Here is a 72089-nt window from a genome sequence, read left to right on the forward strand (position 1 = left end):
GGACAGCGTCAGAGCCTGACTTAGGGAGAGCGACAGGGCCTGAGTGAGGCCTAGCGTCAGGGCCTTAGCTAGGGACAGTGTCAGGGCATGACTTAGGAGCAACATAAGAGCCACGGTAGGATCAGCCTCAGGGTCTATGTTAAAGATATTATCAGGGCCTCTGTTAGGGACAGCCTCAAGGCCTCACTTAGGGAGAGCATCAGGGCTTCCTTAGGGAGAGTTTCAGGACCTTGGTAAGAGACGAGTTAGGATATTAGCTCAGGATAATGTTCGGACTTTAGATATTGATGGTAGCAGGGCCTAAGTAAGGGACAGTGTCAAGGCGTTAGTTAGGAGTAGCGGGCCCCTGATAGGTCCAGTGTCAGGTCCTCGGTTAGCAATAGTGTTAGGGCCTTAGTTAGGGACAGTGTCAGGGCCAGATGTAGGACGAGCATCTAGGCCTTAGTTCGGTACAGTTTCATGGTCTTGGGACTAAATTCAGTGCCTGAGGCAGGCACAACCTAAGGGCTTCAGTTAGCATAAGAGGCAGGACATTAGCTAGTGACAGTGTCAGTTTAACATGTAGGGATAGTGTCAGGAAATGACCTAAGGATAGTGTGAAGACCTTTGTTACTGAGACTCTCAGGGCCTTATTCAGAACCCGTGTTAGGGCTTCAGGTAGGGACAGCATCAGAGCCTGACTTAGGGAGAGCGATAGGGTCTGAGTGAGGCCTAGCATCAGACTCTTAGCTGGGGACACTGTCAGGGCATGACTGAGGAGCAGCCTCAGGGCTTCTGTTGGATCAGCCTTAGGGTCTTAGTTAAAGACATGACCAGGGTCTGAGTTAGTCACAGCATCAAGGCCTGAGTTAGTTAGGGAAAGCTGCAGGGCCTCACTTAGGGACAGCGTCAGGGCTTACTTTGGGACAGTTTCAGGACCTTGGTAAGACATGGGTCAGGATATTAGCTCCGGATAATGTCAGGACTTTAGATATTGATGGCAGCAGCCCTTAGTTAGAGACAGTGTCAGGCCCTGAGTTACGACTAGCATCAGAGCCTTTGTTAGGTACAATGTACGGGACTGAGTTAGGAGTAGAGTCAGGGCCTTAGTTAGTGACAGTGTCAGGGCCTGACTTCGGGAGAGCGACAGGGCCTGAGTGAGGCCTAGCGTCAGGCCCTTTGCTGGGCACACTGTCAGGGCATGACTTTGGAGCAGCATCAGCGTCTTTGCTGGATCAGCATTAAGGTCTTCGTGAAGTACATGATCAGGTCCTGAGATAGTCACAGCTTCAAGGCTTCAGTTAAGGAAAGCTTCAGGGCCTGAGTTAGGGACAGCCTCAGGTCTTCACTTAGGGACAGTGTCAGGGCTTACTTTGGGACAGTTTCACGACCTTGGAAAGACATAGGTCAGGATATTAGCTCAGGATAATGTCAGGACTTTACATACTGATGGCAGCAGGGCCTTAGTTACAGACGGTTTCAGGGCCTGAGTTAGGCCTAACATCAGTGACTTTGTTAGGTACAGTGTAAGGGACTGAGTTAGGAGTAGTGTCAGGGCCTTGCTTAGGGCCAGTGTCAGGGTCTGAGTTAGGTGTACTGTCAGAGACCTAGTTAGGGACAGTGCTAGGGCCTGAGTTACGATTCGTGTCAAGGCCCTATTTAGGACCAATTTCAGGGCCTTAGTTTGGACTAGCATCAGAGCCATTGTTAGGAATCGTATGAGGGCCTGAGTTAGGCGTACTGTCAGGGCCTTAGCTAGGGACAGTGTTAGGGCCTGAGTTAGGATTAGTGTCAAGGCCTTATTTAAGACCAATTTTAGGGCTTTAGTTTGGACTAGCAACAGAGCCTTTGTTAGGTATCATTTCGGGGCCTAAGTTAGGTGTAGTGTCAGGGCCATTGTTAGGGACAGTATCAGGGCCTGACTTAGGAGACGTTCAGGGCCTTAGCCAGGGAAAGCGTCAGGGCCTTAGTAAGGGATATTATCAGGACCTGAATTAGCAGTAGTGTCAAAAATCCTTAGTGAGGAAAGTTAGGAATAAGTCAGGACTCAGGCCCTGACACTGTCCTTAACTAAGGCCCTGACACTACTCGTAACACAGGCCCTGATCTGATTCCTCTCATAGGCCCTGACACTGGTCTTAACTAAGGCCCTGACACTGGCCCTAACTAAAGCTGTGACGCTACTCTTAACTCAGGCACTGACACTGTCCCTAACAAAGCCTCTGACACTACTCCTAACTCAGGCCCTGACACTGTCTCTAGCTAAGGCCCTGATACTTCTACGAACTCAGCACTGGCACTGTCCCTAACTTAGGCCCTGACTCTACTCCTAACTGAGGAACTGACACTGTCACTAACTAAGGCCCTGACACTGTTCATAACTCACACCCTAACACTACTCCTAAAGCATGCCCTGGCAATGTCCCTAACTAAGGCCTTGACACTATTCCTAACTCAGGCACTGATACAATACCTCAGGAAGGCCCTGACATTACTCCTAACTCAGGCCCTGAAAAGGTCCCTAAATAACGCCGACAAAACTCTTAACTCAGGCACTGACACTGTCCCAAAATAACGCCCTGAATCTATTCCTGACTGAGGCGCTGATACAATACCTAACGAAGACACTGATGCTACTCCTAACTAAGGCCCTGACACTACTCCTAACTCAGGCAATGACACAGTCCCTAACTAAGGCCCTGACACTATTCCCAACTCAGGCACTGACAGTGTACGTAACTAAAACCCTGACACTACACCTAACTCAGGCACTGACAGTGTCCCTAACAAGGGCCCTCACACTACTCCCAACTCAGTCACTGACATTTTCCCTAATTGAGGCAATGATACTACTCCCAACTCAGGAACTAAGGCTCTGGATCATTGTGATGACAAGCGCCATGGAGCACTGTGATGACATGGGCTATGGAGAATTGTGATGACAGGGGACATGGAGAATTGTGATGACAAGGGCCATGGAGCATTGTGATGACAGAGTTCATGGGGCATTGTGATGAAAGTGGTCATGGAGCATTGTGATGAAAATGGTCATGGAGCATTGTGATGAAAGTGGTCATGGAGGATTGTGATGAAAAGCGCTATGGAGCATTGTGATGACAGGGGTCATGGAGCATTGTGATGACAGGGGTCATGGGGCATTTTGATGATAAGGGCGTGGAGCATTGTGATGACAGTGGTCACGGAACATTGTGACGATAAGGGCATGGAGCCTAGTGAGGGACAGTCTAGCGGTCTTGGGACTAAATTCAGTGCCTGAGGCAGGCACAGCATAAGGTCTTTAGTTAGCATAAGAGGTAGGATATTAGCTCGGGACAGGTTTGGGGTAGAGGCGAGGAATCTTGTCAGGAAATGACCTAAGGATAGTGTGAAGACCTTTGTTACGGAGAATATCAGGGCCTTATTCAGAACCAGTGTTAGGGCTTCAGGTAGGGACAGTATCAGGGCCTGACTTAGGGAGAGCGACCGGGTCTGAGTGAGGCCTAATGTCAGGCCCTCAGCTGGGGAGACTGTCAGGGAGTGACTTAGGAGCAGCATCAGTGCCTTTGTTGGATCAGCTTTAGGCTCTTAGTTAAAGATGACCAGAGCCCTAGTTAGTCACAGCGTCAAGGCCTCAGTTAGGGAAAGCTTCAGGGCCTGAGTTACGGACAGCCTCAGGTCTTCACTTAAAGACAGCGACAGGGCTTTCTTAGGGAGAGTGTCAAGACCTTGGTTAGAAATGGGTCAGGATATTATCTCAGGAGAGTGTCAGGATTTTAGTTATTGCTGGCAGCAGGGCCTATATTAGGGACAGATTCTGGGCCTTTGTTAGAGACAGTGTCATGGCCTTAGTTAGGAGTAGTCAGGGCCTTAGTTAGGGAGAGCATTAGGGTTTCAGTCAGCATAAGATGCAGGAGATTCTCTCGGGACAGAGTCAGGTTCTAGGCCAGAGATAGTGAAAGGAAATGACCAAGGGATAACGAGAAGACCTTAGTCATTGAGAGCATCAGGACCTTAGTTAGCAGCAGCGTGAGGGCCTTAATCAGGAGCAGTGCCAGGGCTTGATGTACGGACGGCGTCAGAGCCTAACTAAGGTACAGCAACAGGGCCTAAGTGAGGCCTATCTTTGGGGCCTGAGTAAGGGACAGTATCAGGGCATGACTTAGGAGCAGCAGAAAGGCCTCTGTAGGATGAGCATTAGGGTCTTCGTTAAAGATATTATCAGGGCCTCTGTTAGGGACAGCCTCAAGGTCTCACTTAGGGACAGCGTCAGGGCTTATTTTGGGAAAGTTTCAGGACCTTGGTAAGACATGGGTCAGGATATTAGCTCCGGATAATGTCAGGTGTTCAGATATTGACGGCAGCAGGGCCTTAGTTAGAGGCAGTGTCAGGCCTAAGTTAGGACTAGCATCAGAGCCTTTCTTAGGTACAGTGTCAGTGACTGAGTTAGGTGTAGTGTCAGGGCCTTAGTTAGGGACAGTGTCAGGACCTGCGTTAGGACGAGCCTCCAGGCCTCAGTTAGGGACAGGTTCACGGCCTCGGACCTAAATTCAGGGCCTCATTTAGGGACAGAATCACAGGTTTAGCTAGCATAAGAGGATCTACAGCTGAAAGCAACTTGAACACCACCACAAGCAGATGCAGAAGTGAACCATGCACGCTCCTATGCAGGAATATTCCACAGCAGTTGAGTACATTTTGTTTAAAGTTAGTAACACTATACAAATTATGTTTTTAAGAAAACCATATTCAGAAGATGAAAGAATCTCGTTCTAAAGAATCTCTTTAGCTAATCTCGACATTAGCTAAAGAGAAGGTTAGGTTAAGATCTAGGGATAGTGTCAGGAAATGACCTAGGGATAGTGTCAAGACCTTAGTTACTTAGAGCATCAGGGCCTAATTAAGGACCAGTGAGTGTCAGGGCTTCGGGTAGGGACAGCGTCAGAGCCTGACTTAGGGAGAGCGACAGGGCCTGAGTGAGGCCTAGCGTCCGGGCCTTAGCTAGGGACAGTGTCAGGGCATGACTTAGGAGCAACATAAGAGCCACGGTAGGATCAGCCTCAGGGTCTATGTTAAAGATATTATCAGGGCCCCTGTTAGGGACAGCCTCAAGGCCTCACTTAGGGAGAGCATCAGGGCTTCCTTAGGGAGAGTTTCAGGACCTTGGTAAGAGACGAGTTGGGATATTAGCTCAGGATAATGTTCGGACTTTAGATATTGATGGTAGCAGGGCCTAAGTAAGGGACAGTGTCAAGGCGTTAGTTAGGAGTAGCGGGCCCCTGATAGGTCCAGTGTCAGGTCCTCGGTTAGCAATAGTGTTAGGGCCTTAGTTAGGGACAGTGTCAGGGCCAGATGTAGGACGAGCATCTAGGCCTTAGTTCGGGACAGTTTCACGGTCTTGGGACTAAATTCAGTGCCTGAGGCAGGCACAACCTAAGGGCTTCAGTTAGCATAAGAGGCAGGACATTAGCTAGTGACAGTGTCAGTTTAACATGTAGGGATAGTGTCAGGAAATGACCTAAGGATAGTGTGAAGACCTTTGTTACTGAGACTCTCAGGGCCTTATTCAGAACCCGTGTTAGGGCTTCAGGTAGGGACAGCATCAGAGCCTGACTTAGGGAGAGCGATAGGGTCTGAGTGAGGCCTAGCATCAGACTCTTAGCTGGGGACACTGTCAGGGCATGACTGAGGAGCAGCCTCAGGGCTTCTGTTGGATCAGCCTTAGGGTCTTAGTTAAAGACATGACCAGGGTCTGAGTTAGTCACAGCATCAAGGCCTGAGTTAGTTAGGGAAAGCTGCAGGGCCTCACTTAGGGACAGCGTCAGGGCTTACTTTGGGATAGTTTCAGGACCTTGGTAAGACATGGGTCAGGATATTAGCTCCGGATAATGTCAGGACTTTAGATATTGATGGCAGCAGCCCTTAGTTAGAGACAGTGTCAGGCCCTGAGTTACGACTAGCATCAGAGCCTTTGTTAGGTACAATGTACGGGACTGAGTTAGGAGTAGAGTCAGGGCCTTAGTTAGTGACAGTGTCAGGGCCTGACTTCGGGAGAGCGACAGGGCCTGAGTGAGGCCTAGCGTCAGGCCCTTTGCTGGGCACACTGTCAGGGCATGACTTTGGAGCAGCATCAGCGTCTTTGCTGGATCAGCATTAAGGTCTTCGTGAAGTACATGATCAGGTCCTGAGATAGTCACAGCTTCAAGGCTTCAGTTAAGGAAAGCTTCAGGGCCTGAGTTAGGGACAGCCTCAGGTCTTCACTTAGGGACAGTGTCAGGGCTTACTTTGGGACAGTTTCACGATCTTGGAAAGACATAGGTCAGGATATTAGCTCAGGATAATGTCAGGACTTTACATACTGATGGCAGCAGGGCCTTAGTTACAGACGGTTTCAGGGCCTGAGTTAGGCCTAACATCAGTGACTTTGTTAGGTACAGTGTAAGGGACTGAGTTAGGGGTAGTGTCAGGGCCTTGCTTAGGGCCAGTGTCAGGGTCTGAGTTAGGTGTACTGTCAGAGACCTAGTTAGGGACAGTGCTAGGGCCTGAGTTACGATTCGTGTCAAGGCCCTATTTAGGACCAATTTCAGGGCCTTAGTTTGGACTAGCATCAGAGCCATTGTTAGGAATCGTATGAGGGCCTGAGTTAGGCGTACTGTCAGGGCCTTAGCTAGGGACAGTGTTAGGGCCTGAGTTAGGATTAGTGTCAAGGCCTTATTTAAGACCAATTTTAGGGCTTTAGTTTGGACTGGCAACAGAGCCTTTGTTAGGTATCATTTCGGGGCCTAAGTTAGGTGTAGTGTCAGGGCCATTGTTAGGGACAGTATCAGGGCCTGACTTAGGAGACGTTCAGGGCCTTAGCCAGGGAAAGCGTCAGGGCCTTAGTAAGGGATATTATCAGGACCTGAATTAGCAGTAGTGTCAAAAATCCTTAGTGAGGAAAGTTAGGAATAAGTCAGGACTCAGGCCCTGACACTGTCCTTAACTAAGGCCCTGACGCTACTCGTAACACAGGCCCTGATCTGATTCCTATCATAGGCCCTGACACTGGTCTTAACTAAGGCCCTGACACTGGCCCTAACTAAAGCTGTGACGCTACTCTTAACTCAGGCACTGACACTGTCCCTAACAAAGCCTCTGACACTACTCCTAACTCAGGCCCTGACACTGTCTCTAGCTAAGGCCCTGATACTTCTACGAACTCAGCACTGGCACTGTCCCTAACTTAGGCCCTGACTCTACTCCTAACTGAGGAACTGACACTGTCACTAACTAAGGCCCTGACACTGTTCATAACTCACACCCTAACACTACTCCTAAAGCATGCCCTGGCAATGTCCCTAACTAAGGCCTTGACACTATTCCTAACTCAGGCACTGATACAATACCTCAGGAAGGCCCTGACATTACTCCTAACTCAGGCCCTGAAAAGATCCCTAAATAAGGCCGACAAAACTCCTAACTCAGGCACTGACACTGTCCCAAAATAAGGCCCTGAATCTATTCCTAAGTGAGGCGCTGATACAATACCTAACGAAGGCACTGATGCTACTCCTAACTAAGGCCCTGACACTACTCCTAACTCAGGCAATGACACAGTCCCTAACTAAGGCCCTGACACTATTCCCAACTCAGGCAATGACAGTGTACGTAACTAAAACCCTGACACTACACCTAACTCAGGCACTGACAGTGTCCCTAACAAGGACCCTCACACTACTCCCAACTCAGTCACTGACATTTTCCCTAATTGAGGCAATGATACTACTCCCAACTCAGGAACTAAGGCTCTGGATCATTGTGATGACAAGCGCCATGGAGCACTGTGATGACATGGGCCATGGAGAATTGTGATGACAGGGGTCATGGAGAATTGTGATGACAAGGGCCATGGAGCATTGTGATGACAGAGTTCATGGGGCATTGTGATGAAAGTGGTCATGGAGCATTGTGATGAAAATGGTCATGGAGCATTGTGATGAAAGTGGTCATGGAGGATTGTGATGAAAAGCTCTATGGAGCATTGTGATGACAGGGGTCATGGAGCATTGTGATGACAGGGGTCATGGGGCATTTTGATGATAAGGGCGTGGAGCATTGTGATGACAGTGGTCACGGAACATTGTGACGATAAGGGCATGGAGCCTAGTGAGGGACAGTCTAGCGGTCTTGGGACTAAATTCAGTGCCTGAGGCAGGCACAGCATAAGGTCTTTAGTTAGCATAAGAGGTAGGATATTAGCTCGGGACAGGGTTGGGGTAGAGGCGAGGAATCTTGTCAGGAAATGACCTAAGGATAGTGTGAAGACCTTTGTTACGGAGAATATCAGGGCCTTATTCAGAACCAGTGTTAGGGCTTCAGGTAGGGACAGTATCAGGGCCTGACTTAGGGAGAGCGACAGGGTCTGAGTGAGGCCTAATGTCAGGCCCTCAGCTGGGGAGACTGTCAGGGAGTGACTTAGGAGCAGCATCAGTGCCTTTGTTGGATCAGCTTTAGGCTCTTAGTTAAAGATGACCAGAGCCCTAGTTAGTCACAGCGTCAAGGCCTCAGTTAGGGAAAGCTTCAGGGCCTGAGTTACGGACAGCCTCAGGTCTTCACTTAAAGACAGCGACAGGGCTTTCTTAGGGAGAGTGTCAAGACCTTGGTTAGAAATGGGTCAGGATATTATCTCAGGAGAGTGTCAGGATTTTAGTTATTGCTGGCAGCAGGGCCTATATTAGGGACAGATTCTGGGCCTTTGTTAGAGACAGTGTCATGGCCTTAGTTAGGAGTAGTCAGGGCCTTAGTTAGGGAGAGCATTAGGGTTTCAGTCAGCATAAGATGCAGGAGATTCTCTCGGGACAGAGTCAGGTTCCAGGCCAGAGATAGTGAAAGGAAATGACCAAGGGATAACGAGAAGACCTTAGTCATTGAGAGCATCAGGACCTTAGTTAGCAGCAGCGTGAGGGCCTTAATCAGGACCAGTGCCAGGGCTTGATGTACGGACGGCGTCAGAGCCTAACTAAGGTACAGCAACAGGGCCTAAGTGAGGCCTATCTTTGGGGCCTGAGTAAGGGACAGTATCAGGGCATGACTTAGGAGCAGCAGAAAGGCCTCTGTAGGATCAGCATTAGGGTCTTCGTGAAAGATATTATCAGGGCCTCTGTTAGGGACAGCCTCAAGGTCTCACTTAGGGACAGCGTCAGGGCTTACTTTGGGAAAGTTTCAGGACCTTGGTAAGACATGGGTCAGGATATTAGCTCCGGATAATGTCAGGTGTTCAGATATTGACGGCAGCAGGGCCTTAGTTAGAGGCAGTGTCAGGCCTAAGTTAGGACTAGCATCAGAGCCTTTCTTAGGTACAGTGTCAGTGACTGAGTTAGGTGTAGTGTCAGGGCCTTAGTTAGGGACAGTGTCAGGACCTGCGTTAGGACGAGCCTCCAGGCCTCAGTTAGGGACAGGTTCACGGCCTCGGACCTAAATTCAGGGCCTCATTTAGGGACAGAATCACAGGTTTAGCTAGCATAAGAGGATCTACAGCTGAAAGCAACTTGAACTCCACCACAAGCAGATGCAGAAGTGAACCATGCACGCTCCTATGCAGGAATATTCCACAGCAGTTGGGTACATTTTGTTTAAAGTTAGTAACACTATACAAATTATGTTTTTAAGAAAACCATATTCAGAAGATGAAAGAATCTCGTTCTAAAGAATCTCTTTAGCTAATCTCGACATTAGCTAAAGAGAAGGTTAGGTTAAGATCTAGGGATAGTGTCAGGAAATGACCTAGGGATAGTGTCAAGACCTTAGTTACTTAGAGCATCAGGGCCTAATTAAGGACCAGTGAGTGTCAGGGCTTCGGGTAGGGACAGCGTCAGAGCCTGACTTAGGGAGAGCGACAGGGCCTGAGTGAGGCCTAGCGTCAGGGCCTTAGCTAGGGACAGTGTCAGGGCATGACTTAGGAGCAACATAAGAGCCACGGTAGGATCAGCCTCAGGGTCTATGTTAAAGATATTATCAGGGCCTCTGTTAGGGACAGCCTCAAGGCCTCACTTAGGGAGAGCATCAGGGCTTCCTTAGGGAGAGTTTCAGGACCTTGGTAAGAGACGAGTTAGGATATTAGCTCAGGATAATGTTCGGACTTTAGATATTGATGGTAGCAGGGCCTAAGTAAGGGACAGTGTCAAGGCGTTAGTTAGGAGTAGCGGGCCCCTGATAGGTCCAGTGTCAGGTCCTCGGTTAGCAATAGTGTTAGGGCCTTAGTTAGGGACAGTGTCAGGGCCAGATGTAGGACGAGCATCTAGGCCTTAGTTCGGTACAGTTTCATGGTCTTGGGACTAAATTCAGTGCCTGAGGCAGGCACAACCTAAGGGCTTCAGTTAGCATAAGAGGCAGGACATTAGCTAGTGACAGTGTCAGTTTAACATGTAGGGATAGTGTCAGGAAATGACCTAAGGATAGTGTGAAGACCTTTGTTACTGAGACTCTCAGGGCCTTATTCAGAACCCGTGTTAGGGCTTCAGGTAGGGACAGCATCAGAGCCTGACTTAGGGAGAGCGATAGGGTCTGAGTGAGGCCTAGCATCAGACTCTTAGCTGGGGACACTGTCAGGGCATGACTGAGGAGCAGCCTCAGGGCTTCTGTTGGATCAGCCTTAGGGTCTTAGTTAAAGACATGACCAGGGTCTGAGTTAGTCACAGCATCAAGGCCTGAGTTAGTTAGGGAAAGCTGCAGGGCCTCACTTAGGGACAGCGTCAGGGCTTACTTTGGGACAGTTTCAGGACCTTGGTAAGACATGGGTCAGGATATTAGCTCCGGATAATGTCAGGACTTTAGATATTGATGGCAGCAGCCCTTAGTTAGAGACAGTGTCAGGCCCTGAGTTACGACTAGCATCAGAGCCTTTGTTAGGTACAATGTACGGGACTGAGTTAGGAGTAGAGTCAGGGCCTTAGTTAGTGACAGTGTCAGGGCCTGACTTCGGGAGAGCGACAGGGCCTGAGTGAGGCCTAGCGTCAGGCCCTTTGCTGGGCACACTGTCAGGGCATGACTTTGGAGCAGCATCAGCGTCTTTGCTGGATCAGCATTAAGGTCTTCGTGAAGTACATGATCAGGTCCTGAGATAGTCACAGCTTCAAGGCTTCAGTTAAGGAAAGCTTCAGGGCCTGAGTTAGGGACAGCCTCAGGTCTTCACTTAGGGACAGTGTCAGGGCTTACTTTGGGACAGTTTCACGACCTTGGAAAGACATAGGTCAGGATATTAGCTCAGGATAATGTCAGGACTTTACATACTGATGGCAGCAGGGCCTTAGTTACAGACGGTTTCAGGGCCTGAGTTAGGCCTAACATCAGTGACTTTGTTAGGTACAGTGTAAGGGACTGAGTTAGGAGTAGTGTCAGGGCCTTGCTTAGGGCCAGTGTCAGGGTCTGAGTTAGGTGTACTGTCAGAGACCTAGTTAGGGACAGTGCTAGGGCCTGAGTTACGATTCGTGTCAAGGCCCTATTTAGGACCAATTTCAGGGCCTTAGTTTGGACTAGCATCAGAGCCATTGTTAGGAATCGTATGAGGGCCTGAGTTAGGCGTACTGTCAGGGCCTTAGCTAGGGACAGTGTTAGGGCCTGAGTTAGGATTAGTGTCAAGGCCTTATTTAAGACCAATTTTAGGGCTTTAGTTTGGACTAGCAACAGAGCCTTTGTTAGGTATCATTTCGGGGCCTAAGTTAGGTGTAGTGTCAGGGCCATTGTTAGGGACAGTATCAGGGCCTGACTTAGGAGACGTTCAGGGCCTTAGCCAGGGAAAGCGTCAGGGCCTTAGTAAGGGATATTATCAGGACCTGAATTAGCAGTAGTGTCAAAAATCCTTAGTGAGGAAAGTTAGGAATAAGTCAGGACTCAGGCCCTGACACTGTCCTTAACTAAGGCCCTGACACTACTCGTAACACAGGCCCTGATCTGATTCCTCTCATAGGCCCTGACACTGGTCTTAACTAAGGCCCTGACACTGGCCCTAACTAAAGCTGTGACGCTACTCTTAACTCAGGCACTGACACTGTCCCTAACAAAGCCTCTGACACTACTCCTAACTCAGGCCCTGACACTGTCTCTAGCTAAGGCCCTGATACTTCTACGAACTCAGCACTGGCACTGTCCCTAACTTAGGCCCTGACTCTACTCCTAACTGAGGAACTGACACTGTCACTAACTAAGGCCCTGACACTGTTCATAACTCACACCCTAACACTACTCCTAAAGCATGCCCTGGCAATGTCCCTAACTAAGGCCTTGACACTATTCCTAACTCAGGCACTGATACAATACCTCAGGAAGGCCCTGACATTACTCCTAACTCAGGCCCTGAAAAGGTCCCTAAATAACGCCGACAAAACTCTTAACTCAGGCACTGACACTGTCCCAAAATAACGCCCTGAATCTATTCCTGACTGAGGCGCTGATACAATACCTAACGAAGACACTGATGCTACTCCTAACTAAGGCCCTGACACTACTCCTAACTCAGGCAATGACACAGTCCCTAACTAAGGCCCTGACACTATTCCCAACTCAGGCACTGACAGTGTACGTAACTAAAACCCTGACACTACACCTAACTCAGGCACTGACAGTGTCCCTAACAAGGGCCCTCACACTACTCCCAACTCAGTCACTGACATTTTCCCTAATTGAGGCAATGATACTACTCCCAACTCAGGAACTAAGGCTCTGGATCATTGTGATGACAAGCGCCATGGAGCACTGTGATGACATGGGCTATGGAGAATTGTGATGACAGGGGACATGGAGAATTGTGATGACAAGGGCCATGGAGCATTGTGATGACAGAGTTCATGGGGCATTGTGATGAAAGTGGTCATGGAGCATTGTGATGAAAATGGTCATGGAGCATTGTGATGAAAGTGGTCATGGAGGATTGTGATGAAAAGCGCTATGGAGCATTGTGATGACAGGGGTCATGGAGCATTGTGATGACAGGGGTCATGGGGCATTTTGATGATAAGGGCGTGGAGCATTGTGATGACAGTGGTCACGGAACATTGTGACGATAAGGGCATGGAGCCTAGTGAGGGACAGTCTAGCGGTCTTGGGACTAAATTCAGTGCCTGAGGCAGGCACAGCATAAGGTCTTTAGTTAGCATAAGAGGTAGGATATTAGCTCGGGACAGGGTTGGGGTAGAGGCGAGGAATCTTGTCAGGAAATGACCTAAGGATAGTGTGAAGACCTTTGTTACGGAGAATATCAGGGCCTTATTCAGAACCAGTGTTAGGGCTTCAGGTAGGGACAGTATCAGGGCCTGACTTAGGGAGAGCGACCGGGTCTGAGTGAGGCCTAATGTCAGGCCCTCAGCTGGGGAGACTGTCAGGGAGTGACTTAGGAGCAGCATCAGTGCCTTTGTTGGATCAGCTTTAGGCTCTTAGTTAAAGATGACCAGAGCCCTAGTTAGTCACAGCGTCAAGGCCTCAGTTAGGGAAAGCTTCAGGGCCTGAGTTACGGACAGCCTCAGGTCTTCACTTAAAGACAGCGACAGGGCTTTCTTAGGGAGAGTGTCAAGACCTTGGTTAGAAATGGGTCAGGATATTATCTCAGGAGAGTGTCAGGATTTTAGTTATTGCTGGCAGCAGGGCCTATATTAGGGACAGATTCTGGGCCTTTGTTAGAGACAGTGTCATGGCCTTAGTTAGGAGTAGTCAGGGCCTTAGTTAGGGAGAGCATTAGGGTTTCAGTCAGCATAAGATGCAGGAGATTCTCTCGGGACAGAGTCAGGTTCTAGGCCAGAGATAGTGAAAGGAAATGACCAAGGGATAACGAGAAGACCTTAGTCATTGAGAGCATCAGGACCTTAGTTAGCAGCAGCGTGAGGGCCTTAATCAGGAGCAGTGCCAGGGCTTGATGTACGGACGGCGTCAGAGCCTAACTAAGGTACAGCAACAGGGCCTAAGTGAGGCCTATCTTTGGGGCCTGAGTAAGGGACAGTATCAGGGCATGACTTAGGAGCAGCAGAAAGGCCTCTGTAGGATGAGCATTAGGGTCTTCGTTAAAGATATTATCAGGGCCTCTGTTAGGGACAGCCTCAAGGTCTCACTTAGGGACAGCGTCAGGGCTTATTTTGGGAAAGTTTCAGGACCTTGGTAAGACATGGGTCAGGATATTAGCTCCGGATAATGTCAGGTGTTCAGATATTGACGGCAGCAGGGCCTTAGTTAGAGGCAGTGTCAGGCCTAAGTTAGGACTAGCATCAGAGCCTTTCTTAGGTACAGTGTCAGTGACTGAGTTAGGTGTAGTGTCAGGGCCTTAGTTAGGGACAGTGTCAGGACCTGCGTTAGGACGAGCCTCCAGGCCTCAGTTAGGGACAGGTTCACGGCCTCGGACCTAAATTCAGGGCCTCATTTAGGGACAGAATCACAGGTTTAGCTAGCATAAGAGGATCTACAGCTGAAAGCAACTTGAACACCACCACAAGCAGATGCAGAAGTGAACCATGCACGCTCCTATGCAGGAATATTCCACAGCAGTTGAGTACATTTTGTTTAAAGTTAGTAACACTATACAAATTATGTTTTTAAGAAAACCATATTCAGAAGATGAAAGAATCTCGTTCTAAAGAATCTCTTTAGCTAATCTCGACATTAGCTAAAGAGAAGGTTAGGTTAAGATCTAGGGATAGTGTCAGGAAATGACCTAGGGATAGTGTCAAGACCTTAGTTACTTAGAGCATCAGGGCCTAATTAAGGACCAGTGAGTGTCAGGGCTTCGGGTAGGGACAGCGTCAGAGCCTGACTTAGGGAGAGCGACAGGGCCTGAGTGAGGCCTAGCGTCCGGGCCTTAGCTAGGGACAGTGTCAGGGCATGACTTAGGAGCAACATAAGAGCCACGGTAGGATCAGCCTCAGGGTCTATGTTAAAGATATTATCAGGGCCCCTGTTAGGGACAGCCTCAAGGCCTCACTTAGGGAGAGCATCAGGGCTTCCTTAGGGAGAGTTTCAGGACCTTGGTAAGAGACGAGTTGGGATATTAGCTCAGGATAATGTTCGGACTTTAGATATTGATGGTAGCAGGGCCTAAGTAAGGGACAGTGTCAAGGCGTTAGTTAGGAGTAGCGGGCCCCTGATAGGTCCAGTGTCAGGTCCTCGGTTAGCAATAGTGTTAGGGCCTTAGTTAGGGACAGTGTCAGGGCCAGATGTAGGACGAGCATCTAGGCCTTAGTTCGGTACAGTTTCACGGTCTTGGGACTAAATTCAGTGCCTGAGGCAGGCACAACCTAAGGGCTTCAGTTAGCATAAGAGGCAGGACATTAGCTAGTGACAGTGTCAGTTTAACATGTAGGGATAGTGTCAGGAAATGACCTAAGGATAGTGTGAAGACCTTTGTTACTGAGACTCTCAGGGCCTTATTCAGAACCCGTGTTAGGGCTTCAGGTAGGGACAGCATCAGAGCCTGACTTAGGGAGAGCGATAGGGTCTGAGTGAGGCCTAGCATCAGACTCTTAGCTGGGGACACTGTCAGGGCATGACTGAGGAGCAGCCTCAGGGCTTCTGTTGGATCAGCCTTAGGGTCTTAGTTAAAGACATGACCAGGGTCTGAGTTAGTCACAGCATCAAGGCCTGAGTTAGTTAGGGAAAGCTGCAGGGCCTCACTTAGGGACAGCGTCAGGGCTTACTTTGGGACAGTTTCAGGACCTTGGTAAGACATGGGTCAGGATATTAGCTCCGGATAATGTCAGGACTTTAGATATTGATGGCAGCAGCCCTTAGTTAGAGACAGTGTCAGGCCCTGAGTTACGACTAGCATCAGAGCCTTTGTTAGGTACAATGTACGGGACTGCGTTAGGAGTAGAGTCAGGGCCTTAGTTAGTGACAGTGTCAGGGCCTGACTTCGGGAGAGCGACAGGGCCTGAGTGAGGCCTAGCGTCAGGCCCTTTGCTGGGCACACTGTCAGGGCATGACTTTGGAGCAGCATCAGCGTCTTTGCTGGATCAGCATTAAGGTCTTCGTGAAGTACATGATCAGGGCCTGAGTTAGTCACAGCTTCAAGGCTTCAGTTAAGGAAAGCTTCAGGGCCTGAGTTAGGGACAGCCTCAGGTCTTCACTTAGGGACAGCGTCAGGGCTTATTTTGGGACAGTTTCACGACCTTGGAAAGACATAGGTCAGGATATTAGCTCAGGATAATGTCAGGACTTTACATACTGATGGCAGCAGGGCCTTAGTTACAGACGGTTTCAGGGCCTGAGTTAGGCCTAGCATCAGTGACTTTGTTAGGTACAGTGTAAGGGACTGAGTTAGGGGTAGTGTCAGGGCCTTGCTTAGGGCCAGTGTCAGGGTCTGAGTTAGGTGTACTGTCAGAGACCTAGTTAGGGACAGTGCTAGGGCCTGAGTTACGATTCGTGTCAAGGCCTTATTTAGGACCAATTTCAGGGCCTTAGTTTGGACTAGCATCAGAGCCATTGTTAGGAATCGTATGAGGGCCTGAGTTAGGCGTACTGTCAGGGCCTTAGCTAGGGACAGTGTTAGGGCCTGAGTTAGGATTAGTGTCAAGGCCTTATTTAAGACCAATTTTAGGGCTTTAGTTTGGACTGGCAACAGAGCCTTTGTTAGGTATCATTTCGGGGCCTAAGTTAGGTGTAGTGTCAGGGCCATTGTTAGGGACAGTATCAGGGCCTGACTTAGGAGAAGTTCAGGGCCTTAGCCAGGGAAAGGGTCAGGGCCTTAGTAAGGGATATTATCAGGACCTGAATTAGCAGTAGTGTCAAAAATCCTTAGTGAGGAAAGTTAGGAATAAGTCAGGACTCAGGCCCTGACACTGTCCTTAACTAAGGCCCTGACGCTACTCGTAACACAGGCCCTGATCTGATTCCTATCATAGGCCCTGACACTGGTCTTAACTAAGGCCCTGACACTGGCCCTAACTAAAGCTGTGACGCTACTCTTAACTCAGGCACTGACACTATCCCTAACAAAGGCTCTGACACTACTCGTACCTCAGGCCCTGACACTGTCACTAACGAAGGCCCTGACACTGTTCTTAACTCACACCCTAACACTATTCCTAAATCATGCCCTGGCAATGTCCCTAACTAAGGCCTTGACACTATTCCTAACTCAGGCACTGATACAATACCTAAGGAAGGCCCTGACATTACTCCTAACTCAGGCCCTGAAAAGGTCCCTAACTAACGCCGACAAAACTCTTAACTCAGGCACTGACACTGTCCCAAAATAAGGCCCTGAATCTATTCCTAACTGAGGCGCTGATACAATACCTAACGAAGACACTGATGCTACTCCTAACTAAGGCCCTGACACTACTCCTAACTCAGGCAATGACACAGTCCATAACTAAGGCCCTGACACTGTTCTCAACTCAGGCACTGACAGTGTACGTAACTAAAACCCTGACACTATACCTAACTCAGGCACGGACAGTGTTCCTCACAAGGGCCCTCACACTACTCCCAACTCAGTCACTGACATTTTCCCTAATTGAGGCAATGATACTACTCCTAACTCAGGAACTAAGGCTCTGGATCATTGTGATGACAAGCGCCATGGAACATTGTGACGACAACGATCATGGAGCATTGTGGTGACAAGTGCATGGAGCATTGTGATGACAAGGCCATGGAGAATTGTGATGACCGGGGTCATGGAGAATTGTGATCACAAGGGCCATGGAGCATTGTGATGACAGAGTTCATGGGACATTGTGATGAAAGTGGCCATGGAGCATTGTGATGAAAATGGTCATGGAGCATTGTGATGAAAGTGGTCATGGAGGATAGTGATGAAAAGCGCTATGGAGCATTGTGATGACAGGGGTCATGGAGCATTGTGATGACAAGTGCCATGGAACATTGTGATGATAGGAGTCATGGGGCATTGTGATGACAGGGATCTTGGAGCTTTGTGGTGAAAGGGGTCATGGAACATTGTGATTACAACGACCTGGAGCACTGTGATGACAAGGGTCATGGAGCATTGTGATGACAATCACCATGGATCATTGTGATTAGTGGGGTAATGGAGCATTGTCATGAAAGGGGTCAAGGATCATTATGATTAGAGGGATCATGGAGCATTGTGATAACAAGCGGCAAGGATCATTGTGAGGAAAGGGGAAATGGAGAATTGTTATCAAAGAGGTCATGGATCATTGTGATTACAGTGGTCATGGAGCTTTGTGATGACAAGCACCATGGAGCTTTGTGATGACAAGAGCCATGGAGCATTGTAAGGAAAGGGCTCATGGAGCATTGTGATGAACGTGGTCATGGAGCTTTGTTATGACAATGTTCATGGCGCATTTTGATGAAAGGGGTCATGGAGCATTGTGATGGAAGGGGTCATGGGGCATTGTGATGAGAAGGGCCATGGAGCATTGTGATGAAACGGTTCATGGAGCACTGTGATGATAAGGGCATGGAGCCTTGTGATGAAAATGGTCATGGAGCATTGTGATGAAAAGGGGTCATGGAGCATTGTGATGAACAGGGCACATGGAGCATTGTGATGAAAGTGGTCATGGAGCATTGTGATGAAAGACGTCTGGGAGCATTGTGATGAAAGGGGCCATGGGGCATTGTGATGACAAGGCGTCATGGAGCATTGTGATGACAAGTGCCATGGGGCATTGTGATGGCAAGGGCAATGGAATATTGTGATGAAAAGGGTCATGGATCCTTGTGCTGAATGTGGTCATGGAGCATTGTGATGCAAAGCACCATGGAGCATTGTGATGACAAGTGTCATGGAGATTTGTGATGAAATGTCTCATGGAGCATTGTGATGAAAGTGGTCATGGAGGATAGTGATGAAAAGCGCTATGGAGCATTGTGATGACGGGGTCATGGAGCATTGTGATGACAGGGGTCTTGGGGCATTTTGATGATAAGGGTGTGGAGCATTGTGATGATAGTGGTCACGGAACATTGTGACGATAAGGGCATGGAGCCTAGTGAGAGACAGTCTAGCGGTCTTGGGACCAGATTCAGTGCCTGAGGTAGGCACAGCATAAGGTCTTTAGTTAGCATAAGAGGTAGGATATTAGCTCGGAACCGGGTTAGGGTGAAGGCTAGGATTCGTGTCAGGAAATGACCTAAGGATAGTGTGAAGACCTTTGTTACTGAGAATATCAGGGCCTCATTCAGAGCCAGTGTTAGGGCTTCAGGTAGGGACAGTATCAGGGCCTGACTTAGGGAGAGCGACAGGGCCTGAGTGAGGGCTAATGTCAGGCCCTCAGCTGGGGACACTGTCAGGGAGTGACTTAGGAGCAGCATCAGTGCCTTTGTTGGATCAGCTTTAGGCTCTTAGTTAAAGATGACCAGAGCCCTAGTTAGTCACAGCGTCAAGGCCTCAGTTAGGGAAAGCTTCAGGGCCTGAGTTACAGACAGCCTCAGGTCTTCACTTAAAGACAGCGACAGGCCTTTCATAGGGGGAGTGTCAAGACCTTGGTTAGAAATGGGTCAGGATATTATCTCAGGAGAGTGTCAGGATTTTAGTTATTGCTGGCAGCTGGGCCTATATTAGGGACAGATTCTGGGCCTTTGTTAGAGACAGTGTCATGGCCTTAGTTAGGAGTAGTCAGGGCCTTAGTTAGGGAGAGCATTAGGGTTTCAGTCAGCATAAGTTGCAGGAGATTACCTCGGGAAAGAGTCAGGTTCCAGACCAGAGATAGTGAAAGGAAATGACCAAGGGATAACGAGAAGACCTTAGTCATTGAGAGCATCAGGGCCTTAGTTAGCAGCAGCGTGAGGGCCTTAATCAGGACCAGTGCCAGGGCTTGATGTACGGACAGCGTCAGAGCCTAACTAAGGTACAGCAACAGGGCCTAAGTGAGGCCTATCTTTGGGGCCTGAGTAAGGGACAGTATCAGGGCATGACTTTGGAGCAGCAGAAAGGCCTCTATAGGATCAGCATTAGGGTCTTCGTGAAAGATATTATCAGGGCCTCTGTTAGGGACAGCCTCAAGGTCTCACTTAGGGACAGCGTCAGGGCTTACTTTGGGAAAGTTTCAGGACCTTGGTAAGACATGGGTCAGGATATTAGCTCCGGATAATGTCAGGTGTTCAGATATTGACGGCAACAGGGCCGTAGTTAGAGGCAGTGTCAGGCCTAAGTTAGGACTAGCATCAGAGCCTTTGTTAGGTACAGTGTCAGTGACTGAGTTAGGTGTAGTGTCAGGGCCTTAGTTAGGGACAGTGTCAGGACCTGCGTTAGAACGAGCCTCCAGGCCTCTGTTAGGGACAGGTTCACGGCCTCGGACCTAAATTCAGGGCCTCATTTAGGGAAAGAATCACAGATTTAGCTAGCATAAGAGGATCTACAGCTGAAAGCAACTTGAACACCACCACAAGCAGATGCAGAAGTGAACCATGCACGCTCTTATGCAGGAATATTCCACAGCAGTTGAGTACATTTTGTTTAAAGTTAGTAACACTATACAAATTATGTTTTTAAGAAAACCATATTCAGAAGATGAAAGAATCTCGTTCTAAAGAATCTCTTTAGCTAATCTCGACATTAGCTAAAGAGAAGGTTAGGTTAAGATCTAGTGATAGTGTCAGGAAATGACCTAGGGATAGTGTCAAGACCTTAGTTACTTAGAGCATCAGGGCCTAATTAAGGACCAGTGAGTGTCAGGGCTTCGGGTAGGGACAGCGTCAGAGCCTGACTTAGGGAGAGCGACAGGGCCTGAGTGAGGCCTAGCGTCAGGGCCTTAGCTAGGGACAGTGTCAGGGCATGACTTAGGAGCAACATAAGAGCCACGGTAGGATCAGCCTCAGGGGCTATGTTAAAGATATTATCAGGGCCTCTGTTAGGGACAGCCTCAAGGCCTCACTTAGGGAGAGCATCAGGGCTTCCTTAGGAGAGTTTCAGGACCTTGGTAAGAGACGAGTTAGGATATTAGCTCAAGATAATGTTCGGACTTTAGATATTGATGGTAGCAGGGCCTAAGTAAGGGACAGTGTCAAGGCGTTAGTTAGGAGTAGCGGGCCCCTGATAGGTCCAGTGTCAGGTCCTCGGTTAGCAATAGTGTTAGGGCCTTACTTAGGGACAGTGTCAGGGCCAGATGTAGGACGAGCATCTAGGCCTTAGTTCGGGACAGTTTCACGGTCTTGGGACTAAATTCAGTGCCTGAGGCAGGCACAACCTAAGGGCTTCAGTTAGCATAAGAGGCAGGACATTAGCTAGTGACAGTGTCAGTTTAACATGTAGGGATAGTGTCAGGAAATGCCCTAAGGATAGTGTGAAGACCTTTGTTACTGAGTCTCTCAGGGCCTTATTCAGAACCAGTGTTAGGGCTTCAGGTAGGGACAGCATCAGAGCCTGACTTAGGGAGAGCGATAGGGTCTGAGTGAGGCCTAGCATCAGACCCTTAGCTGGGGACACTGTCAGGGCATGACTTAGGCGCAGCCTCAGGGCTTCTGTTGAATCAGCCTTAGGGTCTTAGTTAAAGACATGACCAGGGTCTGAGTTAGTCACAGCATCAAGGCCTGAGTTAGTTAGGGAAAGCTGCAGGGCCTCATGTAGGGACAGCGTCAGGGCTTACTTTGGGACAGTTTCAGGACTTTGGTAAGACATGGGTCAGGATATTAGCTCCGGATAATGTCAGGACTTTAGATATTGATGGCAGCAGCCCTTAGTTAGAGACAGTGTCAGGCTCTGAGTTACGACTAGCATCAGAGCCTTTGTTAGGTACAATGTACGGGACTGAGTTAGGAGTAGAGTCAGGGCCTTAGTTAGTGACAGTGTCAGGGCCTGACTTCGGGAGAGCGACAGGGCCTGAGTGAGGCCTAGCGTCAGGCCCTTTGCTGGGCACACTGTCAGGGCATGACTTTGGAGCAGCATCAGCGTCTTTGCTGGATCAGCTTTAAGGTCTTCGTGAAATATATGATCAGGGCCTGAGTTAGTCACAGCTTCAAGGCTTCAGTTAAGGAAAGCTTCAGGGCCTGAGTTAGGGACAGCCTCAGGTCTTCACTTACGGACAGCGTCAGGGCTTACTTTGGGACAGTTTCACGACCTTGGAAAGACATAGGTCAGGATATTAGCTCAGGATAATGTCAGGACTTTACATACTGATGGCAGCAGGGCCTTAGTTACAGACGGTTTCAGGGCCTGAGTTAGGCCTAGCATCAGTGACTTTGTTAGGTACAGTGTAAGGGACTGAGTTAGGGGTAGTGTCAGGGCCTTGCTTAGGGCCAGTGTCAGGGTCTGAGTTAGGTGTGCTGTCAGAGACCTAGTTAGGGACAGTGCTAGGGTCTGAGTTACGATTCGTGTCAAGGCCTTATTTAGGACCAATTTCAGGGCCTTAGTTTGGACTAACATCAGAGCCATTGTTAGGAATCGTATGAGGGCCTGAGTTAGGCGTACTGTCAGGGCCTTAGCTAGGGACAGTGTTAGGGCCTGAGTTAGGATTAGTGTCAAGGCCTTATTTAAGACCAATTTTAGGGCTTTAGTTTGGACTAGCAACAGAGCCTTTGTTAGGTATCATTTCGGGGCCTAAGTTAGGTGTAGTGTCAGGGCCATTGTTAGGGACAGTATCAGGGCCTGACTTAGGAGAAGTTCAGGGCCTTAGCCAGGGAAAGGGTCAGGGCCTTAGTAAGGGATATTATCAGGACCTGAATTAGCAGTAGTATCAAAAATCCTTAGTGAGGAAAGTTAGGAATAAGTCAGGACTCAGGCCCTGACACGGTCCTTAACTAAGGCCCTGACACTACTCGTAACACAGGCCCTGATCTGATTCCTATCATAGGCCCTGACACTGGTCTTAACTAAGGCCCTGACACTGGCCCTAACTAAAGCTGTGACGCTACTCTTAACTCAGGCACTGACACTGTCCCTAACAAAGCCTCTGACACTACTCGTAACTCAGGCCCTGACACTGTCTCTAACTAAGGCCCTGATACTACTACGAACTCCGCACTGGCACTGTCCCTAACTTAGGCCCTGACTCTACTCCTAACTCAGGAACTGACACTATCACTAACTAAGGCCCTGACACTGTTCATAACTCACACCCTAACACTACTCCTAAAGCATGCCCTGGCAATGTCCCTAACTAAGGCCTTGACACTATTCCTAACTCAGGCACTGATACAATACCTAAGGAAGGCCCTGACATTACTCCTAACTCAGGCCCTGAAAAGGTCCCTAACTAACGCCGACAAAACTCTTAACTCAGGCACTGACACTGTCCCAAAATAAGGCCCTGAATCTATTCCTGACTGAGGCGCTGATACAATACCTAACGAAGACACTGATGCTACTCCTAACTAAGGCCCTGACACTACTCCTAACTCAGGCAATGACACAGTCCCTAACTAAGGCCCTGACACTATTCCCAACTCAGGCACTGACAGTGTACGTAACTAAAACCCTGACACTACACCTAACTCAGGCACTGACAGTGTCCCTAACAAGGGCCCTCACACTACTCCCAACTCAGTCACTGACATTTTCCCTAATTGAGGCAATGATACTACTCCCAACTCAGGAACTAAGGCTCTGGATCATTGTGATGACAAGCGCCATGGAGCACTGTGATGACAAGGGTCATGGAGAATTGTGATGACAAGTGCATGGAGCATTGTGATGACAAGGGCCATGGAGAATTGTGATGACAGGGGTCACGGAGCATTGTGATGACAGGGGTCATGGGGCATTTTGATGATAATGGCGTGGAGCATTGTGATGAAAGTGGTCACGGAACATTGTGACGATAAGGGCATGGAGCCTAGTGAGGGTCAGTCTTGCGGTCTTGGGACTAAATTCAGTGCCTGAGGTAGGCACAGCATAAGGTCTTTAGTTAGCATAAGAGGTAGGATATTAGCTCGGGACAGGGTTAGGGTGAAGGCTAGGAATCGTGTCAGGAAATGACCTAAGGATAGTGTGAAGACCTTTGTTACTGAGAATATCAGGGCCTTATTCAGAACCAGTGTTAGGGCTTCAGGTAGGGACAGTATCAGGGCCTGACTTAGGGAGAGCGACAGGGTCTGAGTGAGGCCTAATGTCAGGCCCTCAGCTGGGGACACTGTCAGGGAGTGACTTAGGAGCAGCATCAGTGCCTTTGTTGGATCAGCTTTAGGCTCTTAGTTAAAGATGACCAGAGCCCTAGTTAGTCACAGCGTCAAGGCCTCAGTTAGGGAAAGCTTCAGGGCCTGAGTTACGGACAGCCTCAGGTCTTCACTTAAAGACAGCGACAGGGCTTTCTTAGGGAGAGTGTCAAGACCTTGGTTAGAAATGGGTCAGGATATTATCTCAGGAGAGTGTCAGGATTTTAGTTATTGCTGGCAGCAGGGCCTATATTAGGGACAGATTCTGGGCCTTTGTTAGAGACAGTGTCATGGCCTTAGTTAGGAGTAGTCAGGGCTTTAGTTAGGGAGAGCATTAGGGTTTCAGTCAGCATAAGATGCAGGAGATTCTCTCGGGACAGAGTCAGGTTCCAGGCCAGAGATAGTGAAAGGAAATGACCAAGGGATAACGAGAAGACCTTAGTCATTGAGAGCATCAGGGCCTTAGTTAGCAGCAGCGTGAGGGCCTTAATCAGGACCAGTGCCAGGGCTTGATGTACGGACGGCGTCAGAGCCTAACTAAGGTACAGCAACAGGGCCTAAGTGAGGCCTATCTTTGGGGCCTGAGTAAGGGACAGTATCAGGGCATGACTTAGGAGCAGCAGAAAGGCCTCTGTAGGATCAGCATTAGGGTCTTCGTGAAAGATATTATCAGGGCCTCTGTTAGGGACAGCCTCAAGGTCTCACTTAGGGACAGCGTCAGGGCTTACTTTGGGAAAGTTTCAGGACCTTGGTAAGACATGGGTCAGGATATTAGCTCCGGAAAATGTCAGGTGTTCAGATATTGACGGCAGCAGGGCCTTAGTTAGAGGCAGTGTCAGGCCTAAGTTAGGACTAGCATCAGAGCCTTTGTTAGGTACAGTGTCAGTGACTGAGTTAGGTGTAGTGTCAGGGCCTTAGTTAGGGACAGTGTCAGGACCTGCGTTAGGACGAGCCTCCAGGCCTCAGTTAGGGACAGGTTCACGTCCTCGGACCTAAATTCAGGGCCTCATTTAGGGACAGAATCACAGATTTAGCTAGCATAAGAGGATCTACAGCTGAAAGCAACTTGAACACCACCACAAGCAGATGCAGAAGTGAACCATGCACGCTCTTATGCAGGAATATTCCACAGCAGTTGAGTACATTTTGTTTAAAGTTAGTAACATTCTACAAATTATGTTTTTAAGAAAACCATATTCAGAAGATGAAAGAATCTCGTTCTAAAGAATCTCTTTAGCTAATCTCGACATTAGCTAAAGAGAAGGTTAGGTTAAGATCTAGGGATAGTGTCAGGAAATGACCTAGGGATAGTGTCAAGACCTTAGTTACTTAGAGCATCAGGGCCTAATTAAGGACCAGTGAGTGTCAGGGCTTCGGGTAGGGACAGCGTCAGAGCCTGACTTAGGGAGAGCGACAGGGCCTGAGTGAGGCCTAGCGTCAGGGCCTTAGCTAGGGACAGTGTCAGGGCATGACTTAGGAGCAACATAAGAGCCACGGTAGGATCAGCCTCAGGGGCTATGTTAAAGATATTATCAGGGCCTCTGTTAGGGACAGCCTCAAGACCTCACTTAGGGAGAGTATCAGGGCTTCCTTAGGGAGAGTTTCAGGACCTTGGTAAGAGATGAGTTAGGATATTAGCTCAGGATAATGTTCGGACTTTAGATATTGATGGTAGCAGGGCCTAAGTAAGGGACAGTGTCAAGGCGTTAGTTAGGAGTAGCGGGCCCCTGATAGGTCCAGTGTCAGGTCCTCAGTTAGCAATAGTGTTAGGGCCTTAGTTAGGGACAGTGTCAGGGCCAGATGTAGGACGAGCATCTAGGCCTTAGTTCGGGACAGTTTCACGGTCTTGGGACTAAATTCAGTGCCTGAGGCAGGCACAACCTAAGGGCTTCAGTTAGCATAAGAGGCAGGACATTAGCTAGTGACCGTGTCAGTTTAACATCTAGGGATAGTGTCAGGAAATGACCTAAGGATAGTGTGAAGACCTTTGTTACTGAGACTCTCAGGGCCTTATTCAGAGCCCGTGTTAGGGCTTCAGGTAGGGACAGCATCAGAGCCTGACTTAGGAAGAGCGAAAGGGTCTGAGTGAGGCCTAGCATCAGACCCTTAGCTGGGGACACTGTCAGGGCATGACTTAGGAGCAGCCTCAGGGCTTCTGTTGGATCAGCCTTAGGGTCTTAGTTAAAGACATGACCAGGGTCTGAGTTAGTCACAGAATCAAGGCCTGAGTTAGTTAGGGAAAGCTGCAGAGCCTCACTTAGGGACAGCGTCAGGGCTTACTTTGGGACAGTTTCAGGACCTTGGTAAGACATGGGTCAGGATATTAGCTCCGGATAATGTCAGGACTTTAGATATTGATGGCAGCAGCCCTTAGTTAGAGACAGTGTCAGGCTCTGAGTTACGACTAGCATCAGAGCCTTTGTTAGGTACAATGTACGGGACTGAGTTAGGAGTAGAGTCAGGGCCTTAGTTAGTGACAGTGTCACGGCCTGACTTCGGGAGAGCGACAGGGCCTGAGTGAGGCCTAGCGTCAGGCCCTTTGCTGGGCACACTGTCAGGGCATGACTTTGGAGCAGCATCAGCGTCTTTGCTGGATCAGCTTTAAGGTCTTCGTGAAATACATGATCAGGGCCTGAGTTAGTCACAGCTTCAAGGCTTCAGTTAAGGAAAGCTTCAGGGCCTGAATTAGGGACAGACTCAGGTCTTCACTTACGGACAGCGTCAGGGCTTACTTTGGGACAGTTTCACGACCTTGGAAAGACATAGGTCAGGATATTAGCTCAGGATAATGTCAGGACTTTACATACTGATGGCTGCAGGGCCTTAGTTACAGACGGTTTCAGGGCCTGAGTTAGGCCTAGCATCAGTGACTTTGTTAGGTACAGTGTAAGGGACTGAGTTAGGGGTAGTGTCAGGGCCTTGCTTAGGGCCAGTGTCAGGGTCTGAGTTAGGTGTGCTGTCAGAGACCTAGTTAGGGACAGTGCTAGGGTCTGAGTTACGATTCGTGTCAAGACCTTATTTAGGACCAATTTCAGGGCCTTAGTTTGGACTAGCATCAGAGCCATTGTTAGGAATCGTATGAGGGCCTGAGTTAGGCGTACTGTCAGGGCCTTAGCTAGGGACAGTGTTAGGGCCTGAGTTAGGATTAGTGTCAAGGCCTTATTTAAGACCAATTTTAGGGCTTTAGTTTGGACTAGCAACAGAGCCTTTGTTAGGTATCATTTCGGGGCCTAAGTTAGGTGTAGTGTCAGGGCCATTGTTAGGGACAGTATCAGGGCCTGACTTAGGAGAAGTTCAGGGCCTTAGCCAGGGAAAGGGTCAGGGCCTTAGTAAGGGATATTATCAGGACCTGAATTAGCAGTAGTATCAAAAATCCTTAGTGAGGAAAGTTAGGAATAAGTCAGGACTCAGGCCCTGACACGGTCCTTAACTAAGGCCCTGACACTACTCGTAACACAGGCCCTGATCTGATTCCTATCATAGGCCCTGACACTGGTCTTAACTAAGGCCCTGACACTGGCCCTAACTAAAGCTGTGACGCTACTCTTAACTCAGGCACTGACACTGTCCCTAACAAAGCCTCTGACACTACTCGTAACTCAGGCCCTGACACTGTCTCTAACTAAGGCCCTGATACTACTACGAACTCCGCACTGGCACTGTCCCTAACTTAGGCCCTGACTCTACTCCTAACTCAGGAACTGACACTATCACTAACTAAGGCCCTGACACTGTTCATAACTCACACCCTAACACTACTCCTAAAGCATGCCCTGGCAATGTCCCTAACTAAGGCCTTGACACTATTCCTAACTCAGGCGCTGATACAATACCTAAGGAAGGCCCTGACATTACTCCTAACTCAGGCCCTGAAAAGGTCCCTAACTAACGCCGACAAAATTCTTAACTCAGGCACTGACACTGTCCCAAAATAAGGCCCTGAATCTATTCCTGACTGAGGCGCTGATACAATACCTAACGAAGACACTGATGCTACTCCTAACTAAGGCCCTGACACTACTCCTAACTCAGGCAATGACACAGTCCCTAACTAAGGCCCTGACACTATTCCCAACTCAGGCACTGACAGTGTACGTAACTAAAACCCTGACACTACACCTAACTCAGGCACTGACAGTGTCCCTAACAAGGGCCCTCACACTACTCCCAACTCAGTCACTGACATTTTCCCTAATTGAGGCAATGATACTACTCCCAACTCAGGAACTAAGGCTCTGGATCATTGTGATGACAAGCGCCATGGAGCACTGTGATGACAAGGGTCATGGAGAATTGTGATGACAAGTGCATGGAGCATTGTGATGACAAGGGCCATGGAGAATTGTGATGACAGGGGTCACGGAGCATTGTGACGATAAGGGCATGGAGCCTAGTGAGGGTCAGTCTTGCGGTCTTGGGACTAAATTCAGTGCCTGAGGTAGGCACAGCATAAGGTCTTTAGTTAGCATAAGAGGTAGGATATTAGCTCGGGACAGGGTTAGGGTGAAGGCTAGGAATCGTGTCAGGAAATGACCTAAGGATAGTGTGAAGACCTTTGTTACTGAGAATATCAGGGCCTTATTCAGAACCAGTGTTAGGGCTTCAGGTAGGGACAGTATCAGGGCCTGACTTAGGGAGAGCGACAGGGTCTGAGTGAGGCCTAATGTCAGGCCCTCAGCTGGGGAGACTGTCAGGGAGTGACTTAGGAGCAGCATCAGTGCCTTTGTTGGATCAGCTTTAGGCTCTTAGTTAAAGATGACCAGAGCCCTAGTTAGTCACAGCGTCAAGGCCTCAGTTAGGGAAAGCTTCAGGGCCTGAGTTACGGACAGCCTCAGGTCTTCACTTAAAGACAGCGACAGGGCTTTCTTAGGGAGAGTGTCAAGACCTTGGTTAGAAATGGGTCAGGATATTATCTCAGGAGAGTGTCAGGATTTTAGTTATTGCTGGCAGCAGGGCCTATATTAGGGACAGATTCTGGGCCTTTGTTAGAGACAGTGTCATGGCCTTAGTTAGGAGTAGTCAGGGCCTTAGTTAGGGAGAGCATTAGGGTTTCAGTCAGCATAAGATGCAGGAGATTATCTCGGGACAGAGTCAGGTCCCAGGCCAGAGATAGTGAAAGGAAATGACCAAGGGATAACGAGAAGACCTTAGTCATTGAGAGCATCAGGGCCTTAGTTAGCAGCAGCGTGAGGGCCTTAATCAGGACCAGTGCCAGGGCTTGATTTACGGACAGCGTCAGAGCCTAACTAAGGTACAGCAACAGGGCCTAAGTGAGGCCTATCTTTGGGGCCTGAGTAAGGGACAGTATCAGGGCATGACTTAGGAGCAGCAGAAAGGCCTCTGTAGGATCAGCATTAGGGTCTTCGTGAAAGATATTATCAGGGCCTCTGTTAGGGACAGCCTCAAGGTCTCACTTAGGGACAGCGTCAGGGCTTACTTTGGGACAGTTTCAGGACCTTGGTAAGACATGGGTCAGGATATTAGCTCCGGATAATGTCAGGACTTTAGATATTGATGGCAGCAGCCCTTAGTTAGAGACAGTGTCAGGCTCTGAGTTACGACTAGCATCAGAGCCTTTGTTAGGTACAATGTACGGGACTGAGTTAGGAGTAGAGTCAGGGCCTTAGTTAGTGACAGTGTCACGGCCTGACTTCGGGAGAGCGACAGGGCCTGAGTGAGGCCTAGCGTCAGGCCCTTTGCTGGGCACACTGTCAGGGCATGACTTTGGAGCAGCATCAGCGTCTTTGCTGGATCAGCTTTAAGGTCTTCGTGAAATACATGATCAGGGCCTGAGTTAGTCACAGCTTCAAGGCTTCAGTTAAGGAAAGCTTCAGGGCCTGAGTTAGGGACAGCCTCAGGTCTTCAGTTACGGACAGCGTCAGGGCTTACTTTGGGACAGCTTCACGACCTTGGAAAGACATAGGTCAGGATATTAGCTCAGGATAATGTCAGGACTTTACATACTGATGGCAGCAGGGCCTTAGTTACAGACGGTTTCAGGGCCTGAGTTAGGCCTAGCATCAGTGACTTTGTTAGGTACAGTGTAAGGGACTGAGTTAGGGGTAGTGTCAGGGCCTTGCTTAGGGCCAGTGTCAGGGTCTGAGTTAGGTGTGCTGTCAGAGACCTAGTTAGGGACAGTGCTAGGGTCTGAGTTACGATTCGTGTCAAGGCCTTATTTAGGACCAATTTCAGGGCCTTAGTTTGGACTAGCATCAGAGCCATTGTTAGGAATCGTATGAGGGCCTGAGTTAGGCGTACTGTCAGGGCCTTAGCTAGGGACAGTGTTAGGGCCTGAGTTAGGATTAGTGTCAAGGCCTTATTTAAGACCAATTTTAGGGCTTTAGTTTGGACTAGCAACAGAGCCTTTGTTAGGTATCATTTCGGGGCCTAAGTTAGGTGTAGTGTCAGGGCCATTGTTAGGGACAGTATCAGGGCCTGACTTAGGAGAAGTTCAGGGCCTTAGCCAGGGAAAGGGTCAGGGCCTTAGTAAGGGATATTATCAGGACCTGAATTAGCAGTAGTATCAAAAATCCTTAGTGAGGAAAGTTAGGAATAAGTCAGGACTCAGGCCCTGACACGGTCCTTAACTAAGGCCCTGACACTACTCGTAACACAGGCCCTGATCTGATTCCTATCATAGGCCCTGACACTGGTCTTAACTAAGGCCCTGACACTGGCCCTAACTAAAGCTGTGACGCTACTCTTAACTCAGGCACTGACACTGTCCCTAACAAAGCCTCTGACACTACTCGTAACTCAGGCCCTGACACTGTCTCTAACTAAGGCCCTGATACTACTACGAACTCCGCACTGGCACTGTCCCTAACTTAGGCCCTGACTCTACTCCTAACTCAGGAACTGACACTATCACTAACTAAGGCCCTGACACTGTTCATAACTCACACCCTAACACTACTCCTAAAGCATGCCCTGGCAATGTCCCTAACTAAGGCCTTGACACTATTCCTAACTCAGGCGCTGATACAATACCTAAGGAAGGCCCTGACATTACTCCTAACTCAGGCCCTGAAAAGGTCCCTAACTAACGCCGACAAAACTCTTAACTCAGGCACTGACACTGTCCCAAAATAAGGCCCTGAATCTATTCCTGACTGAGGCGCTGATACAATACCTAACGAAGACACTGATGCTACTCCTAACTAAGGCCCTGACACTACTCCTAACTCAGGCAATGACACAGTCCCTAACTAAGGCCCTGACACTATTCCCAACTCAGGCACTGACAGTGTACGTAACTAAAACCCTGACACTACACCTAACTCAGGCACTGACAGTGTCCCTAACAAGGGCCCTCACACTACTCCCAACTCAGTCACTGACATTTTCCCTAATTGAGGCAATGATACTACTCCCAACTCAGGAACTAAGGCTCTGGATCATTGTGATGACAAGCGCCATGGAGCACTGTGATGACAAGGGTCATGGAGAATTGTGATGACAAGTGCATGGAGCATTGTGATGACAAGGGCCATGGAGAATTGTGATGACAGGGGTCACGGAGCATTGTGATGACAGGGGTCATGGGGCATTTTGATGATAATGGCGTGGAGCATTGTGATGAAAGTGGTCACGGAACATTGTGACGATAAGGGCATGGAGCCTAGTGAGGGTCAGTCTTGCGGTCTTGGGACTAAATTCAGTGCCTGAGGTAGGCACAGCATAAGGTCTTTAGTTAGCATAAGAGGTAGGATATTAGCTCGGGACAGGGTTAGGGTGAAGGCTAGGAATCGTGTCAGGAAATGACCTAAGGATAGTGTGAAGACCTTTGTTACTGAGAATATCAGGGCCTTATTCAGAACCAGTGTTAGGGCTTCAGGTAGGGACAGTATCAGGGCCTGACTTAGGGAGAGCGACAGGGTCTGAGTGAGGCCTAATGTCAGGCCCTCAGCTGGGGACACTGTCAGGGAGTGACTTAGGAGCAGCATCAGTGCCTTTGTTGGATCAGCTTTAGGCTCTTAGTTAAAGATGACCAGAGCCCTAGTTAGTCACAGCGTCAAGGCCTCAGTTAGGGAAAGCTTCAGGGCCTGAGTTACGGACAGCCTCAGGTCTTCACTTAAAGACAGCGACAGGGCTTTCTTAGGGAGAGTGTCAAGACCTTGGTTAGAAATGGGTCAGGATATTATCTCAGGAGAGTGTCAGGATTTTAGTTATTGCTGGCAGCAGGGCCTATATTAGGGACAGATTCTGGGCCTTTGTTAGAGACAGTGTCATGGCCTTAGTTAGGAGTAGTCAGGGCCTTAGTTAGGGAGAGCATTAGGGTTTCAGTCAGCATAAGATGCAGGAGATTCTCTCGGGACAGAGTCAGGTTCCAGGCCAGAGATAGTGAAAGGAAATGACCAAGGGATAACGAGAAGACCTTAGTCATTGAGAGCATCAGGACCTTAGTTAGCAGCAGCGTGAGGGCCTTAATCAGGACCAGTGCCAGGGCTTGATGTACGGACGGCGTCAGAGCCTAACTAAGGTACAGCAACAGGGCCTAAGTGAGGCCTATCTTTGGGGCCTGAGTAAGGGACAGTATCAGGGCATGACTTAGGAGCAGCAGAAAGGCCTCTGTAGGATCAGCATTAGGGTCTTCGTTAAAGCTATTATCAGGGCCTCTGTTAGGGACAGCCTCAAGGTCTCACTTAGGGACAGCGTCAGGGCTTACTTTGGGACAGTTTCAGGACCTTGGTAAGACATGGGTCAGGATATTAGCTCCGGATAATGTCAGGTGTTCAGATATTGACGGCAGCAGGGCCTTAGTTAGAGGCAGTGTCAGGCCTAAGTTAGGACTAGCATCAGAGCCTTTGTTAGGTACAGTGTCAGTGACTGAGTTAGGTGTAGTGTCAGGGCCTTAGTTAGGGACAGTGTCAGGACCTGCGTTAGGACGAGCCTCCAGGCCTCAGTTAGGGACAGGTTCACGGCCTCGGACCTAAATTCAGGGCCTCATTTAGGGACAGAATCACAGGTTTAGCTAGCATAAGAGGATCTACAGCTGAAAGCAACTTGAACTCCACCACAAGCAGATGCAGAAGTGAACCATGCACGCTCCTATGCAGGAATATTCCACAGCAGTTGGGTACATTTTGTTTAAAGTTAGTAACACTATACAAATTATGTTTTTAAGAAAACCATATTCAGAAGATGAAAGAATCTCGTTCTAAAGAATCTCTTTAGCTAATCTCGACATTAGCTAAAGAGAAGGTTAGGTTAAGATCTAGGGATAGTGTCAGGAAATGACCTAGGGATAGTGTCAAGACCTTAGTTACTTAGAGCATCAGGGCCTAATTAAGGACCAGTGAGTGTCAGGGCTTCGGGTAGGGACAGCGTCAGAGCCTGACTTAGGGAGAGCGACAGGGCCTGAGTGAGGCCTAGCGTCAGGGCCTTAGCTAGGGACAGTGTCAGGGCATGACTTAGGAGCAACATAAGAGCCACGGTAGGATCAGCCTCAGGGTCTATGTTAAAGATATTATCAGGGCCTCTGTTAGGGACAGCCTCAAGGCCTCACTTAGGGAGAGCATCAGGGCTTCCTTAGGGAGAGTTTCAGGACCTTGGTAAGAGACGAGTTAGGATATTAGCTCAGGATAATGTTCGGACTTTAGATATTGATGGTAGCAGGGCCTAAGTAAGGGACAGTGTCAAGGCCTTAGTTAGGAGTAGCGGGCCCCTGATAGGTCCAGTGTCAGGTCCTCGGTTAGCAATAGTGTTAGGGCCTTAGTTAGGGACAGTGTCAGGGCCAGATGTAGGACGAGCATCTAGGCCTTAGTTCGGTACAGTTTCACGGTCTTGGGACTAAATTCAGTGCCTGAGGCAGGCACAGCCTAAGGGCTTCAGTTAGCATAAGAGGCAGGATATTAGCTAGTGACAGTGTCAGTTTAACATGTAGGGATAGTGTCAGGAAATGACCTAAGGATAGTGTGAAGACCTTTGTTACTGAGACTCTCAGGGCCTTATTCAGAATCCGTGTTAGGGCTTCAGGTAGGGACAGCATCAGAGCCTGACTTAGGGAGAGCGATAGGGTCTGAGTGAGGCCTAGCATCAGACTCTTAGCCTGGGACACTGTCAGGGCATGACTGAGGAGCAGCCTCAGGGCTTCTGTTGGATCAGCCTTAGGGTCTTAGTTAAAGACATGACCAGGGTCTGAGTTAGTCACAGCATCAAGGCCTGAGTTAGTTAGGGAAAGGTGCAGGGCCTCACTTAGGGACAGCGTCAGGGCTTACTTTGGGACAGTTTCAGGACCTTGGTAAGACATGGGTCAGGATATTAGCTCCGGATAATGTCAGGACTTTAGATATTGATGGCAGCAGCCCTTAGTTAGAGACAGTGTCAGGCCCTGAGTTACGACTAGCATCAGAGCCTTTGTTAGGTACAATGTACGGGACTGAGTTAGGAGTAGAGTCAGGGCTTTAGTTAGTGACAGTGTCAGGGCCTGACTTCGGGAGAGCGACAGGGCCTGAGTGAGGCCTAGCGTCAGGCCCTTTGCTGGGCACACTGTCAGGGCATGACTTTGGAGCAGCATCAGCGTCTTTGCTGGATCAGCATTAAGGTCTTCGTGAAGTACATGATCAGGGCCTGAGATAGTCACAGCTTCAAGGCTTCAGTTAAGGAAAGCTTCAGGGCCTGAGTTAGGGACAGCCTCAGGTCTTCACTTAGGGACAGCGTCAGGGCTTACTTTGGGACAGTTTCACGACCTTGGAAAGACATAGGTCAGGAGATTAGCTCAGGATAATGTCAGGACTTTACATACTGATGGCAGCAGGGCCTTAGTTACAGACGGTTTCAGGGCCTGAGTTAGGCCTAACATCAGTGACTTTGTTAGGTACAGTGTAAGGGACTGAGTTAGGAGTAGTGTCAGGGCCTTGCTTAGGGCCAGTGTCAGGGTCTGAGTTAGGTGTACTGTCAGAGACCTAGTTAGGGACAGTGCTAGGGCCTGAGTTACGATTCGTGTCAAGGCCCTATTTAGGACCAATTTCAGGGCCTTAGTTTGGACTAGCATCAGAGCCATTGTTAGGAATCGTATGAGAGCCTGAGTTAGGCGTACTGTCAGGGCCTTAGCTAGGGACAGTGTTAGGGCCTGAGTTAGGATTAGTGTCAAGGCCTTATTTAAGACCAATTTTAGGGCTTTAGTTTGGACTAGCAACAGAGCCTTTGTTAGGTATCATTTCGGGGCCTAAGTTAGGTGTAGTGTCAGGGCCATTGTTAGGGACAGTATCAGGGCCTGACTTAGGAGACGTTCAGGGCCTTAGCCAGGGAAAGCGTCAGGGCCTTAGTAAGGGATATTATCAGGACCTGAATTAGCAGTAGTGTCAAAAATCCTTAGTGAGGAAAGTTAGGAATAAGTCAGGACTCAGGCCCTGACACTGTCCTTAACTAAGGCCCTGACACTACTCGTAACACAGGCCCTGATCTGATTCCTATCATAGGCCCTGACACTGGTCTTAACTAAGGCCCTGACACTGGCCCTAACTAAAGCTGTGACGCTACTCTTAACTCAGGCACTGACACTGTCCCTAACAAAGCCTCTGACACTACTCCTAACTCAGGCCCTGACACTGTCTCTAGCTAAGGCCCTGATACTTCTACGAACTCAGCACTGGCACTGTCCCTAACTTAGGCCCTGACTCTACTCCTAACTGAGGAACTGACACTGTCACTAACTAAGGCCCTGACACTGTTCATAACTCACACCCTAACACTACTCCTAAAGCATGCCCTGGCAATGTCCCTAACTAAGGCCTTGACACTATTCCTAACTCAGGCACTGATACAATACCTCAGGAAGGCCCTGACATTACTCCTAACTCAGGCCCTGAAAAGATCCCTAAATAAGGCCGACAAAACTCCTAACTCAGGCACTGACACTGTCCCAAAATAAGGCCCTGAATCTATTCCTAAGTGAGGCGCTGATACAATACCTAACGAAGGCACTGATGCTACTCCTAACTAAGGCCCTGACACTACTCCTAACTCAGGCAATGACACAGTCCCTAACTAAGGCCCTGACACTATTCCCAACTCAGGCACTGACAGTGTACGTAACTAAAACCCTGACACTACACCTAACTCAGGCACTGACAGTGTCCCTAACAAGGACCCTCACACTACTCCCAACTCAGTCACTGACATTTTCCCTAATTGAGGCAATGATACTACTCCCAACTCAGGAACTAAGGCTCTGGATCATTGTGATGACAAGCGCCATGGAGCACTGTGATGACATGGGCCATGGAGAATTGTGATGACAGGGGTCATGGAGAATTGTGATGACAAGGGCCATGGAGCATTGTGATGACAGAGTTCATGGGGCATTGTGATGAAAGTGGTCATGGAGCATTGTGATGAAAATGGTCATGGAGCATTGTGATGAAAGTGGTCATGGAGGATTGTGATGAAAAGCTCTATGGAGCATTGTGATGACAGGGGTCATGGAGCATTGTGATGACAGGGGTCATGGGGCATTTTGATGATAAGGGCGTGGGGCATTTTGATGACAGTGGTCACGGAACATTGTGACGATAAGGGCATGGAGCCTAGTGAGGGACAGTCTAGCGGTCTTGGGACTAAATTCAGTGCCTGAGGCAGGCACAGCATAAGGTCTTTAGTTAGCATAAGAGGTAGGATATTAGCTCGGGACAGGGTTGGGGTAGAGGCGAGGAATCTTGTCAGGAAATGACCTAAGGATAGTGTGAAGACCTTTGTTACGGAGAATATCAGGGCCTTATTCAGAACCAGTGTTAGGGCTTCAGGTAGGGACAGTATCAGGGCCTGACTTAGGGAGAGCGACAGGGTCTGAGTGAGGCCTAATGTCAGGCCCTCAGCTGGGGACACTGTCAGGGAGTGACTTAGGAGCAGCATCAGTGCCTTTGTTGGATCAGCTTTAGGCTCTTAGTTAAAGATGACCAGAGCCCTAGTTAGTCACAGCGTCAAGGCCTCAGTTAGGGAAAGCTTCAGGGCCTGAGTTACGGACAGCCTCAGGTCTTCACTTAAAGACAGCGACAGGGCTTTCTTAGGGAGAGTGTCAAGACCTTGGTTAGAAATGGGTCAGGATATTATCTCAGGAGAGTGTCAGGATTTTAGTTATTGCTGGCAGCAGGGCCTATATTAGGGACAGATTCTGGGCCTTTGTTAGAGACAGTGTCATGGCCTTAGTTAGGAGTAGTCAGGGCCTTAGTTAGGGAGAGCATTAGGGTTTCAGTCAGCATAAGATGCAGGAGATTCTCTCGGGACAGAGTCAGGTTCTAGGCCAGAGATAGTGAAAGGAAATGACCAAGGGATAACGAGAAGACCTTAGTCATTGAGAGCATCAGGACCTTAGTTAGCAGCAGCGTGAGGGCCTTAATCAGGACCAGTGCCAGGGCTTGATGTACGGACGGCGTCAGAGCCTAACTAAGGTACAGCAACAGGGCCTAAGTGAGGCCTATCTTTGGGGCCTGAGTAAGGGACAGTATCAGGGCATGACTTAGGAGCAGCAGAAAGGCCTCTGTAGGATCAGCATTAGGGTCTTCATGAAAGATATTATCAGGGCCTCTGTTAGGGACAGCCTCAAGGTCTCACTTAGGGACAGCGTCAGGGCTTACTTTGGGAAAGTTTCAGGACCTTGGTAAGACATGGGTCAGGATATTAGCTCCGGGTAATGTCAGGTGTTCAGATATTGACGGCAGCAGGGCCTTAGTTAGAGGCAGTGTCAGGCCTAAGTTAGGACTAGCATCAGAGCCTTTCTTAGGTACAGTGTCAGTGACTGAGTTAGGTGTAGTGTCAGGGCCTTAGTTAGGGACAGTGTCAGGACCTGCGTTAGGACGAGCCTCCAGGCCTCAGTTAGGGACAGGTTCACGGCCTCGGACCTAAATTCAGGGCCTCATTTAGGGACAGAATCACAGGTTTAGCTAGCATAAGAGGATCTACAGCTGAAAGCAACTTGAACACCACCACAAGCAGATGCAGAAGTGAACCATGCACGCTCCTATGCAGGAATATTCCACAGCAGTTGGGTACATTTTGTTTAAAGTTAGTAACACTATACAAATTATGTTTTTAAGAAAACCATATTCAGAAGATGAAAGAATCTCGTTCTAAAGAATCTCTTTAGCTAATCTCGACATTAGCTAAAGAGAAGGTTAGGTTAAGATCTAGGGATAGTGTCAGGAAATGACCTAGGGATAGTGTCAAGACCTTAGTTACTTAGAGCATCAGGGCCTAATTAAGGACCAGTGAGTGTCAGGGCTTCGGGTAGGGACAGCGTCAGAGCCTGACTTAGGGAGAGCGACAGGGCCTGAGTGAGGCCTAGCGTCAGGGCCTTAGCTAGGGACAGTGTCAGGGCATGACTTAGGAGCAACATAAGAGCCACGGTTGGATCAGCCTCAGGGGCTATGTTAAAGATATTATCAGGGCCTCTGTTAGGGATAGCCTCAAGGCCTCACTTAGGGAGAGCATCAGGGCTTCCTTAGGGAGAGTTTCAGGACCTTGGTAAGAGATGAGTTAGGATATTAGCTCAGGATAATGTTCGGACTTTAGATATTGATGGTAGCAGGGCCTAAGTAAGGGACAGTGTCAAGGCGTTAGTTAGGAGTAGCGGGCCCCTGATAGGTCCAGTGTCAGGTCCTCAGTTAGCAATAGTGTTAGGGCCTTATTTAGGGACAGTGTCAGGGCCAGATGTAGGACGAGCATCTAGGCCTTAGTTCGGGACAGTTTCACGGTCTTGGGACTAAATTCAGTGCCTGAGGCAGGCACAACCTAAGGGCTTCAGTTAGCATAAGAGGCAGGACATTAGCTAGTGACCGTGTCAGTTTAACATCTAGGGATAGTGTCAGGAAATGACCTAAGGATAGTGTGAAGACCTTTGTTACTGAGACTCTCAGGGCCTTATTCAGAACCCGTGTTAGGGCTTCAGGTAGGGACAGCATCAGAGCCTGACTTAGGGAGAGCGAAAGGGTCTGAGTGAGGCCTAGCATCAGACCCTTAGCTGGGGACACTGTCAGGGCATGACTTAGGAGCAGCCTCAGGGCTTCTGTTGGATCAGCCTTAGGGTCTTAGTTAAAGACATGACCAGGGTCTGAATTAGTCACAGAATCAAGGCCTGAGTTAGTTAGGGAAAGCTGCAGAGCCTCACTTAGGGACAGCGTCAGGGCTTACTTTGGGACAGTTTCAGGACCTTGGTAAGACATGGGTCAGGATATTAGCTCCGGATAATGTCAGGACTTTAGATATTGATGGCAGCAGCCCTTAGTTAGAGACAGTGTCAGGCTCTGAGTTACGACTAGCATCAGAGCCTTTGTTAGGTACAATGTACGGGACTGAGTTAGGAGTAGAGTCAGGGCCTTAGTTAGTGACAGTGTCAGGGCCTGACTTCGGGAGAGCGACAGGGCCTGAGTGAGGCCTAGCGTCAGGCCCTTTGCTGGGCACACTGTCAGGGCATGACTTTGGAGCAGCATCAGCGTCTTTGCTGGATCAGCTTTAAGGTCTTCGTGAAATACATGATCAGGGCCTGAGTTAGTCACAGCTTCAAGGCTTCAGTTAAGGAAAGCTTCAGGGCCTGAGTTAGGGACAGCCTCAGGTCTTCACTTAGGGACAGCGTCAGGGCTTACTTTGGGACAGTTTCACGACCTTGGAAAGACATAGGTCAGGAGATTAGCTCAGGATAATGTCAGGACTTTACATACTGATGGCAGCAGGGCCTTAGTTACAGACGGTTTCAGGGCCTGAGTTAGGCCTAGCATCAGTGACTTTGTTAGGTACAGTGTAAGGGACTGAGTTAGGGGTAGTGTCAGGGCCTTGCTTAGGGCCAGTGTCAGGGTCTGAGTTAGGTGTGCTGTCAGAGACCTAGTTAGGGCCAGTGCTAGGGTCTGAGTTACGATTCGTGTCAAGGCCTTATTTAGGACCAATTTCAGGGCCTTAGTTTGGACTAGCATCAGAGCCATTGTTAGGAATCGTATGAGGGCCTGAGTTAGGCGTACTGTCAGGGCCTTAGCTAGGGACAGTGTTAGGGCCTGAGTTAGGATTAGTGTCAAGGCCTTATTTAAGACCAATTTTAGGGCTTTAGTTTGGACTAGCAACAGAGCCTTTGTTAGGTATCATTTCGGGGCCTAAGTTAGGTGTAGTGTCAGGGCCATTGTTAGGGACAGTATCAGGGCCTGACTTAGGAGACGTTCAGGGCCTTAGCCAGGGAAAGCGTCAGGGCCTTAGTAAGGGATATTATCAGGACCTGAATTAGCAGTAGTATCAAAAATCCTTAGTGAGGAAAGTTAGGAATAAGTCAGGACTCAGGCCCTGACACTGTCCTTAACTAAGGCCCTGACACTACTCGTAACACAGGCCCTGATCTGATTCCTATCATAGGCCCTGACACTGGTCTTAACTAAGGCCCTGACACTGGCCCTAACTAAAGCTGTGACGCTACTCTTAACTCAGGCACTGACACTGTCCCTAACAAAGCCTCTGACACTACTCCTAACTCAGGCCCTGACACTGTCTCTAGCTAAGGCCCTGATACTTCTACGAACTCAGCACTGGCACTGTCCCTAACTTAGGCCCTGACTCTACTCCTAACTGAGGAACTGACACTGTCACTAACTAAGGCCCTGACACTGTTCATAACTCACACCCTAACACTACTCCTAAAGCATGCCCTGGCAATGTCCCTAACTAAGGCCTTGACACTATTCCTAACTCAGGCACTGATACAATACCTCAGGAAGGCCCTGACATTACTCCTAACTCAGGCCCTGAAAAGATCCCTAAATAAGGCCGACAAAACTCCTAACTCAGGCACTGACACTGTCCCAAAATAAGGCCCTGAATCTATTCCTAAGTGAGGCGCTGATACAATACCTAACGAAGGCACTGATGCTACTCCTAACTAAGGCCCTGACACTACTCCTAACTCAGGCAATGACACAGTCCCTAACTAAGGCCCTGACACTATTCCCAACTCAGGCACTGACAGTGTACGTAACTAAAACCCTGACACTACACCTAACTCAGGCACTGACAGTGTCCCTAACAAGGACCCTCACACTACTCCCAACTCAGTCACTGACATTTTCCCTAATTGAGGCAATGATACTACTCCCAACTCAGGAACTAAGGCTCTGGATCATTGTGATGACAAGCGCCATGGAGCACTGTGATGACATGGGCCATGGAGAATTGTGATGACAGGGGTCATGGAGAATTGTGATGACAAGGGCCATGGAGCATTGTGATGACAGAGTTCATGGGGCATTGTGATGAAAGTGGTCATGGAGCATTGTGATGAAAATGGTCATGGAGCATTGTGATGAAAGTGGTCATGGAGGATTGTGATGAAAAGCTCTATGGAGCATTGTGATGACAGGGGTCATGGAGCATTGTGATGACAGGGGTCATGGGGCATTTTGATGATAAGGGCGTGGAGCATTGTGATGACAGTGGTCACGGAACATTGTGACGATAAGGGCATGGAGCCTAGTGAGGGACAGTCTAGCGGTCTTGGGACTAAATTCAGTGCCTGAGGCAGGCACAGCATAAGGTCTTTAGTTAGCATAAGAGGTAGGATATTAGCTCGGGACAGGGTTGGGGTAGAGGCGAGGAATCTTGTCAGGAAATGACCTAAGGATAGTGTGAAGACCTTTGTTACGGAGAATATCAGGGCCTTATTCAGAACCAGTGTTAGGGCTTCAGGTAGGGACAGTATCAGGGCCTGACTTAGGGAGAGCGACAGGGTCTGAGTGAGGCCTAATGTCAGGCCCTCAGCTGGGGACACTGTCAGGGAGTGACTTAGGAGCAGCATCAGTGCCTTTGTTGGATCAGCTTTAGGCTCTTAGTTAAAGATGACCAGAGCCCTAGTTAGTCACAGCGTCAAGGCCTCAGTTAGGGAAAGCTTCAGGGCCTGAGTTACGGACAGCCTCAGGTCTTCACTTAAAGACAGCGACAGGGCTTTCTTAGGGAGAGTGTCAAGACCTTGGTTAGAAATGGGTCAGGATATTATCTCAGGAGAGTGTCAGGATTTTAGTTATTGCTGGCAGCAGGGCCTATATTAGGGACAGATTCTGGGCCTTTGTTAGAGACAGTGTCATGGCCTTAGTTAGGAGTAGTCAGGGCCTTAGTTAGGGAGAGCATTAGGGTTTCAGTCAGCATAAGATGCAGGAGATTCTCTCGGGACAGAGTCAGGTTCTAGGCCAGAGATAGTGAAAGGAAATGACCAAGGGATAACGAGAAGACCTTAGTCATTGAGAGCATCAGGACCTTAGTTAGCAGCAGCGTGAGGGCCTTAATCAGGAGCAGTGCCAGGGCTTGATGTACGGACGGCGTCAGAGCCTAACTAAGGTACAGCAACAGGGCCTAAGTGAGGCCTATCTTTGGGGCCTGAGTAAGGGACAGTATCAGGGCATGACTTAGGAGCAGCAGAAAGGCCTCTGTAGGATCAGCATTAGGGTCTTCGTGAAAGATATTATCAGGGCCTCTGTTAGGGACAGCCTCAAGGTCTCACTTAGGGACAGCGTCAGGGCTTACTTTGGGAAAGTTTCAGGACCTTGGTAAGACATGGGTCAGGATATTAGCTCCGGATAATGTCAGGTGTTCAGATATTGACGGCAGCAGGGCCTTAGTTAGAGGCAGTGTCAGGCCTAAGTTAGGACTAGCATCAGAGCCTTTCTTAGGTACAGTGTCAGTGACTGAGTTAGGTGTAGTGTCAGGGCCTTAGTTAGGGACAGTGTCAGGACCTGCGTTAGGACGAGCCTCCAGGCCTCAGTTAGGGACAGGTTCACGGCCTCGGACCTAAATTCAGGGCCTCATTTAGGGACAGAATCACAGGTTTAGCTAGCATAAGAGGATCTACAGCTGAAAGCAACTTGAACACCACCACAAGCAGATGCAGAAGTGAACCATGCACGCTCCTATGCAGGAATATTCCACAGCAGTTGGGTACATTTTGTTTAAAGTTAGTAACACTATACAAATTATGTTTTTAAGAAAACCATATTCAGAAGATGAAAGAATCTCGTTCTAAAGAATCTCTTTAGCTAATCTCGACATTAGCTAAAGAGAAGGTTAGGTTAAGATCTAGGGATAGTGTCAGGAAATGACCTAGGGATAGTGTCAAGACCTTAGTTACTTAGAGCATCAGGGCCTAATTAAGGACCAGTGAGTGTCAGGGCTTCGGGTAGGGACAGCGTCAGAGCCTGACTTAGGGAGAGCGACAGGGCCTGAGTGAGGCCTAGCGTCAGGGGCTTAGCTAGGGACAGTGTCAGGGCATGACTTAGGAGCAACATAAGAGCCACGGTAGGATCAGCCTCAGGGGCTATGTTAAAGATATTATCAGGGCCTCTGTTAGGGACAGCCTCAAGGCCTCACTTAGGGAGAGCATCAGGGCTTCCTTAGGGAGAGTTTCAGGACCTTGGTAAGAGATGAGTTAGGATATTAGCTCAGGATAATGTTCGGACTTTAGATATTGATGGTAGCAGGGCCTAAGTAAGGGACAGTGTCAAGGCGTTAGTTAGGAGTAGCGGGCCCCTGATAGGTCCAGTGTCAGGTCCTCGGTTAGCAATAGTGTTAGGGCCTTAGTTAGGGACAGTGTCAGGGCCAGATGTAGGACGAGCATCTAGGCCTTAGATCGGGACAGTTTCACGGTCTTGGGACTAAATTCAGTGCCTGAGGCAGGAACAACCTAAGGGCTTCAGTTAGCATAAGAGGCAGGACATTAGCTAGTGACAGTGTCAGTTTAACATGTAGGGATAGTGTCAGGAAATGACCTAAGGATAGTGTGAAGACCTTTGTTACTGAGACTCTCAGGGCCTTATTCAGAACCCGTGTTACGGCTTCAGGTAGGGACAGCATCAGAGCCTGACTTAGGGAGAGCGATAGGGTCTGAGTGAGGCCTAGCATCAGACTCTTAGCTGGGGACACTGTCAGGGCATGACTTAGGAGCAGCCTCAGGGCTTCTGTTGGATCAGCCTTAGGGTCTTAGTTAAAGGCATGATCAGGGTCTGAGTTAGTCACAGCATCAAGGCCTGAGTTAGTTAGGGAAAGGTGCAGGGCCTCACTTAGGGACAGCGTCAGGGCTTACTTTGGGACAGTTTCAGGACCTTGGTAAGACATGGGTCAGGATATTAGCTCCGGATAATGTCAGGACTTTAGATATTGATGGCAGCAGCCCTTAGTTAGAGACAGTGTCAGGCTCTGAGTTACGACTAGCATCAGAGCCTTTGTTAGGTACAATGTACGGGACTGAGTTAGGAGTAGAGTCAGGGCCTTAGTTAGTGACAGTGTCACGGCCTGACTTCGGGAGAGCGACAGGGCCTGAGTGAGGCCTAGCGTCAGGCCCTTTGCTGGGCACACTGTCAGGGCATGACTTTGGAGCAGCATCAGCGTCTTTGCTGGATCAGCTTTAAGGTCTTCGTGAAATATATGATCAGGGCCTGAGTTAGTCACAGCTTCAAGGCTTCAGTTAAGGAAAGCTTCAGGGCCTGAGTTAGGGACAGCCTCAGGTCTTCACTTACGGACAGCGTCAGGGCTTACTTTGGGACAGCTTCACGACCTTGGAAAGACATAGGTCAGGATATTAGCTCAGGATAATGTCAGGACTTTACATACTGATGGCAGCAGGGCCTTAGTTACAGACGGTTTCAGGGCCTGAGTTAGGCCTAGCATCAGTGACTTTGTTAGGTACAGTGTAAGGGACTGAGTTAGGGGTAGTGTCAGGGCCTTGCTTAGGGCCAGTGTCAGGGTCTGAGTTAGGTGTGCTGTCAGAGACCTAGTTAGGGACAGTGCTAGGGTCTGAGTTACGATTCGTGTCAAGGCCTTATTTAGGACCAATTTCAGGGCCTTAGTTTGGACTAGCATCAGAGCCATTGTTAGGAATCGTATGAGGGCCTGAGTTAGGCGTACTGTCAGGGCCTTAGCTAGGGACAGTGTTAGGGCCTGAGTTAGGATTAGTGTCAAGGCCTTATTTAAGACCAATTTTAGGGCTTTAGTTTGGACTAGCAACAGAGCCTTTGTTAGGTATCATTTCGGGGCCTAAGTTAGGTGTAGTGTCAGGGCCATTGTTAGGGACAGTATCAGGGCCTGACTTAGGAGAAGTTCAGGGCCTTAGCCAGGGAAAGGGTCAGGGCCTTAGTAAGGGATATTATCAGGACCTGAATTAGCAGTAGTATCAAAAATCCTTAGTGAGGAAAGTTAGGAATAAGTCAGGACTCAGGCCCTGACACGGTCCTTAACTAAGGCCCTGACACTACTCGTAACACAGGCCCTGATCTGATTCCTATCATAGGCCCTGACACTGGTCTTAACTAAGGCCCTGACACTGGCCCTAACTAAAGCTGTGACGCTACTCTTAACTCAGGCACTGACACTGTCCCTAACAAAGCCTCTGACACTACTCGTAACTCAGGCCCTGACACTGTCTCTAACTAAGGCCCTGATACTACTACGAACTCCGCACTGGCACTGTCCCTAACTTAGGCCCTGACTCTACTCCTAACTCAGGAACTGACACTATCACTAACTAAGGCCCTGACACTGTTCATAACTCACACCCTAACACTACTCCTAAAGCATGCCCTGGCAATGTCCCTAACTAAGGCCTTGACACTATTCCTAACTCAGGCGCTGATACAATACCTAAGGAAGGCCCTGACATTACTCCTAACTCAGGCCCTGAAAAGGTCCCTAACTAACGCCGACAAAACTCTTAACTCAGGCACTGACACTGTCCCAAAATAAGGCCCTGAATCTATTCCTGACTGAGGCGCTGATACAATACCTAACGAAGACACTGATGCTACTCCTAACTAAGGCCCTGACACTACTCCTAACTCAGGCAATGACACAGTCCCTAACTAAGGCCCTGACACTATTCCCAACTCAGGCACTGACAGTGTACGTAACTAAAACCCTGACACTACACCTAACTCAGGCACTGACAGTGTCCCTAACAAGGGCCCTCACACTACTCCCAACTCAGTCACTGACATTTTCCCTAATTGAGGCAATGATACTACTCCCAACTCAGGAACTAAGGCTCTGGATCATTGTGATGACAAGCGCCATGGAGCACTGTGATGACAAGGGTCATGGAGAATTGTGATGACAAGTGCATGGAGCATTGTGATGACAAGGGCCATGGAGAATTGTGATGACAGGGGTCACGGAGCATTGTGATGACAGGGGTCATGGGGCATTTTGATGATAATGGCGTGGAGCATTGTGATGAAAGTGGTCACGGAACATTGTGACGATAAGGGCATGGAGCCTAGTGAGGGTCAGTCTTGCGGTCTTGGGACTAAATTCAGTGCCTGAGGTAGGCACAGCATAAGGTCTTTAGTTAGCATAAGAGGTAGGATATTAGCTCGGGACAGGGTTAGGGTGAAGGCTAGGAATCGTGTCAGGAAATGACCTAAGGATAGTGTGAAGACCTTTGTTACTGAGAATATCAGGGCCTTATTCAGAACCAGTGTTAGGGCTTCAGGTAGGGACAGTATCAGGGCCTGACTTAGGGAGAGCGACAGGGTCTGAGTGAGGCCTAATGTCAGGCCCTCAGCTGGGGACACTGTCAGGGAGTGACTTAGGAGCAGCATCAGTGCCTTTGTTGGATCAGCTTTAGGCTCTTAGTTAAAGATGACCAGAGCCCTAGTTAGTCACAGCGTCAAGGCCTCAGTTAGGGAAAGCTTCAGGGCCTGAGTTACGGACAGCCTCAGGTCTTCACTTAAAGACAGCGACAGGGCTTTCTTAGGGAGAGTGTCAAGACCTTGGTTAGAAATGGGTCAGGATATTATCTCAGGAGAGTGTCAGGATTTTAGTTATTGCTGGCAACAGGGCCTATATTAGGGACAGATTCTGGGCCTTTGTTAGAGACAGTGTCATGGCCTTAGTTAGGAGTAGTCAGGGCCTTAGTTAGGGAGAGCATTAGGGTTTCAGTCAGCATAAGATGCAGGAGATTCTCTCGGGACAGAGTCAGGTCCCAGGCCAGAGATAGTGAAAGGAAATGACCAAGGGATAACGAGAAGACCTTAGTCATTGAGAGCATCAGGGCCTTAGTTAGCAGCAGCGTGAGGGCCTTAATCAGGACCAGTGCCAGGGCTTGATTTACGGACAGCGTCAGAGCCTAACTAAGGTACAGCAACAGGGCCTAAGTGAGGCCTATCTTTGGGGCCTGAGTAAGGGACAGTATCAGGGCATGACTTAGGAGCAGCAGAAAGGCCTCTGTAGGATCAGCATTAGGGTCTTCGTGAAAGATATTATCAGGGCCTCTGTTAGGGACAGCCTCAAGGTCTCACTTAGGGACAGCGTCAGGGCTTACTTTGGGACAGTTTCAGGACCTTGGTAAGACATGGGTCAGGATATTAGCTCCGGATAATGTCAGGACTTTAGATATTGATGGCAGCAGCCCTTAGTTAGAGACAGTGTCAGGCTCTGAGTTACGACTAGCATCAGAGCCTTTGTTAGGTACAATGTACGGGACTGAGTTAGGAGTAGAGTCAGGGCCTTAGTTAGTGACAGTGTCACGGCCTGACTTCGGGAGAGCGACAGGGCCTGAGTGAGGCCTAGCGTCAGGCCCTTTGCTGGGCACACTGTCAGGGCATGACTTTGGAGCAGCATCAGCGTCTTTGCTGGATCAGCTTTAAGGTCTTCGTGAAATACATGATCAGGGCCTGAGTTAGTCACAGCTTCAAGGCTTCAGTTAAGGAAAGCTTCAGGGCCTGAGTTAGGGACAGCCTCAGGTCTTCACTTACGGACAGCGTCAGGGCTTACTTTGGGACAGTTTCACGACCTTGGAAAGACATAGGTCAGGATATTAGCTCAGGATAATGTCAGGACTTTACATACTGATGGCAGCAGGGCCTTAGTTACAGACGGTTTCAGGGCCTGAGTTAGGCCTAGCATCAGTGACTTTGTTAGGTACAGTGTAAGGGACTGAGTTAGGGGTAGTGTCAGGGCCTTGCTTAGGGCCAGTGTCAGGGTCTGAGTTAGGTGTGCTGTCAGAGACCTAGTTAGGGACAGTGCTAGGGTCTGAGTTACGATTCGTGTCAAGGCCTTATTTAGGACCAATTTCAGGGCCTTAGTTTGGACTAGCATCAGAGCCATTGTTAGGAATCGTATGAGGGCCTGAGTTAGGCGTACTGTCAGGGCCTTAGCTAGGGACAGTGTTAGGGCCTGAGTTAGGATTAGTGTCAAGGCCTTATTTAAGACCAATTTTAGGGCTTTAGTTTGGACTAGCAACAGAGCCTTTGTTAGGTATCATTTCGGGGCCTAAGTTAGGTGTAGTGTCAGGGCCATTGTTAGGGACAGTATCAGGGCCTGACTTAGGAGAAGTTCAGGGCCTTAGCCAGGGAAAGGGTCAGGGCCTTAGTAAGGGATATTATCAGGACCTGAATTAGCAGTAGTATCAAAAATCCTTAGTGAGGAAAGTTAGGAATAAGTCAGGACTCAGGCCCTGACACGGTCCTTAACTAAGGCCCTGACACTACTCGTAACACAGGCCCTGATCTGATTCCTATCATAGGCCCTGACACTGGTCTTAACTAAGGCCCTGACACTGGCCCTAACTAAAGCTGTGACGCTACTCTTAACTCAGGCACTGACACTGTCCCTAACAAAGCCTCTGACACTACTCGTAACTCAGGCCCTGACACTGTCTCTAACTAAGGCCCTGATACTACTACGAACTCCGCACTGGCACTGTCCCTAACTTAGGCCCTGACTCTACTCCTAACTCAGGAACTGACACTATCACTAACTAAGGCCCTGACACTGTTCATAACTCACACCCTAACACTACTCCTAAAGCATGCCCTGGCAATGTCCCTAACTAAGGCCTTGACACTATTCCTAACTCAGGCGCTGATACAATACCTAAGGAAGGCCCTGACATTACTCCTAACTCAGGCCCTGAAAAGGTCCCTAACTAACGCCGACAAAACTCTTAACTCAGGCACTGACACTGTCCCAAAATAAGGCCCTGAATCTATTCCTGACTGAGGCGCTGATACAATACCTAACGAAGACACTGATGCTACTCCTAACTAAGGCCCTGACACTACTCCTAACTCAGGCAATGACACAGTCCCTAACTAAGGCCCTGACACTATTCCCAACTCAGGCACTGACAGTGTACGTAACTAAAACCCTGACACTACACCTAACTCAGGCACTGACAGTGTCCCTAACAAGGGCCCTCACACTACTCCCAACTCAGTCACTGACATTTTCCCTAATTGAGGCAATGATACTACTCCCAACTCAGGAACTAAGGCTCTGGATCATTGTGATGACAAGCGCCATGGAGCACTGTGATGACAAGGGTCATGGAGAATTGTGATGACAAGTGCATGGAGCATTGTGATGACAAGGGCCATGGAGAATTGTGATGACAGGGGTCACGGAGCATTGTGATGACAGGGGTCATGGGGCATTTTGATGATAATGGCGTGGAGCATTGTGATGAAAGTGGTCACGGAACATTGTGACGATAAGGGCATGGAGCCTAGTGAGGGTCAGTCTTGCGGTCTTGGGACTAAATTCAGTGCCTGAGGTAGGCACAGCATAAGGTCTTTAGTTAGCATAAGAGGTAGGATATTAGCTCGGGACAGGGTTAGGGTGAAGGCTAGGAATCGTGTCAGGAAATGACCTAAGGATAGTGTGAAGACCTTTGTTACTGAGAATATCAGGGCCTTATTCAGAACCAGTGTTAGGGCTTCAGGTAGGGACAGTATCAGGGCCTGACTTAGGGAGAGCGACAGGGTCTGAGTGAGGCCTAATGTCAGGCCCTCAGCTGGGGACACTGTCAGGGAGTGACTTAGGAGCAGCATCAGTGCCTTTGTTGGATCAGCTTTAGGCTCTTAGTTAAAGATGACCAGAGCCCTAGTTAGTCACAGCGTCAAGGCCTCAGTTAGGGAAAGCTTCAGGGCCTGAGTTACGGACAGCCTCAGGTCTTCACTTAAAGACAGCGACAGGGCTTTCTTAGGGAGAGTGTCAAGACCTTGGTTAGAAATGGGTCAGGATATTATCTCAGGAGAGTGTCAGGATTTTAGTTATTGCTGGCAGCAGGGCCTATATTAGGGACAGATTCTGGGCCTTTGTTAGAGACAGTGTCATGGCCTTAGTTAGGAGTAGTCAGGGCCTTAGTTAGGGAGAGCATTAGGGTTTCAGTCAGCATAAGATGCAGGAGATTCTCTCGGGACAGAGTCAGGTTCCAGGCCAGAGATAGTGAAAGGAAATGACCAAGGGATAACGAGAAGACCTTAGTCATTGAGAGCATCAGGACCTTAGTTAGCAGCAGCGTGAGGGCCTTAATCAGGACCAGTGCCAGGGCTTGATGTACGGACGGCGTCAGAGCCTAACTAAGGTACAGCAACAGGGCCTAAGTGAGGCCTATCTTTGGGGCCTGAGTAAGGGACAGTATCAGGGCATGACTTAGGAGCAGCAGAAAGGCCTCTGTAGGATCAGCATTAGGGTCTTCGTTAAAGCTATTATCAGGGCCTCTGTTAGGGACAGCCTCAAGGTCTCACTTAGGGACAGCGTCAGGGCTTACTTTGGGACAGTTTCAGGACCTTGGTAAGACATGGGTCAGGATATTAGCTCCGGATAATGTCAGGTGTTCAGATATTGACGGCAGCAGGGCCTTAGTTAGAGGCAGTGTCAGGCCTAAGTTAGGACTAGCATCAGAGCCTTTGTTAGGTACAGTGTCAGTGACTGAGTTAGGTGTAGTGTCAGGGCCTTAGTTAGGGACAGTGTCAGGACCTGCGTTAGGACGAGCCTCCAGGCCTCAGTTAGGGACAGGTTCACGGCCTCGGACCTAAATTCAGGGCCTCATTTAGGGACAGAATCACAGGTTTAGCTAGCATAAGAGGATCTACAGCTGAAAGCAACTTGAACTCCACCACAAGCAGATGCAGAAGTGAACCATGCACGCTCCTATGCAGGAATATTCCACAGCAGTTGGGTACATTTTGTTTAAAGTTAGTAACACTATACAAATTATGTTTTTAAGAAAACCATATTCAGAAGATGAAAGAATCTCGTTCTAAAGAATCTCTTTAGCTAATCTCGACATTAGCTAAAGAGAAGGTTAGGTTAAGATCTAGGGATAGTGTCAGGAAATGACCTAGGGATAGTGTCAAGACCTTAGTTACTTAGAGCATCAGGGCCTAATTAAGGACCAGTGAGTGTCAGGGCTTCGGGTAGGGACAGCGTCAGAGCCTGACTTAGGGAGAGCGACAGGGCCTGAGTGAGGCCTAGCGTCAGGGCCTTAGCTAGGGACAGTGTCAGGGCATGACTTAGGAGCAACATAAGAGCCACGGTAGGATCAGCCTCAGGGTCTATGTTAAAGATATTATCAGGGCCTCTGTTAGGGACAGCCTCAAGGCCTCACTTAGGGAGAGCATCAGGGCTTCCTTAGGGAGAGTTTCAGGACCTTGGTAAGAGACGAGTTAGGATATTAGCTCAGGATAATGTTCGGACTTTAGATATTGATGGTAGCAGGGCCTAAGTAAGGGACAGTGTCAAGGCCTTAGTTAGGAGTAGCGGGCCCCTGATAGGTCCAGTGTCAGGTCCTCGGTTAGCAATAGTGTTAGGGCCTTAGTTAGGGACAGTGTCAGGGCCAGATGTAGGACGAGCATCTAGGCCTTAGTTCGGTACAGTTTCACGGTCTTGGGACTAAATTCAGTGCCTGAGGCAGGCACAGCCTAAGGGCTTCAGTTAGCATAAGAGGCAGGATATTAGCTAGTGACAGTGTCAGTTTAACATGTAGGGATAGTGTCAGGAAATGACCTAAGGATAGTGTGAAGACCTTTGTTACTGAGACTCTCAGGGCCTTATTCAGAACCCGTGTTAGGGCTTCAGGTAGGGACAGCATCAGAGCCTGACTTAGGGAGAGCGATAGGGTCTGAGTGAGGCCTAGCATCAGACTCTTAGCCTGGGACACTGTCAGGGCATGACTGAGGAGCAGCCTCAGGGCTTCTGTTGGATCAGCCTTAGGGTCTTAGTTAAAGACATGACCAGGGTCTGAGTTAGTCACAGCATCAAGGCCTGAGTTAGTTAGGGAAAGGTGCAGGGCCTCACTTAGGGACAGCGTCAGGGCTTACTTTGGGACAGTTTCAGGACCTTGGTAAGACATGGGTCAGGATATTAGCTCCGGATAATGTCAGGACTTTAGATATTGATGGCAGCAGCCCTTAGTTAGAGACAGTGTCAGGCCCTGAGTTACGACTAGCATCAGAGCCTTTGTTAGGTACAATGTACGGGACTGAGTTAGGAGTAGAGTCAGGGCTTTAGTTAGTGACAGTGTCAGGGCCTGACTTCGGGAGAGCGACAGGGCCTGAGTGAGGCCTAGCGTCAGGCCCTTTGCTGGGCACACTGTCAGGGCATGACTTTGGAGCAGCATCAGCGTCTTTGCTGGATCAGCATTAAGGTCTTTGTGAAGTACATGATCAGGGCCTGAGATAGTCACAGCTTCAAGGCTTCAGTTAAGGAAAGCTTCAGGGCCTGAGTTAGGGACAGCCTCAGGTCTTCACTTAGGGACAGCGTCAGGGCTTACTTTGGGACAGTTTCACGACCTTGGAAAGACATAGGTCAGGAGATTAGCTCAGGATAATGTCAGGACTTTACATACTGATGGCAGCAGGGCCTTAGTTACAGACGGTTTCAGGGCCTGAGTTAGGCCTAACATCAGTGACTTTGTTAGGTACAGTGTAAGGGACTGAGTTAGGAGTAGTGTCAGGGCCTTGCTTAGGGCCAGTGTCAGGGTCTGAGTTAGGTGTACTGTCAGAGACCTAGTTAGGGACAGTGCTAGGGCCTGAGTTACGATTCGTGTCAAGGCCCTATTTAGGACCAATTTCAGGGCCTTAGTTTGGACTAGCATCAGAGCCATTGTTAGGAATCGTATGAGAGCCTGAGTTAGGCGTACTGTCAGGGCCTTAGCTAGGGACAGTGTTAGGGCCTGAGTTAGGATTAGTGTCAAGGCCTTATTTAAGACCAATTTTAGGGCTTTAGTTTGGACTAGCAACAGAGCCTTTGTTAGGTATCATTTCGGGGCCTAAGTTAGGTGTAGTGTCAGGGCCATTGTTAGGGACAGTATCAGGGCCTGACTTAGGAGACGTTCAGGGCCTTAGCCAGGGAAAGCGTCAGGGCCTTAGTAAGGGATATTATCAGGACCTGAATTAGCAGTAGTGTCAAAAATCCTTAGTGAGGAAAGTTAGGAATAAGTCAGGACTCAGGCCCTGACACTGTCCTTAACTAAGGCCCTGACACTACTCGTAACACAGGCCCTGATCTGATTCCTATCATAGGCCCTGACACTGGTCTTAACTAAGGCCCTGACACTGGCCCTAACTAAAGCTGTGACGCTACTCTTAACTCAGGCACTGACACTGTCCCTAACAAAGCCTCTGACACTACTCCTAACTCAGGCCCTGACACTGTCTCTAGCTAAGGCCCTGATACTTCTACGAACTCAGCACTGGCACTGTCCCTAACTTAGGCCCTGACTCTACTCCTAACTGAGGAACTGACACTGTCACTAACTAAGGCCCTGACACTGTTCATAACTCACACCCTAACACTACTCCTAAAGCATGCCCTGGCAATGTCCCTAACTAAGGCCTTGACACTATTCCTAACTCAGGCACTGATACAATACCTCAGGAAGGCCCTGACATTACTCCTAACTCAGGCCCTGAAAAGATCCCTAAATAAGGCCGACAAAACTCCTAACTCAGGCACTGACACTGTCCCAAAATAAGGCCCTGAATCTATTCCTAAGTGAGGCGCTGATACAATACCTAACGAAGGCACTGATGCTACTCCTAACTAAGGCCCTGACACTACTCCTAACTCAGGCAATGACACAGTCCCTAACTAAGGCCCTGACACTATTCCCAACTCAGGCACTGACAGTGTACGTAACTAAAACCCTGACACTACACCTAACTCAGGCACTGACAGTGTCCCTAACAAGGACCCTCACACTACTCCCAACTCAGTCACTGACATTTTCCCTAATTGAGGCAATGATACTACTCCCAACTCAGGAACTAAGGCTCTGGATCATTGTGATGACAAGCGCCATGGAGCACTGTGATGACATGGGCCATGGAGAATTGTGATGACAGGGGTCATGGAGAATTGTGATGACAAGGGCCATGGAGCATTGTGATGACAGAGTTCATGGGGCATTGTGATGAAAGTGGTCATGGAGCATTGTGATGAAAATGGTCATGGAGCATTGTGATGAAAGTGGTCATGGAGGATTGTGATGAAAAGCTCTATGGAGCATTGTGATGACAGGGGTCATGGAGCATTGTGATGACAGGGGTCATGGGGCATTTTGATGATAAGGGCGTGGAGCATTGTGATGACAGTGGTCACGGAACATTGTGACGATAAGGGCATGGAGCCTAGTGAGGGACAGTCTAGCGGTCTTGGGACTAAATTCAGTGCCTGAGGCAGGCACAGCATAAGGTCTTTAGTTAGCATAAGAGGTAGGATATTAGCTCGGGACAGGGTTGGGGTAGAGGCGAGGAATCTTGTCAGGAAATGACCTAAGGATAGTGTGAAGACCTTTGTTACGGAGAATATCAGGGCCTTATTCAGAACCAGTGTTAGGGCTTCAGGTAGGGACAGTATCAGGGCCTGACTTAGGGAGAGCGACAGGGTCTGAGTGAGGCCTAATGTCAGGCCCTCAGCTGGGGACACTGTCAGGGAGTGACTTAGGAGCAGCATCAGTGCCTTTGTTGGATCAGCTTTAGGCTCTTAGTTAAAGATGACCAGAGCCCTAGTTAGTCACAGCGTCAAGGCCTCAGTTAGGGAAAGCTTCAGGGCCTGAGTTACGGACAGCCTCAGGTCTTCACTTAAAGACAGCGACAGGGCTTTCTTAGGGAGAGTGTCAAGACCTTGGTTAGAAATGGGTCAGGATATTATCTCAGGAGAGTGTCAGGATTTTAGTTATTGCTGGCAGCAGGGCCTATATTAGGGACAGATTCTGGGCCTTTGTTAGAGACAGTGTCATGGCCTTAGTTAGGAGTAGTCAGGGCCTTAGTTAGGGAGAGCATTAGGGTTTCAGTCAGCATAAGATGCAGGAGATTCTCTCGGGACAGAGTCAGGTTCTAGGCCAGAGATAGTGAAAGGAAATGACCAAGGGATAACGAGAAGACCTTAGTCATTGAGAGCATCAGGACCTTAGTTAGCAGCAGCGTGAGGGCCTTAATCAGGACCAGTGCCAGGGCTTGATGTACGGACGGCGTCAGAGCCTAACTAAGGTACAGCAACAGGGCCTAAGTGAGGCCTATCTTTGGGGCCTGAGTAAGGGACAGTATCAGGGCATGACTTAGGAGCAGCAGAAAGGCCTCTGTAGGATCAGCATTAGGGTCTTCATGAAAGATATTATCAGGGCCTCTGTTAGGGACAGCCTCAAGGTCTCACTTAGGGACAGCGTCAGGGCTTACTTTGGGAAAGTTTCAGGACCTTGGTAAGACATGGGTCAGGATATTAGCTCCGGATAATGTCAGGTGTTCAGATATTGACGGCAGCAGGGCCTTAGTTAGAGGCAGTGTCAGGCCTAAGTTAGGACTAGCATCAGAGCCTTTCTTAGGTACAGTGTCAGTGACTGAGTTAGGTGTAGTGTCAGGGCCTTAGTTAGGGACAGTGTCAGGACCTGCGTTAGGACGAGCCTCCAGGCCTCAGTTAGGGACAGGTTCACGGCCTCGGACCTAAATTCAGGGCCTCATTTAGGGACAGAATCACAGGTTTAGCTAGCATAAGAGGATCTACAGCTGAAAGCAACTTGAACACCACCACAAGCAGATGCAGAAGTGAACCATGCACGCTCCTATGCAGGAATATTCCACAGCAGTTGGGTACATTTTGTTTAAAGTTAGTAACACTATACAAATTATGTTTTTAAGAAAACCATATTCAGAAGATGAAAGAATCTCGTTCTAAAGAATCTCTTTAGCTAATCTCGACATTAGCTAAAGAGAAGGTTAGGTTAAGATCTAGGGATAGTGTCAGGAAATGACCTACGGATAGTGTCAAGACCTTAGTTACTTAGAGCATCAGGGCCTAATTAAGGACCAGTGAGTGTCAGGGCTTCGGGTAGGGACAGCGTCAGAGCCTGACTTAGGGAGAGCGACAGGGCCTGAGTGAGGCCTAGCGTCAGGGCCTTAGCTAGGGACAGTGTCAGGGCATGACTTAGGAGCAACATAAGAGCCACGGTTGGATCAGCCTCAGGGGCTATGTTAAAGATATTATCAGGGCCTCTGTTAGGGATAGCCTCAAGGCCTCACTTAGGGAGAGCATCAGGGCTTCCTTAGGGAGAGTTTCAGGACCTTGGTAAGAGATGAGTTAGGATATTAGCTCAGGATAATGTTCGGACTTTAGATATTGATGGTAGCAGGGCCTAAGTAAGGGACAGTGTCAAGGCGTTAGTTAGGAGTAGCGGGCCCCTGATAGGTCCAGTGTCAGGTCCTCAGTTAGCAATAGTGTTAGGGCCTTATTTAGGGACAGTGTCAGGGCCAGATGTAGGACGAGCATCTAGGCCTTAGTTCGGGACAGTTTCACGGTCTTGGGACTAAATTCAGTGCCTGAGGCAGGCACAACCTAAGGGCTTCAGTTAGCATAAGAGGCAGGACATTAGCTAGTGACCGTGTCAGTTTAACATCTAGGGATAGTGTCAGGAAATGACCTAAGGATAGTGTGAAGACCTTTGTTACTGAGACTCTCAGGGCCTTATTCAGAACCCGTGTTAGGGCTTCAGGTAGGGACAGCATCAGAGCCTGACTTAGGGAGAGCGAAAGGGTCTGAGTGAGGCCTAGCATCAGACCCTTAGCTGGGGACACTGTCAGGGCATGACTTAGGAGCAGCCTCAGGGCTTCTGTTGGATCAGCCTTAGGGTCTTAGTTAAAGACATGACCAGGGTCTGAGTTAGTCACAGAATCAAGGCCTGAGTTAGTTAGGGAAAGCTGCAGAGCCTCACTTAGGGACAGCGTCAGGGCTTACTTTGGGACAGTTTCAGGACCTTGGTAAGACATGGGTCAGGATATTAGCTCCGGATAATGTCAGGACTTTAGATATTGATGGCAGCAGCCCTTAGTTAGAGACAGTGTCAGGCTCTGAGTTACGACTAGCATCAGAGCCTTTGTTAGGTACAATGTACGGGACTGAGTTAGGAGTAGAGTCAGGGCCTTAGTTAGTGACAGTGTCAGGGCCTGACTTCGGGAGAGCGACAGGGCCTGAGTGAGGCCTAGCGTCAGGCCCTTTGCTGGGCACACTGTCAGGGCATGACTTTGGAGCAGCATCAGCGTCTTTGCTGGATCAGCTTTAAGGTCTTCGTGAAATACATGATCAGGGCCTGAGTTAGTCACAGCTTCAAGGCTTCAGTTAAGGAAAGCTTCAGGGCCTGAGTTAGGGACAGCCTCAGGTCTTCACTTAGGGACAGCGTCAGGGCTTACTTTGGGACAGTTTCACGACCTTGGAAAGACATAGGTCAGGAGATTAGCTCAGGATAATGTCAGGACTTTACATACTGATGGCAGCAGGGCCTTAGTTACAGACGGTTTCAGGGCCTGAGTTAGGCCTAGCATCAGTGACTTTGTTAGGTACAGTGTAAGGGACTGAGTTAGGGGTAGTGTCAGGGCCTTGCTTAGGGCCAGTGTCAGGGTCTGAGTTAGGTGTGCTGTCAGAGACCTAGTTAGGGCCAGTGCTAGGGTCTGAGTTACGATTCGTGTCAAGGCCTTATTTAGGACCAATTTCAGGGCCTTAGTTTGGACTAGCATCAGAGCCATTGTTAGGAATCGTATGAGGGCCTGAGTTAGGCGTACTGTCAGGGCCTTAGCTAGGGACAGTGTTAGGGCCTGAGTTAGGATTAGTGTCAAGGCCTTATTTAAGACCAATTTTAGGGCTTTAGTTTGGACTAGCAACAGAGCCTTTGTTAGGTATCATTTCGGGGCCTAAGTTAGGTGTAGTGTCAGGGCCATTGTTAGGGACAGTATCAGGGCCTGACTTAGGAGACGTTCAGGGCCTTAGCCAGGGAAAGCGTCAGGGCCTTAGTAAGGGATATTATCAGGACCTGAATTAGCAGTAGTATCAAAAATCCTTAGTGAGGAAAGTTAGGAATAAGTCAGGACTCAGGCCCTGACACTGTCCTTAACTAAGGCCCTGACACTACTCGTAACACAGGCCCTGATCTGATTCCTATCATAGGCCCTGACACTGGTCTTAACTAAGGCCCTGACACTGGCCCTAACTAAAGCTGTGACGCTACTCTTAACTCAGGCACTGACACTGTCCCTAACAAAGCCTCTGACACTACTCCTAACTCAGGCCCTGACACTGTCTCTAGCTAAGGCCCTGATACTTCTACGAACTCAGCACTGGCACTGTCCCTAACTTAGGCCCTGACTCTACTCCTAACTGAGGAACTGACACTGTCACTAACTAAGGCCCTGACACTGTTCATAACTCACACCCTAACACTACTCCTAAAGCATGCCCTGGCAATGTCCCTAACTAAGGCCTTGACACTATTCCTAACTCAGGCACTGATACAATACCTCAGGAAGGCCCTGACATTACTCCTAACTCAGGCCCTGAAAAGATCCCTAAATAAGGCCGACAAAACTCCTAACTCAGGCACTGACACTGTCCCAAAATAAGGCCCTGAATCTATTCCTAAGTGAGGCGCTGATACAATACCTAACGAAGGCACTGATGCTACTCCTAACTAAGGCCCTGACACTACTCCTAACTCAGGCAATGACACAGTCCCTAACTAAGGCCCTGACACTATTCCCAACTCAGGCACTGACAGTGTACGTAACTAAAACCCTGACACTACACCTAACTCAGGCACTGACAGTGTCCCTAACAAGGACCCTCACACTACTCCCAACTCAGTCACTGACATTTTCCCTAATTGAGGCAATGATACTACTCCCAACTCAGGAACTAAGGCTCTGGATCATTGTGATGACAAGCGCCATGGAGCACTGTGATGACATGGGCCATGGAGAATTGTGATGACAGGGGTCATGGAGAATTGTGATGACAAGGGCCATGGAGCATTGTGATGACAGAGTTCATGGGGCATTGTGATGAAAGTGGTCATGGAGCATTGTGATGAAAATGGTCATGGAGCATTGTGATGAAAGTGGTCATGGAGGATTGTGATGAAAAGCTCTATGGAGCATTGTGATGACAGGGGTCATGGAGCATTGTGATGACAGGGGTCATGGGGCATTTTGATGATAAGGGCGTGGAGCATTGTGATGACAGTGGTCACGGAACATTGTGACGATAAGGGCATGGAGCCTAGTGAGGGACAGTCTAGCGGTCTTGGGACTAAATTCAGTGCCTGAGGCAGGCACAGCATAAGGTCTTTAGTTAGCATAAGAGGTAGGATATTAGCTCGGGACAGGGTTGGGGTAGAGGCGAGGAATCTTGTCAGGAAATGACCTAAGGATAGTGTGAAGACCTTTGTTACGGAGAATATCAGGGCCTTATTCAGAACCAGTGTTAGGGCTTCAGGTAGGGACAGTATCAGGGCCTGACTTAGGGAGAGCGACAGGGTCTGAGTGAGGCCTAATGTCAGGCCCTCAGCTGGGGAGACTGTCAGGGAGTGACTTAGGAGCAGCATCAGTGCCTTTGTTGGATCAGCTTTAGGCTCTTAGTTAAAGATGACCAGAGCCCTAGTTAGTCACAGCGTCAAGGCCTCAGTTAGGGAAAGCTTCAGGGCCTGAGTTACGGACAGCCTCAGGTCTTCACTTAAAGACAGCGACAGGGCTTTCTTAGGGAGAGTGTCAAGACCTTGGTTAGAAATGGGTCAGGATATTATCTCAGGAGAGTGTCAGGATTTTAGTTATTGCTGGCAGCAGGGCCTATATTAGGGACAGATTCTGGGCCTTTGTTAGAGACAGTGTCATGGCCTTAGTTAGGAGTAGTCAGGGCCTTAGTTAGGGAGAGCATTAGGGTTTCAGTCAGCATAAGATGCAGGAGATTCTCTCGGGACAGAGTCAGGTTCTAGGCCAGAGATAGTGAAAGGAAATGACCAAGGGATAACGAGAAGACCTTAGTCATTGAGAGCATCAGGACCTTAGTTAGCAGCAGCGTGAGGGCCTTAATCAGGAGCAGTGCCAGGGCTTGATGTACGGACGGCGTCAGAGCCTAACTAAGGTACAGCAACAGGGCCTAAGTGAGGCCTATCTTTGGGGCCTGAGTAAGGGACAGTATCAGGGCATGACTTAGGAGCAGCAGAAAGGCCTCTGTAGGATCAGCATTAGGGTCTTCGTGAAAGATATTATCAGGGCCTCTGTTAGGGACAGCCTCAAGGTCTCACTTAGGGACAGCGTCAGGGCTTACTTTGGGAAAGTTTCAGGACCTTGGTAAGACATGGGTCAGGATATTAGCTCCGGATAATGTCAGGTGTTCAGATATTGACGGCAGCAGGGCCTTAGTTAGAGGCAGTGTCAGGCCTAAGTTAGGACTAGCATCAGAGCCTTTCTTAGGTACAGTGTCAGTGACTGAGTTAGGTGTAGTGTCAGGGCCTTAGTTAGGGACAGTGTCAGGACCTGCGTTAGGACGAGCCTCCAGGCCTCAGTTAGGGACAGGTTCACGGCCTCGGACCTAAATTCAGGGCCTCATTTAGGGACAGAATCACAGGTTTAGCTAGCATAAGAGGATCTACAGCTGAAAGCAACTTGAACACCACCACAAGCAGATGCAGAAGTGAACCATGCACGCTCCTATGCAGGAATATTCCACAGCAGTTGGGTACATTTTGTTTAAAGTTAGTAACACTATACAAATTATGTTTTTAAGAAAACCATATTCAGAAGATGAAAGAATCTCGTTCTAAAGAATCTCTTTAGCTAATCTCGACATTAGCTAAAGAGAAGGTTAGGTTAAGATCTAGGGATAGTGTCAGGAAATGACCTAGGGATAGTGTCAAGACCTTAGTTACTTAGAGCATCAGGGCCTAATTAAGGACCAGTGAGTGTCAGGGCTTCGGGTAGGGACAGCGTCAGAGCCTGACTTAGGGAGAGCGACAGGGCCTGAGTGAGGCCTAGCGTCAGGGCCTTAGCTAGGGACAGTGTCAGGGCATGACTTAGGAGCAACATAAGAGCCACGGTTGGATCAGCCTCAGGGGCTATGTTAAAGATATTATCAGGGCCTCTGTTAGGGACAGCCTCAAGGCCTCACTTAGGGAGAGCATCAGGGCTTCCTTAGGGAGAGTTTCAGGACCTTGGTAAGAGAGGAGTTAGGATATTAGCTCAGAATAATGTTCGGACTTTAGATATTGATGGTAGCAGGGCCTAAGTAAGGGACAGTGTCAAGGCGTTAGTTAGGACTAGCGGGCCCCTGATAGGTCCAATGTCAGGTCCTCAGTTAGCAATAGTGTTAGGGCCTTAGTTAGGGACAGTGTCAGGGCCAGATGTAGGACGAGCATCTAGGCCTTAGATCGGGACAGTTTCACGGTCTTGGGACTAAATTCAGTGCCTGAGGCAGGAACAACCTAAGGGCTTCAGTTAGCATAAGAGGCAGGACATTAGCTAGTGACAGTGTCAGTTTAACATGTAGGGATAGTGTCAGGAAATGACCTAAGGATAGTGTGAAGACCTTTGTTACTGAGACTCTCAGGGCCTTATTCAGAACCCGTGTTAGGGCTTCAGGTAGGGACAGCATCAGAGCCTGACTTAGGGAGAGCGATAGGGTCTGAGTGAGGCCTAGCATCAGACTCTTAGCTGGGGACACTGTCAGGGCATGACTTAGGAGCAGCCTCAGGGCTTCTGTTGGATCAGCCTTAGGGTCTTAGTTAAAGGCATGATCAGGGTCTGAGTTAGTAACAGCATCAAGGCCTGAGTTAGTTAGGGAAAGGTGCAGGGCCTCACTTAGGGACAGCGTCAGGGCTTACTTTGGGACAGTTTCAGGACCTTGGTAAGACCTGGGTCAGGATATTAGCTCCGGATAATGTCAGGACTTTAGATATTGATGGCAGCAGCCCTTAGTTAGAGACAGTGTCAGGCCCTGAGTTACGACTAGCATCAGAGCCTTTGTTAGGTACAATGTACGGGACTGAGTTAGGAGTAGAGTCAGGGCCTTAGTTAGTGACAGTGTCAGGGCCTGACTTCGGGAGAGCGACAGGGCCTGAGTGAGGCCTAGCGTCAGGCCCTTTGCTGGGCACACTGTCAGGGCATGACTTTGGAGCAGCATCAGCGTCTTTGCTGGATCAGCATTAAGGTCTTCGTGAAGTACATGATCAGGGCCTGAGATAGTCACAGCTTCAAGGCTTCAGTTAAGGAAAGCTTCAGGGCCTGAGTTAGGGACAGCCTCAGGTCTTCACTTACGGACAGCGTCAGGGCTTACTTTGGGACAGTTTCACGACCTTGGAAAGACATAGGTCAGGATATTAGCTCAGGATAATGTCAGGACTTTACATACTGATGGCAGCAGGGCCTTAGTTACAGACGGTTTCAGGGCCTGAGTTAGGCCTAACATCAGTGACTTTGTTAGGTACAGTGTAAGGGACTGAGTTAGGAGTAGTGTCAGGGCCTTGCTTAGGGCCAGTGTCAGGGTCTGAGTTAGGTGTACTGTCAGAGACCTAGTTAGGGACAGTGCTAGGGCCTGAGTTACGATTCGTGTCAAGGCCCTATTTAGGACCAATTTCAGGGCCTTAGTTTGGACTAGCATCAGAGCCATTGTTAGGAATCGTATGAGGGCCTGAGTTAGGCGTACTGTCAGGGCCTTAGCTAGGGACAGTGTTAGGGCCTGAGTTAGGATTAGTGTCAAGGCCTTATTTAAGACCAATTTTAGGGCTTTAGTTTGGACTAGCAACAGAGCCTTTGTTAGGTATCATTTCGGGGCCTAAGTTAGGTGTAGTGTCAGGGCCATTGTTAGGGACAGTATCAGGGCCTGACTTAGGAGACGTTCAGGGCCTTAGCCAGGGAAAGCGTCAGGGCCTTAGTAAGGGATATTATCAGGACCTGAATTAGCAGTAGTGTCAAAAATCCTTAGTGAGGAAAGTTAAGAATAAGTCAGGACTCAGGCCCTGACACTGTCCTTAACTAAGGCCCTGACACTACTCGTAACACAGGCCCTGATCTGATTCCTATCATAGGCCCTGACACTGGTCTTAACTAAGGCCCTGACACTGGCCCTAACTAAAGCTGTGACGCTACTCTTAACTCAGGCACTGACACTGTCCCTAACAAAGCCTCTGACACTACTCCTAACTCAGGCCCTGACACTGTCTCTAGCTAAGGCCTTGATACTTCTACGAACTCAGCACTGGCACTGTCCCTAACTTAGGCCCTGACTCTACTCCTAACTGAGGAACTGACACTGTCACTAACTAAGGCCCTGACACTGTTCATAACTCACACCCTAACACTACTCCTAAAGCATGCCCTGGCAATGTCCCTAACTAAGGCCTTGACACTATTCCTAACTCAGGCACTGATACAATACCTCAGGAAGGCCCTGACATTACTCCTAACTCAGGCCCTGAAAAGATCCCTAAATAAGGCCGACAAAACTCCTAACTCAGGCACTGACACTGTCCCAAAATAAGGCCCTGAATCTATTCCTAAGTGAGGCGCTGATACAATACCTAACGAAGGCACTGATGCTACTCCTAACTAAGGCCCTGACACTACTCCTAACTCAGGCAATGACACAGTCCTTAACTAAGGCCCTGACACTATTCCCAACTCAGGCACTGACAGTGTACGTAACTAAAACCCTGACACTACACCTAACTCAGGCACTGACAGTGTCCCTAACAAGGACCCTCACACTACTCCCAACTCAGTCACTGACATTTTCCCTAATTGAGGCAATGATACTACTCCCAACTCAGGAACTAAGACTCTGGATCATTGTGATGACAAGCGCCATGGAGCACTGTGATGACATGGGCCATGGAGAATTGTGATGACAGGGGTCATGGAGAATTGTGATGACAAGGGCCATGGAGCATTGTGATGACAGAGTTCATGGGGCATTGTGATGAAAGTGGTCATGGAGCATTGTGATGAAAATGGTCATGGAGCATTGTGATGAAAGTGGTCATGGAGGATTGTGATGAAAAGCTCTATGGAGCATTGTGATGACAGGGGTCATGGAGCATTGTGATGACAGGGGTCATGGGGCATTTTGATGATAAGGGCGTGGAGCATTGTGATGACAGTGGTCACGGAACATTGTGACGATAAGGGCATGGAGCCTAGTGAGGGACAGTCTAGCGGTCTTGGGACTAAATTCAGTGCCTGAGGCAGGCACAGCATAAGGTCTTTAGTTAGCATAAGAGGTAGGATATTAGCTCGGGACAGGGTTGGGGTAGAGGCGAGGAATCTTGTCAGGAAATGACCTAAGGATAGTGTGAAGACCTTTGTTATGGAGAATATCAGGGCCTTATTCAGAACCAGTGTTAGGGCTTCAGGTAGGGACAGTATCAGGGCCTGACTTAGGGAGAGCGACAGGGTCTGAGTGAGGCCTAATGTCAGGCCCTCAGCTGGGGACACTGTCAGGGAGTGACTTAGGAGCAGCATCAGTGCCTTTGTTGGATCAGCTTTAGGCTCTTAGTTAAAGATGACCAGAGCCCTAGTTAGTCACAGCGTCAAGGCCTCAGTTAGGGAAAGCTTCAGGGCCTGAGTTACGGACAGCCTCAGGTCTTCACTTAAAGACAGCGACAGGGCTTTCTTAGGGAGAGTGTCAAGACCTTGGTTAGAAATGGGTCAGGATATTATCTCAGGAGAGTGTCAGGATTTTAGTTATTGCTGGCAGCAGGGCCTATATTAGGGACAGATTCTGGGCCTTTGTTAGAGACAGTGTCATGGCCTTAGTTAGGAGTAGTCAGGGCCTTAGTTAGGGAGAGCATTAGGGTTTCAGTCAGCATAAGATGCAGGAGATTCTCTCGGGACAGAGTCAGGTTCTAGGCCAGAGATAGTGAAAGGAAATGACCAAGGGATAACGAGAAGACCTTAGTCATTGAGAGCATCAGGACCTTAGTTAGCAGCAGCGTGAGGGCCTTAATCAGGAGCAGTGCCAGGGCTTGATGTACGGACGGCGTCAGAGCCTAACTAAGGTACAGCAACAGGGCCTAAGTGAGGCCTATCTTTGGGGCCTGAGTAAGGGACAGTATCAGGGCATGACTTAGGAGCAGCAGAAAGGCCTCTGTAGGATCAGCATTAGGGTCTTCGTGAAAGATATTATCAGGGCCTCTGTTAGGGACAGCCTCAAGGTCTCACTTAGGGACAGCGTCAGGGCTTACTTTGGGAAAGTTTCAGGACCTTGGTAAGACATGGGTCAGGATATTAGCTCCGGATAATGTCAGGTGTTCAGATATTGACGGCAGCAGGGCCTTAGTTAGAGGCAGTGTCAGGCCTAAGTTAGGACTAGCATCAGAGCCTTTCTTAGGTACAGTGTCAGTGACTGAGTTAGGTGTAGTGTCAGGGCCTTAGTTAGGGACAGTGTCAGGACCTGCGTTAGGACGAGCCTCCAGGCCTCAGTTAGGGACAGGTTCACGGCCTCGGACCTAAATTCAGGGCCTCATTTAGGGACAGAATCACAGGTTTAGCTAGCATAAGAGGATCTACAGCTGAAAGCAACTTGAACACCACCACAAGCAGATGCAGAAGTGAACCATGCACGCTCCTATGCAGGAATATTCCACAGCAGTTGGGTACATTTTGTTTAAAGTTAGTAACACTATACAAATTATGTTTTTAAGAAAACCATATTCAGAAGATGAAAGAATCTCGTTCTAAAGAATCTCTTTAGCTAATCTCGACATTAGCTAAAGAGAAGGTTAGGTTAAGATCTAGGGATAGTGTCAGGAAATGACCTAGGGATAGTGTCAAGACCTTAGTTACTTAGAGCATCAGGGCCTAATTAAGGACCAGTGAGTGTCAGGGCTTCGGGTAGGGACAGCGTCAGAGCCTGACTTAGGGAGAGCGACAGGGCCTGAGTGAGGCCTAGCGTCAGGGGCTTAGCTAGGGACAGTGTCAGGGCATGACTTAGGAGCAACATAAGAGCCACGGTAGGATCAGCCTCAGGGGCTATGTTAAAGATATTATCAGGGCCTCTGTTAGGGACAGCCTCAAGGCCTCACTTAGGGAGAGCATCAGGGCTTCCTTAGGGAGAGTTTCAGGACCTTGGTAAGAGATGAGTTAGGATATTAGCTCAGGATAATGTTCGGACTTTAGATATTGATGGTAGCAGGGCCTAAGTAAGGGACAGTGTCAAGGCGTTAGTTAGGAGTAGCGGGCCCCTGATAGGTCCAATGTCAGGTCCTCAGTTAGCAATAGTGTTAGGGCCTTAGTTAGGGACAGTGTCAGGGCCAGATGTAGGACGAGCATCTAGGCCTTAGATCGGGACAGTTTCACGGTCTTGGGACTAAATTCAGTGCCTGAGGCAGGAACAACCTAAGGGCTTCAGTTAGCATAAGAGGCAGGACATTAGCTAGTGACAGTGTCAGTTTAACATGTAGGGATAGTGTCAGGAAATGACCTAAGGATAGTGTGAAGACCTTTGTTACTGAGACTCTCAGGGCCTTATTCAGAACCCGTGTTACGGCTTCAGGTAGGGACAGCATCAGAGCCTGACTTAGGGAGAGCGATAGGGTCTGAGTGAGGCCTAGCATCAGACTCTTAGCTGGGGACACTGTCAGGGCATGACTTAGGAGCAGCCTCAGGGCTTCTGTTGGATCAGCCTTAGGGTCTTAGTTAAAGGCATGATCAGGGTCTGAGTTAGTCACAGCATCAAGGCCTGAGTTAGTTAGGGAAAGGTGCAGGGCCTCACTTAGGGACAGCGTCAGGGCTTACTTTGGGACAGTTTCAGGACCTTGGTAAGACATGGGTCAGGATATTAGCTCCGGATAATGTCAGGACTTTAGATATTGATGGCAGCAGCCCTTAGTTAGAGACAGTGTCAGGCCCTGAGTTACGACTAGCATCAGAGCCTTTGTTAGGTACAATGTACGGGACTGAGTTAGGAGTAGAGTCAGGGCCTTAGTTAGTGACAGTGTCAGGGCCTGACTTCGGGAGAGCGACAGGGCCTGAGTGAGGCCTAGCGTCAGGCCCTTTGCTGGGCACACTGTCAGGGCATGACTTTGGAGCAGCATCAGCGTCTTTGCTGGATCAGCATTAAGGTCTTCGTGAAGTACATGATCAGGGCCTGAGATAGTCACAGCTTCAAGGCTTCAGTTAAGGAAAGCTTCAGGGCCTGAGTTAGGGACAGCCTCAGGTCTTCACTTACGGACAGCGTCAGGGCTTACTTTGGGACAGTTTCAGGACCTTGGAAAGACATAGGTCAGGATATTAGCTCAGGATAATGTCAGGACTTTACATACTGATGGCAGCAGGGCCTTAGTTACAGACGGTTTCAGGGCCTGAGTTAGGCCTAACATCAGTGACTTTGTTAGGTACAGTGTAAGGGACTGAGTTAGGAGTAGTGTCAGGGCCTTGCTTAGGGCCAGTGTCAGGGTCTGAGTTAGGTGTACTGTCAGAGACCTAGTTAGGGACAGTGCTAGGGCCTGAGTTACGATTCGTGTCAAGGCCCTATTTAGGACCAATTTCAGGGCCTTAGTTTGGACTAGCATCAGAGCCATTGTTAGGAATCGTATGAGGGCCTGAGTTAGGCGTACTGTCAGGGCCTTAGCTAGGGACAGTGTTAGGGCCTGAGTTAGGATTAGTGTCAAGGCCTTATTTAAGACCAATTTTAGGGCTTTAGTTTGGACTAGCAACAGAGCCTTTGTTAGGTATCATTTCGGGGCCTAAGTTAGGTGTAGTGTCAGGGCCATTGTTAGGGACAGTATCAGGGCCTGACTTAGGAGACGTTCAGGGCCTTAGCCAGGGAAAGCGTCAGGGCCTTAGTAAGGGATATTATCAGGACCTGAATTAGCAGTAGTGTCAAAAATCCTTAGTGAGGAAAGTTAGGAATAAGTCAGGACTCAGGCCCTGACACTGTCCTTAACTAAGGCCCTGACACTACTCGTAACACAGGCCCTGATCTGATTCCTATCATAGGCCCTGACACTGGTCTTAACTAAGGCCCTGACACTGGCCCTAACTAAAGCTGTGACGCTACTCTTAACTCAGGCACTGACACTGTCCCTAACAAAGCCTCTGACACTACTCCTAACTCAGGCCCTGACACTGTCTCTAGCTAAGGCCCTGATACTTCTACGAACTCAGCACTGGCACTGTCCCTAACTTAGGCCCTGACTCTACTCCTAACTGAGGAACTGACACTGTCACTAACTAAGGCCCTGACACTGTTCATAACTCACACCCTAACACTACTCCTAAAGCATGCCCTGGCAATGTCCCTAACTAAGGCCTTGACACTATTCCTAACTCAGGCACTGATACAATACCTCAGGAAGGCCCTGACATTACTCCTAACTCAGGCCCTGAAAAGATCCCTAAATAAGGCCGACAAAACTCCTAACTCAGGCACTGACACTGTCCCAAAATAAGGCCCTGAATCTATTCCTAAGTGAGGCGCTGATACAATACCTAACGAAGGCACTGATGCTACTCCTAACTAAGGCCCTGACACTACTCCTAACTCAGGCAATGACACAGTCCCTAACTAAGGCCCTGACACTATTCCCAACTCAGGCACTGACAGTGTACGTAACTAAAACCCTGACACTACACCTAACTCAGGCACTGACAGTGTCCCTAACAAGGACCCTCACACTACTCCCAACTCAGTCACTGACATTTTCCCTAATTGAGGCAATGATACTACTCCCAACTCAGGAACTAAGGCTCTGGATCATTGTGATGACAAGCGCCATGGAGCACTGTGATGACATGGGCCATGGAGAATTGTGATGACAGGGGTCATGGAGAATTGTGATGACAAGGGCCATGGAGCATTGTGATGACAGAGTTCATGGGGCATTGTGATGAAAGTGGTCATGGAGCATTGTGATGAAAATGGTCATGGAGCATTGTGATGAAAGTGGTCATGGAGGATTGTGATGAAAAGCTCTATGGAGCATTGTGATGACAGGGGTCATGGAGCATTGTGATGACAGGGGTCATGGGGCATTTTGATGATAAGGGCGTGGAGCATTGTGATGACAGTGGTCACGGAACATTGTGACGATAAGGGCATGGAGCCTAGTGAGGGACAGTCTAGCGGTCTTGGGACTAAATTCAGTGCCTGAGGCAGGCACAGCATAAGGTCTTTAGTTAGCATAAGAGGTAGGATATTAGCTCGGGACAGGGTTGGGGTAGAGGCGAGGAATCTTGTCAGGAAATGACCTAAGGATAGTGTGAAGACCTTTGTTACGGAGAATATCAGGGCCTTATTCAGAACCAGTGTTAGGGCTTCAGGTAGGGACAGTATCAGGGCCTGACTTAGGGAGAGCGACAGGGTCTGAGTGAGGCCTAATGTCAGGCCCTCAGCTGGGGACACTGTCAGGGAGTGACTTAGGAGCAGCATCAGTGCCTTTGTTGGATCAGCTTTAGGCTCTTAGTTAAAGATGACCAGAGCCCTAGTTAGTCACAGCGTCAAGGCCTCAGTTAGGGAAAGCTTCAGGGCCTGAGTTACGGACAGCCTCAGGTCTTCACTTAAAGACAGCGACAGGGCTTTCTTAGGGAGAGTGTCAAGACCTTGGTTAGAAATGGGTCAGGATATTATCTCAGGAGAGTGTCAGGATTTTAGTTATTGCTGGCAGCAGGGCCTATATTAGGGACAGATTCTGGGCCTTTGTTAGAGACAGTGTCATGGCCTTAGTTAGGAGTAGTCAGGGCCTTAGTTAGGGAGAGCATTAGGGTTTCAGTCAGCATAAGATGCAGGAGATTCTCTCGGGACAGAGTCAGGTTCCAGGCCAGAGATAGTGAAAGGAAATGACCAAGGGATAACGAGAAGACCTTAGTCATTGAGAGCATCAGGACCTTAGTTAGCAGCAGCGTGAGGGCCTTAATCAGGAGCAGTGCCAGGGCTTGATGTACGGACGGCGTCAGAGCCTAACTAAGGTACAGCAACAGGGCCTAAGTGAGGCCTATCTTTGGGGCCTGAGTAAGGGACAGTATCAGGGCATGACTTAGGAGCAGCAGAAAGGCCTCTGTAGGATCAGCATTAGGGTCTTCGTGAAAGATATTATCAGGGCCTCTGTTAGGGACAGCCTCAAGGTCTCACTTAGGGACAGCGTCAGGGCTTACTTTGGGAAAGTTTCAGGACCTTGGTAAGACATGGGTCAGGATATTAGCTCCGGATAATGTCAGGTGTTCAGATATTGACGGCAGCAGGGCCTTAGTTAGAGGCAGTGTCAGGCCTAAGTTAGGACTAGCATCAGAGCCTTTCTTAGGTACAGTGTCAGTGACTGAGTTAGGTGTAGTGTCAGGGCCTTAGTTAGGGACAGTGTCAGGACCTGCGTTAGGACGAGCCTCCAGGCCTCAGTTAGGGACAGGTTCACGGCCTCGGACCTAAATTCAGGGCCTCATTTAGGGACAGAATCACAGGTTTAGCTAGCATAAGAGGATCTACAGCTGAAAGCAACTTGAACACCACCACAAGCAGATGCAGAAGTGAACCATGCACGCTCCTATGCAGGAATATTCCACAGCAGTTGGGTACATTTTGTTTAAAGTTAGTAACACTATACAAATTATGTTTTTAAGAAAACCATATTCAGAAGATGAAAGAATCTCGTTCTAAAGAATCTCTTTAGCTAATCTCGACATTAGCTAAAGAGAAGGTTAGGTTAAGATCTAGGGATAGTGTCAGGAAATGACCTAGGGATAGTGTCAAGACCTTAGTTACTTAGAGCATCAGGGCCTAATTAAGGACCAGTGAGTGTCAGGGCTTCGGGTAGGGACAGCGTCAGAGCCTGACTTAGGGAGAGCGACAGGGCCTGAGTGAGGCCTAGCGTCAGGGGCTTAGCTAGGGACAGTGTCAGGGCATGACTTAGGAGCAACATAAGAGCCACGGTAGGATCAGCCTCAGGGGCTATGTTAAAGATATTATCAGGGCCTCTGTTAGGGACAGCCTCAAGGCCTCACTTAGGGAGAGCATCAGGGCTTCCTTAGGGAGAGTTTCAGGACCTTGGTAAGAGATGAGTTAGGATATTAGCTCAGGATAATGTTCGGACTTTAGATATTGATGGTAGCAGGGCCTAAGTAAGGGACAGTGTCAAGGCGTTAGTTAGGAGTAGCGGGCCCCTGATAGGTCCAATGTCAGGTCCTCAGTTAGCAATAGTGTTAGGGCCTTAGTTAGGGACAGTGTCAGGGCCAGATGTAGGACGAGCATCTAGGCCTTAGATCGGGACAGTTTCACGGTCTTGGGACTAAATTCAGTGCCTGAGGCAGGAACAACCTAAGGGCTTCAGTTAGCATAAGAGGCAGGACATTAGCTAGTGACAGTGTCAGTTTAACATGTAGGGATAGTGTCAGGAAATGACCTAAGGATAGTGTGAAGACCTTTGTTACTGAGACTCTCAGGGCCTTATTCAGAACCCGTGTTACGGCTTCAGGTAGGGACAGCATCAGAGCCTGACTTAGGGAGAGCGATAGGGTCTGAGTGAGGCCTAGCATCAGACTCTTAGCTGGGGACACTGTCAGGGCATGACTTAGGAGCAGCCTCAGGGCTTCTGTTGGATCAGCCTTAGGGTCTTAGTTAAAGGCATGATCAGGGTCTGAGTTAGTCACAGCATCAAGGCCTGAGTTAGTTAGGGAAAGGTGCAGGGCCTCACTTAGGGACAGCGTCAGGGCTTACTTTGGGACAGTTTCAGGACCTTGGTAAGACATGGGTCAGGATATTAGCTCCGGATAATGTCAGGACTTTAGATATTGATGGCAGCAGCCCTTAGTTAGAGACAGTGTCAGGCCCTGAGTTACGACTAGCATCAGAGCCTTTGTTAGGTACAATGTACGGGACTGAGTTAGGAGTAGAGTCAGGGCCTTAGTTAGTGACAGTGTCAGGGCCTGACTTCGGGAGAGCGACAGGGCCTGAGTGAGGCCTAGTGTCAGGCCCTTTGCTGGGCACACTGTCAGGGCATGACTTTGGAGCAGCATCAGCGTCTTTGCTGGATCAGCATTAAGGTCTTCGTGAAGTACATGATCAGGGCCTGAGATAGTCACAGCTTCAAGGCTTCAGTTAAG

The sequence above is a fragment of the Balaenoptera physalus genome (genome assembly GCF_965194825.1).
Source record: "Balaenoptera physalus genome assembly, chromosome: 14".
In the NCBI taxonomy this organism is placed as follows: domain Eukaryota; kingdom Metazoa; phylum Chordata; class Mammalia; order Artiodactyla; family Balaenopteridae; genus Balaenoptera; species Balaenoptera physalus.